We start from the raw sequence: 68,199 nt of genomic DNA on the forward strand, positions 1-68,199 counted from the left end.
TAGATTCCTTTTCCTCTCAAGGTATATTCCAGTTTGATCTATGAAGATATAATACAATAGACATCCTCAGGATGAGGAGACAGCTCTAGAGTTCTTCTATTGGTGTTCATATATATCCATGTGGGTAACAGAGTATCATAAATTATACACAAAGAAATGATAATAATAATAATAATTATTATTAATGGTAATAATAATAATTCCAGTTCATTGTGATGTGCTAGTCAATTTCCTGGTTTTGTTAATGTAATCTAGTTATATAAAGTGGTACCACTGGAGGAACCTGGATGAAATATAAATTATCTTTCTGTACTATTTTTAAAATTTCTTATGAGTATATAATTATTTGAAAATAAAAATTTTATATATATCTAAATTCCAGTTTGGACAATAAATTATATGACCTCTCAGCTAAATGTACATAGTTTTGTCACAGTTAACCCCCTTTCTTGACTTTACAGTTACTTCATGCAACTTCCCTGATAGTGCAGCCACTCTGGAAAACAGCATGTGGTTTCCTCAAAAAGTTGAAAATAGAGCTACCTTATGAACCAGCAATTACACTACTGGTATTTACCACAAAGATACAAATGTAGTGATCCAAAGGGGACCTGCACCCCAATGTTCGTAGCAAAAATGTCCACAATAACCAAACTATGAAAATAGCCCAGATTTCCACTGATGGATGGATAAAGAAGATGTCATACACACAGACACACACACACACACACACACACACACACACACACACACATATACACACATACATATATACATACACTGGAATATTATGCAGCCATTAAAAATGAACTCTTGTCGGGGCACCTGGGTGGCTCAGTGGGTTAAGCCTCTGCCTTCGGCTCAGGTCATGATCTCAGGGTTCTTGGATTGAGCCCCACATCGGGCTTTCTGCTCAGCAGGGAGCCTGCTTCCTCCTCTCTCTCTGCCTGCCTCTCTACCTACTTGTGATCTCTATCAAATAAATAAAATATTTTTTAAAAAATGAAATCTTGTCATTTGCAATGACATGGTTGGAACTAGAGGGTATTATGCTAAGCAAAATAAGTCAAGCTGAGAAAAACAATTATCATATGATCCCACTCATATGTGGAATTTAAGAAACAAGGCAGAGGATCTTAGGGGAAGAGAGAAAAAAATAAAACAAGATGAATATGAAAATAGGTCTATTTGATTCTTTTTGATGCTGCATCAATCTTAAAACTTCTGCATGGCAAAGGAAACAACAGAATGAAAAGGTATCCTATTGAATGAGAGAAAATATTTGTAAATATTTAATGAAGTTACATATCCAAAGAAATGATATCAGGATCTCAAAAGGATATCTTCACTTCTGTGTTCATTTCAGCATATTATTTACAATAGTTGAGATATGGAAACAATACAAAAGTCCATCGACAGATAAATGAATAAAGAAAATGTAATATATACATACAATGGAATGTCATTCAGCCTTTAAAAAGAAAGAAACCTTGATATTCAAGACAACAGGGATGAACTAAAGGCCATTAGGCTAAGTGAAAAAACCCACTCACAGAGGCACAAATACTGCATGATTCCGTTTTAGATAGGAGGTATTTAAATAGCCATGCTAGCAGACAAGAAAAATTGAATAGTTCTTGTCAGGGGCCAGGGGGAGAAGGAAATGGATAATTGGTTTTTTTCAATGGGTATAAGATGTTTTTGTTATATAAGATAAGTAAGTTCTAAAGATCTGATGTACAATATAGTGCCTACAGTCAATAATATAGTATTGTACACTCTAAAATATGTAAAGAGGATAGATTTCACATTAAGTGTTCTTATCAAAAAAGAAAAGAAAAACCACAAAGGAACAGAAGGAAATCCTTGGAGATTAAGAATATATGTAATATCTTGATTACGGTGATAGTATCATGGATATAGGTTAAGTCTATACTCATCAAGATGTATACATTAAATGTGCGCAATTTTTATCACACTTCTGTAAAGCTAAAAAACAAATGGAGTATAAGGGCAGTGAAAGCTTGGGGATATATAGAGTTCATTTTTTTGCAGGTTGATTGAATTTCTCATAGAGCACCAAGGGGAGGTGTCTACTGTGAAGATGAAAATAAAAATTGGGAACTGGTGACAGATCTGCAGATAGAGATGTGGAGGTAAGCAGAATATATGAAAGGATTAAAATAATGGATTTAGATGCCATCAGCTAGGGGAGACAATAGGAAACAAATCATCAAAACTGGGTTCTAGACAATGCCATACATGGGGTTAAGACTGAAAAAAATCAATGGCTTTGTCCCTTATTGCTGAGATGGGGGGGAAAGGAGAAGAAACCCTAAAATTAGACAGTCCAAGAAATTAAGCTCAGTATTGACCAATTCTGGGATTTTGGCAAGTCATCAAATTCTGCATTTTCAATCTTTAAGATGGTGATAAGATTCCTTTGTGGAATCATCATAAGAGTAAAATAAGAGCATGGATGTAAAACTTGCTTAAAAATTCCAAAATACTAAGCAGAAGGGAGACACCCTTAAACAGTAAGGCTGTTAACCAGGCTCTGAGTTTCCCATACCTGTGGGAGTAACCTGTAAGGTCCTAGGTATACACTAGCTCCCAGGTAAAGACAGACTAAACTATTGTAGCAAATAAAAGGTCCACTTTAGGTTCAGGCCAGGTCAGAATGTAGACCTGAAGATAAGTCAGAGGAGAAAAGGTTAAAAGACAGAATGATGTGAACTGTGTTTGGGAAGAGGTAAGTAAAAATCTGCATTCAATGATGAAAATCCAGTTTATCTGAGGTAAGCAGAGGGGCAAGATGCTTGAGTTTTAGTCAATATTGACCTGGGAGAGCAGGGTATTATTTAAAGCAGAGTTGTAGTTAAAAAAAAAATAAGCACATGACATATTAGTTGTTTAACAACTGGAGACAGAAAGATCAATTAAAGGCTTAAAAATAATGCTTCTTCAGTCACCTGGGAATAACAAAGAGAAAGACCTTGTTGGCAGGTCACTGAGACCCCCTTTTGCAGTGCAACTACATAACTCCACTTCTTTTATGTATTGAACCATTATTATGTCATTTTATTTTATTTGTGTATTTTTATTATGTTCAATTAGCTAACATATAGTACATCATTCATTTTTGATGCAGTGTTCAACGATTCATTAGTTGTGCATAACACCCAGTGCTCATCACAACATGTGCCCTCCTTAATATCCATCACCTGGTTACCCCTTCTCCCCAACCCTCTCCCTTCTGTAACCCTCAATTGGTTCCCAGAGTCCAGAGTCTCTCATGGTTTGATTCCCTCTCTGATTTCTTTCCATTCAGAGCTCTCTCACTGCCCACATGATTCTCCATGCTATTCCTTATGTTCCACATACAAAGTGAAACCATATGATAATTGTCTTTCTCTGCTTGGCTGATTTCACCCAGCATAATCATTTCCAGTTCCACCCATGTTGATGCAAATGGTAGGCATTCATCCTTTCTGATGGCTGAGTAATATTCTATTGTATATATGAACCACATCTTCTTTATCCATTCATCTGTTGAAGGACATCTCAGTTCTTTCCACAGTTTGGATATTGTGGACATCACTGCTATGAAAAATGGGGTTCATATACCCCTTCTTTTTCACTACATCTATATCTTCGGGAAAAATACCTAGAAGGGGAATTGTTGGGTTGTAAGGTAGCTCTATTTTTAACATCTTGAGGAACCTCCATACTGCTTTGCAGAGTGGACGTGCCAGCTTGCATTACAACCAAGAGCATAAGAGGGTTCCCCTTTCTTCTCCACAGCCTTGCCAACATTTGTTGTTTACTGTCTTGTTAATTTTTGCCATTTTAACTGGTGTAAGGTGGTATCTCACTGTGGTTTTGATTTGTACTTCCCTGATGGTGAGTGATGTTGAACATTTTTTCATGTGTCTGTTAGCCATTCGTATCTTTTCTTTGGAGAAGTGTCTGTTCATGTCTTCTGCCCCATTTCTTGACTGAATTTTTTTCAGGTGTTGAGTTTGACAAATGACATTACACATAAAGGGCTGGTATCCAAGATCTATAAAGAACTTATCATGGCTAACAGACACACACAAAAATCACTACAACATCACTAACCATCCGGGGAATACAAATAAAAACCACAATCACATACCACCTTACACCAGTTAAAATGGCAAAAATTAACAAGATATCAGCCCTTTATTTGTAATGTCATTTGCAAATGTCTTCTCCCATTCCATAGATTACCTTAGTTTTGTTGACTCTTTCTTTTGCTGTGCAGAAGCTTTTTATCTTGACGAAATCCCAAAAGTTCTTTTTTGCTTTTGTTTCCCTTGCCTTTAAAGAGGTGTCTTGAAAGAAATTGCTGTGGCCAATGTCAAAGAGGTTACTGGCTATGTTCTCCTCTAGGATTTTGATGGATTCCATCTCACATCAAAGTCTTTCATCCATTCTGAGTTTATCTTTATGTATAGTGTAACAGAATGGTTCAGTTTCATTCTTCTGTGGCTGTACAATTTTCCCAGCACCATTTATTGAAGAGACTGTCTTTTTTTGCATTGGATATTCATTCCTGATATGTCAAATATTAGTTGACCATAGAGTTGAGAGTCCATTTCTGGTATCATAAAAACCATCTATGAAAAGCCCACAGTGAATATCATTCTCAATGAGGAAAATCTCAGAGATTTTCCTTAAGTTCAGGAACACCACAGGGATGCCCACTCTCACCACATTTGTTCAACGCATTACTAGAAGACCTAGCATCAGCAATCAGACAACAAAAAGAAATAAAAGTCATTAAAATTGGCAAAGAAGAAGTCAAACTCTCTCTCTTCACAGATGACATGATACTTTATGTGGAAAATCCAAAGACTCCACCTCAAAATTACTAGAACTCATACAGCAATTCAGCAATGTGGCAGGATACAAAATAATGCACAGAAATCAGCTGCATTTCTGTATGCTAACAATGTAACTGAAGAAAGAGAAATTAAAGAATCAATTCCATTTAAAATAGCACCGAAACTATAAGATACCTAGGAATAAACCTAGCCAAAGAGGTATATACAGTAGAAACTACAGATCACTTATGAAAGAAATTGAGAAAGACACAAAGAGATGGAAAAACTGTCCATGTTCATGGATTAGAAAAATAAACATTATTAAAATGTCTATGCTGCCCAAAGCAATCTACACTGTCAGTGGAATCCCTATCAAAATACAATCAACATTTTTCACAGAGCTGGAACAAACAATCCTAAAATTTATATGGAAACAGATAAGACCTCAAATTGCCAGAGGAATGTTGAAAAACAAAACCAAGGCTGGGGGCATCACAGTCCCTGACCTCAAGCTATATTACAAAGCTGTGATCATCAAGACAGCATGGTATTGGCACAAAAACAGACACATAGATCAATGGAACAGAATAGTATGTCATTTAAACAGAAAATGTCATAGTGAAAAAAGGCCTGGGTCAATATTCTGATATTAATAACAATGTATCTACTTGGTAAAACAATGTAAAAGTCCCTGGCTTTGCCATTATACAGGCAAGGTAATTTTTTTCTTGAAAAGAACTCTTCCCAGGGCCCCCTTCATGTCTCTGTTCCTTAGGCTGTAGATGAAGGGGTTCAGCATGGGGGTGACCACAGTGTACATCATGGCCATGACAGTTTCCTTAATGGTAGAACTATTAGTTGATGGGCACAAGTAGAGACCAATAACTGTCCCATAGAAGAGAGACACAACAGAGAGGTGGGAGCCACAGGTGGAGAAGGCTTTGTGAATACCCCTAGCAGAAGGGACCTTGAGGATGGAGGACACAATCCGTGCATAAGACATGATAATGAGCAGGAATGGGATGACAAGAATGAGCCCTCCCATGATAAATATCACCAATTCATTAACTCGAGTGTCAGAGCAGGCCAGCTTCAGCAGAGCAGACATATCACAAAAAAAGTGGGGGACTTTGTTGTCTGCACAAAACCACAATCTGGCCATGAGCAGAGTGTGTAACATAGCATGGAACATGGTCAGCACCCAGGACAGCACCACCAGGGAGAGACAGAGCTTGGGGCTCATAAGGCTGGTGTAGTGCAGGGGGAAGCAGATGGCCACATAGCGGTCATAGGCCATGGCCACCAGAAGGAAGCTCTCTAGATCTGCAAAAAACAGGAAGAAGTACATCTGGGTCAAGCAGCCAGCATAGGGAATGGAGGAGACTTGGCCCTGCATGGTTTGTAACAACTTGGGAATGGTCACAGAAGAGAAGCAGATATCAGAGAAAGACAAATTGCTGAGAAACAAATACATGGGCGTGTGGAGGTGGGAGTCCAGGCGAATGAGGATGATGATGATAAGATTCCCTAGGACAGTGGTAACATACATGGCCAGGAACAGGGCATAGAACAAGTCTCGCTGATCTGGATCAATGGGCAGGCCCAGGAGGACAAATTCTGAGATGACAGTTTGATTCTTTCTTGTCATGCTCTGTGTCCAGTATCTTTTGTCCATTATAAACCTGAATAAAAATTAACAATTTCTATGATACAAGATAAGTTGTTCTGCAATAATTGATTTCACTCTCATTATCCAGAACAGCATTCTGTTACCACAATATAACAAATCACTAAATCCAATCACTTTCAGACTTTTTGCATTTCTCACTCCTTACCATTTAACAATGGTTGTTAAAATGTCAAATGTTTGACTCTTCCCTCTCTTCTGAAACACTCTTATCTCTTATCTTCTGTGTGATAATCCTGGTTCTCAGCCCTTCATTCTCAGGAACTGTGATTGGTGTCCTCTATAACGGTATCTTATGTATCGGTGTTTTCTTGGGCCTTTCCCTAAATACTGTTCTCTTATAACACCACATATACAGCCCTAAAAGAATGGCCTATTCCCATGGCATAATTACCATCTAAATCTCATTGATAAATCTCTATCACCTCAGAAACTATATCATCAATTGCGTAGTGATTATCTCTTCATATACAATCACAAGCATCTTTGGTTCAGTAGATCACAAATAAAACTCATGATCTCACCCTGCCCCCCTCCCAACCTGTACCTCTACATCTCTCATGTAAAAGAAATCCAGGCACAGGTCATACACCTGAGAGTTTTCTTTCCTTCCATCCTCTCTCATCCTCAATATCCAATCTGTCAACACATCCTAAAGATTCAGCCACATTAAACCTCTTTCTCATTCATCCATTCCTTATCTCAACCTTCACTATCCTGACTGGGCTGACATCATGTCTTGTCTGTACTACTGGAACAGCCTCTTTTCTCTTCACTTTTCTCCTTGCTTCCACACTTGAACATTTTCTCCTTCTGGACGCCTGAGTGGCTCTGTCCATTAAGCATCTCCCTTCAGCTCAGGTCATGATCCCAGAGTCCCAGGACTGAATCCCACATCAGGCTCCCCACTCAGTGGGGTGTCTGCTTCTCCTTCTGACCTCCCCCACTCATGCCCTCTCTCTTTCACTCTCACAAATAAATCTTTATGAAAAACAATCTGAGGGTTTTGAAGTGGTGGGGGAGTGGGAGGTTGGGGGGACCAGGTGGTGGGTATTGGAGAGGGCACGGATTGCATGGAGCACTGGGTGTGGTACAAAAACAATGAATACTGTTATGCTCAAAATAAATAAAATTTTAAAAAATGTTAAAAAAATCAAATCAAATCAAATAAATTGGAGGTGGAAAAAAATAAATAAATCTTTTAAAAAACAAACAACAACAAAAAAACACTCTCTCCTTCAATATCCTTCATTAATACTGTGGCATTCTAAGATGAAAATCTGAATCATCATTCTCCCTAACATCTTCATGGAATTCTCATTGCTCTTAAGATAAAAGTCAAGGGATGCCTGGATGGCTCAGTCAGTTAAGCATCCACCTTTGGCTCAGGTCATTATCCCAGAGTCCTGGGATTGAGTACTGCATCAGGCTCCTTGCTCTGCAGGGAGCCTGGTTCTCCCTCTGCCTCTCCCAACTGCCCATTCTCTTTTTCATACTCTCTCTCAAGTAGATAGATAAAATCTCATTTTTTTTAAGATTTTATTTATTTATTTGACAGAGAGAGAGATCACAAATAGGCAGAGAGACAGACAGAGAGAGAGATGAGGAGAAGCAGGCTCCCTGCTGAGCAGAGAGCCCCATGCGGGACTCGATCCCAGGCCCCTGGGATCATGACCTGAGCCGAAGGTAGAGGCTTAACCCACTAAGCCACCCAGGCGCCCCAAAATCTCATTTTAAAAAGATAAAAAGCAAAATTCCTCTCAAATGAATTGCACAAAAGATGCTTCAACAACTTGCTGACTTCCACAGCTTCACTTGGCCCCATAGTGACACCCATATTCACCTCTCCAGAAATGCTGGGCTTGAAAGGCACAATTTCTTGCCACTAGTCTTTTCTTTTTTTTTAATTATTTATTTATTTGACAGAGAGAGATCACAGCAGACAGAGAGAGAGAGAGAGGGAAGCAGGCTCCCCGCCAAGCAGAGAGCCCGATGCGGGACTCAATCCCAGGACCCTGAGATCATGACCCGAGCTGAAGGTAGCGGCTTAACCCACTGAACCACCCAGGTGCCCCGCCACTAGTCTTTTCTACTTGCTGTTCCCCCTGCCTAGCATCTTCCTCTCTCTGCTCCCTCCTCACCTGGTTTGTTCCTACTTACCCTTCAGCCATATTATATGTCATTTACTCAGCTGTATCTCTCCTGGGCCCCTTCCCCAGACCAATAAGAACCTGCTACTATGTTTTCCAGGCATCCCATACTTTCCCCTCAAGCACTGAATGCCTAGGAGATTGCTTACAGCTGTTCTCCCTATTGGATGGTAAACATACAGGAGAGGCCACGTCTGCCTTCATGACTGCAGAAGTGTCAGCACCTGGCATAGTGCCTCAATATAGCCAATGTTCTGTAAATATCCATTGGCTGTGCTTCAGGCTGAGACATGCATTCCTTCAACTTTAGAGACAGCAAACTTCTATTAGAATATTTACTTCTACTAAATCATCTTATAACAAAAATTAATAACTTTCAACACTTCATTATAGAATTGCCTGACATAACCTTGTTACTCATGGAAAATTTGAACTTCAACTATGCTGCTCTTTAACCACAATAGCTGACCCAGTATACATCCACACCGTCACTATTTCCTTTTGCTGTATCCATAAGATTCAGTGATATTGCTGTAAAAAAAAAAAAATGAACCTGATGGATCTCGAGATTTAGTAACTTGGGGGTAAAAGGAAGAAATACAGGTAATTTCTGGATTTGAGATCTTATATAGCAATATTTATGAATATTATTATTAAAAAAAGACAAAATGTAACTGGTGAACTGATGTAACTGGTTTAACAGGTTACACCAGTGTAGCCAGTTATGTAACCATATGATGGTGTAACATCAGACAAAATATTTCTAGGGAAGTCTCAGGAGGCAGGGAGATGAAGAAGAGGAGGATTATCATACCTGAAGAACCTATCCTGCAGAATGTCATACAACATGGAAAAACAAGACTCTTGGGTTAGAAGGACCCTAATGGATCAGCTCATTCACCCTTTGCCCAACCTACCCAGTATGCCTGAGGGTGACACCGGCACACTAACTTAAGGTCCTGTTTCCCTTTGTTTACTAAGACATGTGTAGTGCCAGCTTTTGTAGTCATCACCTGTGTCTGCAACATTGCTTCTCAAATCTCCCATTCTATACATCCCTGGGCCTAAGGGGCCCTGGATCCCAGAGGAGTCTAGATCCTAAAGGAACTCATTAAAGACACAGAAATTACCCAGGACCCTTGCGACAAATGCTCTGAGTCCTGGAGAAGTGACTGATTACATCACTGATCATACCTCACTAATCTTTGGGGGAAGGTAGGGAAGGAGAGAAGTTCATAATATGGATGCTTAATCATTCCCTGTTTAGGGAATGGACAGTAGTCCCATGGGGCTGGAGCCTTCCTTTTGGAAGGTGAAGGAGGATGCTTGGAGAAGCCATAGAAAGGAATAGGGACAAGGCTATGAATTCCTAAAATATATTACAGGGTAAAAGGCTTTATTGCGGGCAAGAAATCGTCATCAGTGGTCTTTGAAGAAAGTGCCATGAAAGACGTATTTTGGAAAAATTCCCAGGGTGGCATCACCTCTCACTACAACCCAGTTTCTCATAAACATACTCAAGGGGAGAGATAAACCTGCAGCTAATAAAGATTAGATCCCTAAGACCCAATCATATGCAGATGCATAGGAAGTACTGGAATAAAAGGTAACTCTCCCAGATCATTTCAATTTTTCCTCATGCAATGATGGAAAAGAAACCCAGATTTTCATTCCATTGATGTATGTTTAGCTTCTTACATCTGTAGGAAACCTTAATAGCACCCTGCCACCACTATCCACATGTGTCAGATTACCTCCTAGTTTCCAGTTGTTTCTTACTCTGTATTGGTCATAAGGCCATAGCTAATATTTATAACTCCTTCTTCCATATTTCCTCTATCTGTATCACTGTAGCTACATGGTTTCTTTACATTCAACTTTCATTCCTTGCGAGTCCAAATCCTCAGTGTTGATGTCTTTATTGGGTCACTATGGTTTTCCATTATCTTTTACTAAGTAGTACTCTAAAGAACCTCCTGGATATCAGGCATGGTCTTTCCTCATTGTGTAGAGAAATCCAATTTTCTATTGTTAATTTAGATTTAATGACTCCAGACAGTATCATAGCTCCTTTCTTTGCCTGTTGGTTCATTAACACAAATAAACGTAAAATGGCCAAGTGGCAGTCTCAGCTTCCCATAGAATAGAACCATTAAAGCAATCCTGGTAGAAATATTCTTTAGGAGATGTACCAGAAACTTCTTGTGCAGCACTTCAGATTCCCTCAGACATCTTTGATTCCAGCTACAGCTGCAGTAACCAGTTCTGCAGACTTTAACCAGCTTCACAGAGATATAATCTAACTATATTACTTCAGGCCTGCTCCACCTGATTATTGCATCTTGTCATAGGGTTTTTCTGCTTCCACAGGGTAGAATATCACAGGTAGCCAGTTTAATACTGATAATACTGATGTCAGGGAGTCCAGGACCCATGTGTCAACCCTTAGAAAAAAACAAGTGGTGGGAGCTAAGGAATATACGCTTCCCATTTTCACTAAGCTGGACAGTTCTATGATGCATTTCAACAAGCCTTATTCACCAGTAGTGGTCAACTTAATAAGCCACCCCACCCCGCTTATTGGTTGTCCTTTCTTCATTATTTATACCCTTCTGTCTCTTCCTGTGAGATAACAGTACCAAAAAAATACTAGCAAATAATAAGATTTTGTTTGCATTTTGAGCAACCCAGACTATAAAAGAAAGTAAGATCACTAAACCAGAAGCCTAAAATTGTCGGGGTGGGAAGCAAAAATTTTGTGAGGTCATCATTTGATGTAATAATGACAAAAGTCAGTCCTGCTACCACCTCTTGATTCCCAGACCCATATATCATGGCTATGGGAGAAGTAGCACCATGTGTGGGTTCCTGGTTCATATTCCATAGAAGTATACACCAATCATTTTGGGATGTGATCTCCCAACTGGCATCACAACTTTGGTATAAGGCAGTAACTGCGAAGCCAGACAAGAACTTGCTATCATCCTCTGCATCCTCCTTCCATGTACCTTCCAAGGGATTTCTCCATCGTAATTGATTGCTTTTGAAGCTGGAGACTATTACTCCCCTCCACTTATTCGTTTTATAGAGCGGTGAGCAATTGAGATCTTAAACATGAGGGCAGGGAGAGGAGGTAGGGAGGAAAGACCAGAGTGCAGATGCATTTTAGAAGGATATAGGAAAATAGAGAATTAAGTGTAAATTATATATAAATATACAAATATATATTACATATGCACACTAAATATTTGAAATAATTAAATAAACTGCATAGACAGTTCTTACATAATTCTTTTTTTAATCTAGTATCTATTTTATTAGCATTTTTGGAAATCTATTTAAGACCAGTTTTTTTTTTCCTGCTTATATTTTTTTAAAATTTCTTTTCAGCATAACAGTGCCCCAAGGCACCTCTTGATACACCCCTCCCTTCAAAGACATCTTCCCAAGGGCTCCAGCCTGCCTGATCTCTGCCTGTCCCTGTCTCCTCCAGGGGTCTGTCTTGTCTGAGCAGCTCCCTTTGATCTGTTAGGTCTTTATCTCAGGAGCTTTCACACCTGCTGGCACAGACCTCCTCTGTCTCTGGCCTCCTCTGGAGTCCTTGCCTTTGATGCTGTATCTCTATGTTCTCTACCACCCACTTTCTTTCTTTCTTTTTTTTTTAACTTTTTCTTTTCAGCATATTCATTGTTTTTGCACCACACCCAGTGCTCCATGCAATGAGTTCTCCCTAATACCCACCACCTTGTTCCCCCAACCTCCTACCCCCTCCCTTCAAGACCCTCAGGTTGTTTTTCAGAGTCCATAGTCTTTCATGGTTTACCTCTCCTTCCAAGTAACAGTACTGATAGTGGGCACCCTTGTCTTATTCCTGATTTTAGTGGGAATGTCCCTATATTTTCCCATTAAGCTTGATGTTGGCTTTTGGGCTGACTCAAATATATTATTACATCATGTTAAATAAGCATCTATTCCTACTATTTTGAGGATTTTTACCTAGAAATGGTTTTTTAATTTTAGCAAATGTACCATTTTCATTTAAAAAAAACTCCACATTTAAAAAGATTGAAATATTTTAATTCAACAAATGAACTACAAAAAACAGCAGCTATAAGTATGGAGATGATCATTTAAACAATAAGAAAATGCTTTAAATTATAATATTTAAACTTCCCTTATTACTATTTAAATTTCATTCATTGTATCAGTATAATATTTCATCTCAGCATCTACAATTTTAACAAAGGCTTGGAAAGTTTTTTGTTCAGAAACAGATGCTGGTCTAACAGAAACACATTTGAAAATATTCTTTTTCTGGTCATAGTTTCCAACACACCTATGAACTCGGCCTCTAATCAGTCTTGGAAGTTCACGATCCTGTTTTTAAAAAAATAAATATCAAAGAAGTTATTATTTACTTCATCTGAATTTCAGTTTTTAAAAACTAATCATATGACCAACTAAATATGAATCACCCCAAAAAGCTGTAATTCCCTCAACCTGATTTAGGGCCCCATTACCTGTAAGACCAAGATAGCTAGGCATATATGGGTGTCCTGCCACAGAAGAAAAACATTCACTTGAGTAGGGCTTCTTACAAGCTGGTAAACTATTGGTCTTAAAGGACTGAATAACTCCCAATGTAGTGGCACATGAATTATTCACTTTATTAGACTGCTAGAGTTCCACTTCCAATAAACAGCAGATCAGGTAGTTCAGAGCAACTCTCTAGCTAAGAACAACTCAAATAGGTGGATGAAATATTTTTAAATCTCCTCATAGACATTAGAGAGCTACCAATGCAGTGAGGGAATAGAGAGACTCCCATCTGGGAAAAGACAGAAGTGCAAAGTGGGGCTTGACATTTAGGAATGTTTCCCCTTGAGATTATCTGTCAAGAACAGCCAAGGCAGTTGAGAGTCTAAGAAACTGAGCAGAGGTTTTGACAGTCTCCTAGGATTGGGAGAGAAAAAAAGGAATCAGAGGCTCCCAAGGAAAAGAGATTCTGGTCACCATTCTCACTCTCACCCTTGGCCTAGGGTTGGTACCCAAAAGGGCTACACCTTTCATGGGACTAGTAAAATGGAAAAAGACCAGCCAGCATCAAATCTTCTGAATCATTAATTAAAGGTGAGTATTCTGGAATTCCCTTCACCAAATGGTCATAAAAAACACTAGGTATAAAAGGTAGCATTGATAATTGCTAAAAAGGCTTTATTAAAAAGCAGAATTTCTGTTCCTCAACAGCCATCACTATGACGAAAAAAGCAGGGCCCCATGTGGCTCAGTCATTAAGCATCTGCCTTCAGCTTGGGTCATGATCAAGCCTGGCATCGAGCCCCACTCAGGCTCCCTACTTGGCGGGAAGCCTGCTTCTCCCTCTCTCACTCCCCTGCCTGTATTTCCTCTTTCACTGTGTCTCTGTCAAATAAATAAATACATCTTTAAAAAAAATAAAAGATTGAAAAAGCAAACTATGGAGTATGAGAAAAAATTTGCAATACAAATAATGGACAAAAAATTGTACCCAAAATAGGCACACACAAAAAACCTCTGATAAATCAGTAAGGATAAAACAATAATTCAATAGAAAAGAGCAAGAGGCCTGAAAAGACTTTACAGAAGAAGGTGTCTAGGTGGCCAGTAAACATACAAGGTGTTCAACCTCATTAGTTATCAGGAACTGCAGAAAAGTTAAGGTAGCACTAAAAACCTACATAGCTGAAATAAAAAAGACTGACAGTACTAAGTGTTGATAAGAATGTAGAAAAACTTAATTCATCTACACTGATTGTGAGAGTCTAAATAAGTACAAACCTTTGGAAAATTCTTAGTAGTAAATAACTTAGTAGTAAATAACTTAGTAGTAAATAACTACTATATTGGAACATACACATGAACTATGATGCAGTGATTTTACTTCTAGGTATATGCTCAACAGAAATATGTGTATATGCACAAGAGATATATACAAGACTATTCATAGAATATTATTCATAACAGCAAAAAATCTGGAAACTTGGATATCACCAACAGTAGAATAGAAAGCTAAATTGTTTTACAACAGAATATTGTACATGGAAATATAAATAAATAGACTATAGCTGCACAAAATATCAGATGAATCTTACAAACATTGTGTTGAGGGACAGACTTTAAAGATATATCATATAATACTATTTATATAAGGTTCAAAACTAAACAGATTTATTTTGTGATATTAAAAATCAGCATAGTAGTTGCTTTTAGGTAGGAGAGAGGAGGTAGAGAATGGGAGGAGACACAGGATGCATGGAGTGACAGCAATGTTCTTTTTCTTAGCCTTGGTAATGTCCACTTTGTGATATGTCATAGGCACATCACAGAACTGTACAATTATGATTTGTATACTTTTAGGTATATGTTCTACTTCAATAAAAGATTTTTTTTTTAAGATTCTATTCATTTATTCATGAGAAACAGAGAAAGAGGAGGCAGAGGGAGAAGCAGACTCCCGGCTTGAGCAGGAAGCCTGATGCGGAACTCAATCCCAGGACGCTGGGACCATGACCTGGGCCGAAGGCAGACGCCCAACCAAGTGAGCCACCCAGGTGCCCTCAATAAAAGATTTTTAAACTTAACAGACTAGAGAAAAATAAGCATTAAAGATATTATAGAAATTAGTAATATACTTACTTTTTTTTATCTACTATGTGTCAGAAAACGTACATTCATATATTTTATTATCTAATCTCCAAAACAACCTTTCAGTAGGAATTGTCTTCCCATTTTACAGATTAAAAAAAACTCAGGGAATTTAAGCAGCTTACTCAAGGTCATAAAGCTAGTAAATAGTGGGGTGAAAATTGGAATCCAAATCTGATTTCAGAATTAATACCAAACTCTTCTACAAAGTATGTAAGTTTTACAAAATCTCCAGCCTCCTTTGTCACCTGCAGCCTTATTCGTCACCAAGAATCTTTCCTAAATCCCAGCCCACTCCCTGCCTTCCTCCAACTTCAGAACCACTGTCCTTCCACACTCTGTTGATTATCCATGCTCTCAGCTTCATGTCCTTGCATATGCTGCCCTCTTACCTAAGAATTCATTCCTCCCACCTCCCACACACTTTGGCTTCATTTATTACTCTTTATTTATTTATTTATTATTATTATTATTATTTATTACTCTTTAAACATGTAAGATAATTTACTACATTCTTGAAAAGTCTTTCTCTGATCTGCCCCATCCTGTCTATTTTATAGCACACTGTACATACCTCTACCTACCACTTATCATACCACAATGTAATATTTATGTACCTCTTTCTATCTGAGACTACAATAAATTCTAAGAGAAAGAGCTGTTTAGCACTTGTATTCTACTTTGTGTCCCTTGCATCTAGTACAGCACCTGGCACACAGTAGGTTATCTCTATTAGCTGAACAAATAAACTTTAAAGTCAGAATTAGAACCAAACGAAATGTTGAAAGTAATACCAAATTGTTAACAGAATTTCTACTATGATGGAATTATAGCCAGCCTTTGTATGTTTGGTTGGCACAAGCTTTGCAAATAATATTTAAACAAATACTCACTATTTCATAAAATACACAAGGCAGAGTGTTTTTCCCATCTCTCATAAGGAAGGTCTTTGAATAATATGGACCAGGTGTAACAGCTGAATCGAGAACAGCTAAGCAACATTAAAATAGGGGAGAAAATCAGTGCTGGTAAAATGCAAATAAAATTTAACAGTGGGAACTAATATTTAAATAACTATTCCTACACAAAGCTCTTCTAGTTTTATTTATACAATAATACAGACTACATCTTAAGCAGGAACAATATCTCTGAAACTTTTAAATATTAAGGAAAACTAAATTTCTGGCCCTATTCAACTCAGGAGTTAAGACAGAGCCCCTGTAACAATCTTTCCCAATTTAACATTATGAATCAGAAGAATACTATCAAAAATAACTAAATACGTCTTAAATCACACAAATCAATAACAAATTTAAGAAATGAAGAAAATCCTAATAAACCTTAATATCCCTTTCCAAATTTTATTTTTAAGATCCCCTAGGTATTCCTATAGACCTTTCAATATATTGTCCAAATAGTTTGAGGTTTACCTACCCAATATTTCAAAAAGAAGTACAGTTTTCTGTGCACGTTCACGCCAGTACTTCATGCTTTCAATAACTGCAGATATAATTCTTAAAGAATTATCTTTTTCCTTGAGCTTTAACTGATAAAATGAGCTTTCCTTTTGAAAAATAAAAACATAGCATTAGAAAAACCTTTTTTTTTTTTTACACTTATCTTAGCCAAAAGGCTGAGAAGCCATTCATTTTTTTTTTCTTGTCATACTCCTTCACTTTCCATGTAAAGATCCTAGGTCCTTATGTATAGAATATATAAGAAAATATTGAAAATTTTAGTAGTTACTCCCTTAAAGTAAAGACATCATTAGCAGTTTATAGGAGGAGAAACTAGGATATACTTGAAGACAATAAACCAAGAAGAAAATTATTTGTATGGACATTCACGCACTCATTTATTTATTCACTGAATATTTTTAGAGCTTTGTGTGCCAATCCTCTGATAAACACAGGTGCATAGAACACAGTTCCTTTCCCTAATGTGTTCACACTCTAACAGGGGAGCCAAACACACTCACTCGTTCATTCCAAAAGTACTTACTGGCATTAACTATGTGCCAAACACAGCTAATGAGGAACCACCACTGAACAAAACAGACAAGATACCTCACCAATATTGCTCTCTAATGGAGTATTCAGAAAATAAACAAATAAATACATAACAGAATGTCAGGAATTAATATATCCTATGAATTCAAGAAAAACAGAGTAAAATGATAAAGAGAAATAGGAATTATTATTTTAAATAGGTTGTTAAGTGAGGGGGGAGGTAACAACAAAATATAAAGGCCCTAAGATGAGAATGTATTTGGCATTTTTAAAGATCAACTAAGAATAAAGTGTGTCAAGTACTAATTTCAGGGGAGAAGAGCGTACTTTCCCTCGTGAGGGTGGCAGTACATCAAAGAACACTTGATGGGACTTTTTTTTCTAACTACAGTTACCTTCCCTCCTCCTCCCCTTCCTAACCAAGATACGAATACCTCCCATTGAGAGCTACTGCCATAATGAACAATTGTTACTAAGGTAACTATCATTCTTTTGTACAAGGAAATATAAGGTTGAAAGCCACTGTGGTATATGCTACATTAGTCAGATTTCTAGCAAAAAAAAAAAAAAAAAAAAATTACCCCAATTGTTGAAAAGACTTCTTAACAGGTGTATGAGCAAAACAAACAGGGTACTGAAGCCCTCGAGACTAACAACAATAAGAGACTTCCATTATTCTTAGGCTGAAAGGACAAGGGAAAGAAATAAAATTATCACACCTGTGAAAGCTGGACTCATGGAAGAGCTGTACCATTTGGGGACAGCTACTGCCCACAATACAACATTTAAACAGGGAGAAAACAGGAAAACCCAACCTCTCTCTCTCCCTTCTGATTTCCTGCCAGTGACTCCCATTGGCTGACCCCTAACAAGAGCTAGCCTGGGGACCTCAGGACGCTATACTACATAGGACAACTAAGCCTTCCAGAGCACCGAGCGTGGAGAGTAAAGAATCTTTTCTTTTTTTCAATTAATTAATTAATTAATTTTAAATTTTTTCAGCGTAACAGTATTCATTATTTTTGCACCACACCCAGTGCTCCATGCAATCCATGCCCTCTCCAATACCCACCGCCTGGTTCCCCAACCTCCCACACCCGCCCCTTCAAAACCCTTAGAGTGTTGGGCCAGGGTACAAGGAAAGGAAGGTAGTGAACAACCAGCACACAAAATATATAGAAGATATTTACAAAGAACAATTAGAGCAAAGGGTGGTGAGAGGAGGAAGTAAGGCTGATGTATAGATATAGGGAAAAAAATAAACCAAAGCAGAGTCATATTAGAGTGCATATCCTGTTGAGAATTGTGAAAGGTCTGAAATGGCTAGTATATATTTGTAGATTATAGAGTATGAAGCTGGAAAAGTAAAATAAACTCTGGCTTGAAGTCCAAATCTAACCTGTTGTCTGTTTTTGTAAACTTTTATTGGAACACAGCCAAGTCTATTATTTATGTATTGTCTATGGTCGCTTTCAAACTACAATGGTAGAGCTAAGTGGTATACTTGAGACAATATGACTTTAAAGTAAAAAAATATTTACTATCTGGCCCTTTAAAAAAAGAGTTTGCTGACCTCTTACAAAAAATTAGACTGACACATAAGGAACTGGGAGAAATTTCTGTAAGTAATAGATAAATTCTCATCATCTCAATAATGAGTCAACAGTGAGATTCAGAACCCGTAGGACACTCTAAGGCAACTATGAAAAGGAACACTCATTCATAATCACAAAGAAAATATTTTGAAACCTTCATCTACACCAGGGACCAGGTATTTGTGTTAATCATGTAATGCATGCCATGAGATTGATTTTTAAATGCTCTTATCTCTGTAATTTAAGTATTTATCTCATATTTTTAAATGTAAATGATCCATATTTATAAAGTTCACCTTAAGACTACTTTTTTCTGGAATATCATCCAACATTTTCTTCTTAAATAAACTTTGTTGACAACTTGGTTTAAATGCCTGTAAAGCACTGCTTTTGTCTAGACCTCTCATTGTGGAGCCAGGTATTTCTGACGAATGTGTTTGTCTGAGTACTTTGGCTTCTCTTTGGTGAGATAAGTTAGGAGGTTCTGATATTCTTAATTGTTTCCCTTGCTGAGCTCCCCAACAGGAATTTATTCCATCATTTGCCACCAGGTTTGTTCTTTTGCATTGAGGCCTAACATCATTTCTGTCCGATGGTTTCCAGCTGGTATTTTTGCTGCCATCCTTGTAGCTGTAATAGATATTTTAAAATTAATATTGGTTTTTTGTTTCTATATACATCTTCTTTTAAAAAATTAATAGTGAAAAATTATGATTTATAAAGTACTTTGTAATTATTGACTAGTTGGAACTTCCAAATACATTATCACAACAACTCTACAATAGATCCTACCTCTCTTTTTAGGTGATGAAACCGAGGAAGTAACTTGCCTGAAGTTATACAGCAAGTTATTGTCAATCTGGAACCCAGAGAATCCTAGTCTCGCAACTCAGAGCTTAGTGTTATAAAGTATATTTTTTAAACTATAGGCTTTCATTTGACAGTGGTTGTCTCTGAGTGGTAAGATTCTGAGGATATTTGCCTGCTTCTTTATGCATTTATTTTTTAAATTTTCTACAATAAAATTTTAACAAGTTAAGTTATGGCTTATAGGTGATTTTAAATCACAAGGAGAATAAATACAAGCAGTGTAGATAACTTTGATTAGAAATTTTATTTCTGGGTAATTTTCCTGAAACTATCACTGGTATTACAAGGGGGCAAATAATACAACTCATCCCTTATTAGAGAAAATAATAGAGGTTCCCCAGTGACCAGGCACAAGTCCAGATTGTATGGGGCCTGAAGCTTGTTAATGTGGGCAGCCTTCTTAAGTAAATTGGGTGCAAAATTAGGTATGAAAATAAGGACAGGAGAAATCATGAATAATTTCAAACCTTTAAAAGTTGTTAAATCTCACAAACTTCAAAATATCCAGAAAAAAAATTACTTGTATTTTTATTAATTAACTGTCTGATACACCTCTTTAAAATTTTTTCCTACATTCACCACCTCTTCATATGACAGCAATTTTATTTTCAGTAGAGAGAACAGAAACCAAACTTCGCCTTTCTCCTCTCATGGCTATAAAAATTATGTTTATTATTCAATTTAGAAAAGCTTCTTTGTTTCACAACTCCTTATTTTTTTTTAAGATTTTATTTATTTATTTGACAGACAAGTAGGCAGAGAGGCAGGCAGAGAGAGAGGAGCAAGCCGACTCCCTGCTGAGCAGAGAGCCCAATATGGAGCATGATCCCAGGATCCGAACCAAGGGCGGAGGCTTTAACCCACTGAGCCACCTAAGTACCCCTCACAGCTCCTTATTGATAATGCATTTTAACTTCTTCCCACATTTTTGTCTAGGAGGCGCTCCTGGCCTGGGAACAAGCCCTGGAAGGACCACAGTCCTTTGACCTTCCTGACTGAGCCCACACAAGGATGCTGCTTCAGCAGCCAATCTAGCTCAGCCACGTCCTCAAATCCCAACCAGACCATGAAAGGTACTAAAGCTGTAGTGGCTTCTAAAAAGGGAAGGGTAGTGTCTGCTTTGGATCCTTCTCTTTGGATCTAGGTGTTCAATGAGATCCCAAGAACAAGCTGTTAATGGGGGCTACATGGATGTGAAGATAAAGCAGAGATTCTAAACCTAAGCAGAGAACCAGAGTTTCAGCAGATTATCAGCCACCTACCTGGGTTTTCAAATGGTTTTTGCTCCTGGATTATCTGTTGTTATAGTCCAACTGTCTGATAGATTATCTATGATTTCAAATTGGAATATCTAATACTGACTGCCTGTCCATATTACAATGTTACCTAATTCTCAAATGCCAGTCAGAAGGCATTTTCTTACAGCATCTGCAGCTGAAACTGTGCCTCTGAGGACGATCTCAAACCACTGAATGGCCTAGGTAATAAGCCCTGGTTCTAAAGAATGTAACTAAATGGTTCTGAGGAAACCAGCATGAGCAAAACTAATTTTAAAATATATATATTTTTTTGATGTACTTATTAAGTATTTTATTAATGTTTCTCCCCTTTAAAAAATATGGTATCTCAAATAAAAGTGAAGGTAAGGTTAACTTTACAGGATTGCTGTAAGGATTATTAAAATAATGTACCATAGCACTAAACAAGACTGATAGAAGATATGTGTTTGATGTTGTTTCTCTAATATTTTGTTCCCAAAATTATTTCCTTCGGTAGTTACTAGTTACTCAAGAATACTAAAATCCTCAACCTAACAAATAACCCATGTCCTTTCCCTAACTATTTATTTTTTCATCCTATTTAGGGATTAAACTTAGACTCTTACAGCAATAATCCAGGAGCATTCTCACCATCTTCCTTAACGGTCATCTTCATTTCCTGAGAACCTACCACTGTTTATGTACACACATTTTGGTCATCATCTTTCTTTCTTACTCTGTTCTGTTTATGGAGCTGACTGTCTTACTAGGGTGAAATTCACCATTCTATTTGGTTGGCAATTCCTAAATATATCCGACACTAAAATACAGTTATTCCTGACTCTTTACCTACTGCCAATTAGATTATTAATGATCTGTAGCATGATGACAAATATAGGCAGAAATTTCGATATAACGTGAAGAACGCTTTGGAAACATATTCACTGACAAATTTGCCCATTTTTAAAAAATTTGCCTATTTTTAAAGTCTTATATAGCATTTTTAAACTTCTTTTATAAAACGTAGCTAATACTGCTATGGGGTTAGTTACTATTTAGCTTAAAAATTTCCTAAATGTAATTTTGCCTGAGGAAGGAAGAGGGAATGGAGGAGAGAAAAAGAGGGGAAGGAGAAGGATAGAAAAAAGAGAAATCTTAAGTAAACTCACCTCCAGTGACTCTTGCTTCTTTCAGTATTTAATTGAATAGACTTAGACACAGAATCTTGACTTCTCGGAGGATGAGAAACTGAATGTGGTATTTGCCTTTCAAAGAAATAGGTCTTATTAAATATTAACAGTTTGTTTCCAAACTGAGAAATGTAAAATATACAATGAAGAATAACATCAGTCAGTAACAGACACATATAGTCAGTGGTATATATTTTTCCACCTACCCTGTGTTCACTGTTTTCACTGAAGGAGGAAACTCTGGATTCACAGCTTCCCAAGCCCAATCTCAAAAGATACAAATAGCATAGACAAAAGTAAGATATTTATCATTTTTTAAAAACAATCACTTCATATTTATTTAATAGGTGGAAAACTAAAAGCCTAGAGAAGAAAAGGACTTGGAAGATATGGGTATGTTCTTCAAACAGCACTTTATTGTGGAATTTGTCACAGCCTGCCTTATTAATTTTCATAGATGTCTTCCTTTCTCATTATATTTTAAACAAAGGTAGTAGTTTAATCTGTATCTTTTCCATGATCAGTTCTAGTGTAGTACCTTGTACTTTGTAGCATGAATTTAGTGTAATCAATGTTTCTTCAATTTTTTTGAACCCAACCCACAGCAAAAAGTACATCATAGCCCAGAATATATGCACACACAGACGTACACACATGCATGGTGTACATGAGAGAGAGAGAGAGAGAGAGAGACAAAGGAGAGAGAACATAACAAAACTGAAATATCAATTTGTATCCTTACCATGTGTGATGCTCCCTGACATTTTCTATTCTACTCTATTCTCTTCTATTTCCTTCTTTAAAGATTGTTTCCCATCCAAACTAATGGATCAAGATGAAAATTTGAAAAACACTGAGCTAGCCATATCTCTTACCCAATATAAGAATCATATTACATCTCTGACAGATTTTAATCCTGCTCAGAGCTTGGACAGTACAGTATTTCAGAAGGATGAACATTTCCCTGAGGACAACATTCATGCTATTTATAAAAATACTTTAAATGTCAGAGAATTTTTTTAGATGGCAGACGATGATCAGATAAATGCCAATTTATGCACATCCATATGGATTTTTTCTTTTGTCAATAAAAATGAAAATAATATAAAATTCCTACTTTGAATTCCTCAAATGTGGAAGAAAAGAAAATAATTATAGATTTACAAGCAGACAAAGGCCTGGAGGGGTGAGGGAGAGAGAGGAAGGGAGAGAAATTTTAAAATTCTAGTTGCAAAATATCTTATTAAAGATTTTTAAGGTATCCTCAAAAATATATAAATGTATACAATCAGCATATACCAAGTATATTTCAGAATACCTGCCTGTCCGTGCCTTTTTCTGAAGAGGAATAAAAAGTCAGCAAACATTAAGACCTCTCAGCACCCACCACCACAGCTAACTGTTGCAGAGATGAGAGGCCTAATCATAAAGCTAAACCAGAATTTTAGTGACCTTACTTAAAAAGATGTGCTGAACCAAAGGCTGTCTTTAGAATTTAATCAAAAGATACAGAAGGCAGTCAACAGTGGACTCTGGGAACTAGAAGTAAAAGGCTATGTTAACTTCCAGCAAAGATAATTTAGTTCATGGGCTGGCTGAAGTTATAAGGAAGCCAACTGGATGAGAGAAATAAAGTAACAAATGAAGAGAAGCAAAAATGCTCAGAAGAGAAAAAAGCCAAGCAGTAGAAATTTTAGGCTTCTATCCTTCCTAAAGTCTAAATTTTCTCCCGTTTTTCCTGTGTTCATGTGTACACAGATCCCAATTCCTGAGGCAACTTGAGTTTCACCACTCTTTATCACCACATGCCTAAGTTACAATATCCATATATCTTGAAAAAGAAAAAAACAAATCTTTACAATGTGGGTTACAAGTTCATTAGAACAAAGGCTTCAGAACTAAGATACTCCATTTAAATGCTAAGCCACCCTTGTAGACAAGGAAACTCAAACTACTGTACTGGAATGTTCAGAAAGAGCCAAGTAATCCCTATATTTGGATAGGGGAAAGAAGAAAAAAATAAACTTTCTATTTCCATTGTAATAAAATTAAAATGTTAATTTTCTATCATCTTAATTCCTATTTTTTTTTAAATTTTCACCATATTTCCTTACCTGGTGGTAAAGGAGGGAAATCATAACTGTCAGAAGCAGTACTGCTACTTGGATCATTTGTAAGTGGATTGGATGTTAATGGCTGTCTATTCCTCTTCTTCTGATTGAACAATGGTACAGGCAAACAGCCTAAATTGAATGTACCAATAAATTAGTACATAATAGGCAGATAGATCTAGTTATAGAATAATTGTGTATAATAACAACTTTGATTTGTCTGCTTCTATATGTTAATTTTATACTTATTACAGATCTATTTCTGTATCTTTGCATTGATTTTTACATTCTTTTTAAGGTCCCAAATAACCTCATTTGTCTCTATTAAAAACTCCTTTCCTGTTCTACATTAACTCTGATTTAATTTCACTTGTTTGGAAGTAATTCCCATCTCCTTCCTCACCCCCCAACCCTTTCCAAATCCACTTTTTGTTTTCCTTATTTCCTTTCTGTGCTTCTTATTACCATGTCAAATGGAGGGGGGCCCTTCAAATACAATAGAAGTGAGGGAGAACCAAACTCTGACCCATGCTTTCCAAAACCCTAACCACTCTTTGGACTGTGACAGCACACCCTTTAGGGCCATGGTTCTCCAACTTTAGTCTGACTAAGATTTACATGGAATTTTCCTTAACACGCCAGTTCCTAGACCCCACTCTCATGGATTTTATTTCAACAGATTTAGTTTGGAATCCAAAACTCTGAATTTTAACATGCACTCCAGGTGTCTGTAATGCATATTTTCTGGGATCATTTTCTGAATGCTTAAAGTGATAATATTCAATCCACATGAGGATAAATAAATATTACGTCCAAGCCCTCTAGCTGGGAGGCCTGGGATCTCAAGTCAAGCCAAAAGTCAGAATTTATAAACACTAAAACTAGAAGGGATCTCAGACAAAAAGGGATTTGAAAAGCTTGCATAGTGCCTAGATAGGGCCCAAGCTTCCTAAATCTCAGTTCAGATTATCTTGCCACTAGAACATACCCTAGCTGATCTATCAACACGTATACTATGGAGAAAATATAGACTCTATGATAACTGTATGCCAAAAGGCTGGGAAACTTATGTGAGCTCTGAAATCAGACTGCCTGAGTTTGAGTCACAACTTCCAAGTATAAATTTGGGCAATTTCCTTAACTCATTCTGCTATTATGACATACACAGAGAAGGCGGGAAATATAGTAATTAAGAGCATGAACACTAGAGCCAGATTCCTAGGTCCAAATGCTGGCTGGCTCTGCCACTTCATTAATTACTTACTTAACCTCTCTGTGCCTAAGTTTCTCATCTGGAAAACAGGAATGATAATTATAATGCCTATCCCAGAGGGCTGGTGTAAGGAGTAAATAAATTAATACATATAATTAAATGCTAGAATACAGTACAGCTATCATAAATCGCTATGACTGTCTTCACTGTGCATTATCACTACACTCCTGGTTCTCCTCATCCTTATCCTCTATCCTTTTACTAACTAATAAATCGGGAAAGCAGAAACGGTAGGGGAAGTTGTTAGGGAGATAGAAATATTTCAAATAAGAAAGTCACAAATACAAATAGAATAATAATAGAAATAAATCTATTTCTATGTTTTCAGCTTAAAAGTGAACAACAACTCAAGCACATAAAGTTTGTAGAAAGAATGCTAGGGTAAATCCAGGAATGTTTCATTTTACTCCTACCTCTGCCACTGAAAGTTCTGAATAAGTTATTTCATTTCCTTGGACCTAAAAAGTAAAGAGGCTAGACTATATGTTCTTTACCTAAAAGTAAAGAGGCTAGACTATATGTCCAATCTTTTTTAAAAGTTCCTTCCAAAATGTCCCATCTATAAACTTCACAAGGTTTACATGGTATATAAAGATATACAAAATTTAAAATAAAAATTCAATAAATAAAATTGAATATAATTGTTCAATACCTGCTGTACTTCGAGTTGAATTTTCGCTTAGGTTTCTCTTCATTTTTTTCAATATCAAAGTCTGTAACGTTTCTTCAGCATTCCAAATTTACAAATGAAGTTGTTTGACTAAATCTTCAAAGAAAGAAATTTGCAACTCACATTGTATCAACAAAAAAAATCAAATTCTCAGCCTAGTAATTACTGAAATTAGGATTTAACACTATGATTTCAAACCTGATAAGGGAATCACTTTACAGCACCTTTTCTTCCTGCATAAGAATTTGTAACAATCTGCTTTTCCAACTCTGTTCGAAATTGGTTAGGACTAAGGTGGCTATTCCGCTCTTCCTAAACATGCACGGATTTTCACACACTCTACATAATGTATTCTAGGGCCAAGGACTCATAATAGCACCAGTTCTGAAACAAATGTATAAAGAGGGAAATGGACTACAACACTGACAAACTGGTATGCTTACAAGGCAACCAAAGAAACAAAAACAATTGAACTAACCGCATGAGAACAAGCTCTATCTCACTTTAAAACACTGGAGATCACTTGCTTTGGCCACTAATTTGAGACCCTGTATTATATAATATCAAAGACTAAAGCCACAAAATCCAGAATAATTATAACGGTAAGTTTCTATTCAGTGTCTACATAACTCCAACAAGTGAAAGAAGGTTTTTGTTTTTTCTTCTACAACAAAGTATGTTGTAATTTTTTCCATGTTTAGCGTCCTAATATATTTCAATCCCAATTGAATTCAACAAACACCTATTACATGAAAAGGCAAAACACAAATGTAAACAACGTAATTTCTGTTCCTAAACTCACTATCCAATGAGGAAAACAGACCTGAATACAACAATGTAAATCGTACTGAGATAAACAGGCATGTCCAAATACCACTTATAGAAATAAAACTTGGGAAACATTAAGTGCAGAGACGGTTTCTGCTTTGTTTCCACATCCAGGGCTTGAAGCCGGATATAGCAAGCCCTTTAGAAAACATTCTTGATGTCATTCTAGGAAGAAAAAGAGAGGTTGTGCGACTTTTTCTCCTCACAGAAATACCAAGGGAACTCACACACTGAACCAGAGAGGGGCTTACAAGGGCTATCACATTTCCGAATACCACGCAAACAAAATCAGCATCCTCCCCCGGACCATGGAGTCCGGAACACCGAGTTGCTCGACCCTAACTTCTAACTGGACCCCGATGGCGGTTGACAGCGTCGATGAGCAAGAAGTATGTCCAATGTACACACGCGCGCACACACACACACACACACTCCCCCCAGTTCCCCCCGCCAAAGCCCACTGTCTCGTCTCAAATGGCGACCAGGAGGCCCTATTACGGCTCCTCCTAGGCGGCCCAGTCAGAGGTAAGTGCTCTTCCAACGACTACTGATCTGGGGACGGGGGGAGTTTGGTAAGTAGGGATAATACAGTCTTTCCCTTCTTGACCCTCCAGCCAACACGACACGCAACTTCAACCTTCAGGTTCCTACGCCTCGAAAAACCGTCGTCTTCGGCCTGTTGCGTCCCGCGACACACTCCAGCCAGCTACGGCCCACTTCCCGGCCTCCGAAAAAGCGCGAGAAGTCGAGCTTTACGCAGACGCGCCGCCACCCGCGCCTCCAATTGCGCAGGCGCAGAGGTTAGCTGTGTTTGGGTTATTGGTGCAAATGGTGTCCTCTGGCCCGTGGGCGATGAGAAGGACACATGCTCGCTATCTTGGGAAGGAGAACGTTAACGCACCTCCCACTCACAACTGTGAGGTACGTAGCACAGGAATGGCTGTAGGGACACACCTGTTTCTGTTCACTGCTGAGGTGTACCCAGGACTAGTGGCCCAACACACCCTCCCCTCCCGCCCTCACGCGCACGTATATTTTAGGTTCTAGACCTCAATTTGTAAGATGCTGGGAGTTCACTTAGAAGAGAGTAACTCAAAGGCCACAGGCCTCAAAACCAGGTCATGGGGTTTGTTTCAACTCCCTTGGTCATAGCTGGGAATTAAAATCGCTTGGCAGCCAGTGGGAGAGCTGAGGCTGGTTTGAAGAGGGCCCTGCAAATCCAAGTGGAGTCAGTAAGGCTGGGCCTGTGCTGTGCAAGCTCGGTGGAGAACTAGCACTTGAGACCGGGGGTAGGAAACGGGATGGTGCAGTGAGGGGCTCTGACCCTCACAGGATAGACGGTCCCTGCCTGGCCTCTGGTCTTGGGCAAGTTATTGACCTCCTCTAAACCTATATTTCGCTTCCCAATATAACTATTTAATTAACTGTCCTCAAAGTATTAAAATAGAGAATGAACAGTCCTGGCACACAGTAAATGCTCAGTAAATGTTAGCTTTTATTGGGTAACAGTTGCTATTTACTGAATGTTTACTAGAGGCCAGAAATAGTAATCCTAGCTCCACTTGGAGTCCAAGACATGTTTTGTTGTTAGTATAACTTCTGACCATTTGAAGACTGGGATAGGTGAACAGAAATGTGCAGAGGGTCTAGAGACGGGGGAAGGTTATTGGTACAGGCCTAGGACTATGAAACCATGTGACATGTACAGTTGACCCTTGAACAGCACAGGTTTCAACCATGCAGGTCTAGTTACACATTTTTTTTTAAGATTTTATTTATTTATTTGACATAGACACAGCAAGAGAGGGAACACAAGCAGAGGGAGTGGGAGAGAGAGAAGCAGGCTTCCCACCAAGCAGGGAGCCTGATGTGGGGCTTGATCCCAAGAGCCTGGGATCATGACCTGAGCTGAAGGGAGATGCCCAAGGACTGAGCTACACAGGAGCCCCTATATATGGATTTTTTTAGAGTATGATATTGTACATGTATTTTCTCTGCCATGATTTTCTTAATAACATTTTCTTTTCTTGAGCTTACTTTATTGTAAGGAGACAGTATATGATACATACACAAAATACGTGTTAATTGTCTCTTGGTAAGGCTTCTAGTCAGCAGTAGTCTATTAGTAATTTAAGTTGTTGGGGAGTCAGAAGTTATACAAGGATTTTCAACTGCTTGGAGGTCAACACCCCTAACCCCTGTTGTTGGAGGGCCAACTCTTGTAAGATTAAGTCAGAAGAAGAATGAGGGGCACCTGAGTGGCTCAGTCGATTAAGGCACGGACTCTTGATTTTGGCTCTTGCCATGATCTCAGGGTTGTGAGATAGAGCCCTACATCAGGCTCCCCACTAGGTGTGGAACATGCATATGAGTCTCTCTCTCCTTCTCTCTCTGCCCCTCTCCCTCCTTTAAAAAAAAAAAAGAAAGAATAAGTATGAATGCCAAACTAAGGAATAACTTTGAAGGAATAGTGTCTTCATTTAATCTGAAAAAGATTTCATACAATAAAATGTTTGAAAAGATTTGTGAGTTGTCATGGTTCCAAAAAAGAGACCTTTAAAAATGACTACAAGCTTTGGGGAAACCGATTTTTACCTTACACACACACACACACACACACATACCCCACACACACCCCAAAAATGGATTTCTCATTAAAAACAAATACTTTAAACCCACTATGAGCAACATGTGTGTTACGTCTGTAGGGCTACTGACATGGTCAATGTGGAATCTTTACTAGCAGTGTATAAATTACCTGTATTATACTGATCTTGTTTTGGCTACACTGATTTGTTTTCATCTGGAAAGTTGGTCAGAATGCGTGACAGCAAGAGGGCCACAAAGGAAGGAAAAAATTTAAATAGTGAGTTTGATTAATTACATGACTGCTGGACAAGTGCATTATGAATGAGATAACTTCCTTATATGTAATATTGGAGAGAAGACCCTCCTTGTCCTCCAGTCATACTATTTTGTAAACAACAACTTAAATGTGTCTCCTACAAAATTTTTTGCATGCATTTATTGGATGACCAAGACTATGAAAAATTTATTCTCACTTTGTTTTATATTACATTATTTTACTAATAAATCAGGCACCATCACCCCTACAAAACATTTGTAGTGCTGGAAATTACTAGGCTTATTCTTTTAAATACTTCCAAACATTAAATATTCAACCTAATAGTGAGATGGTGATGAATAGAAAGCGTTCCACTTTGTATATCATCAGTTCTTTGAATTTTCAAAAAAGAATTAGACTAATAAAAATTTTTAGATTGTAGAGTTCAAAAATTGGGTGTGCTTTGGGAAACAGGGAGTTAAAAATCTTTTGGAAGTTAACTTGGTATAAGAGTATGAAAAGCCTCTGTTGCTCTAGTTCTAAGGAAATGCTCTCCTTTTTTTCTAATAAAGCTTTCTGCAGAAGACGAACTGTACACAATAAACAAGGTAAGTATAGGACGGAATTGCTGTAACTCTTTAACTCTCAAAAAAGTTATTCATTTTGACATGTAACGGAAACTTCATTTGTGAACGTTAAATGTGCTTCAAAGTGTTGATCTGTTACAATTCCATAAAAACAAGCCACGAAATGCCAGTCATTTGTGCCAGCTACGAGTAAATAACCAAGGCAGCATTTCCAGAGAGACTAGGGCAAAGGACAGAACTAACCACAATCAGCAGAAAAGAAATAAAACATAACCAAGTGTTAATAATTCGCCATAATTACAACTCTTAAAACAAAAGTATACAATACAACTATCATTTGTTAACATTTAGGCTTGTTTTCAGAATCTCTACACTGAAGTGTTCTGTGTAAGTTGATGTGGATAGAAAATTAAAGGCTACAGAGGCATTTTCTTAGGTTAGAATGGAAATTTTAATGTGTAAATTTGGATTTCATTATTTTGCTTTCTCTAGCTCTGTATTACAATTTTTTAAAGGAAGAACATAGGTATTAGTTTATTAAATATTATGAAACAGTCACATTTTATATTCTCCAACATGTGTTTTGTTTATATGCTTGTTGTTTCCTGAGCACACTGTAGTAACTGCTTATGTGAATTCCAAAAGAACAAAATTAGAACTTTGGGAAAGTCCAAAAATAACAGGAAGCACCCTGTTCTGTAATAAAACACTGCGCTTACAATCAGAAAACTTGGGTCCCAGCTCGATTTTCTCCTGGTAGCTGAGGGACTTTTCCTTTAACACTGCACTGGGAATGTCAATACTTCACCCACCCTATCTTGAAAAGTGAATATATGAATAAACTGAGATAACATGTGGGAAATTTCATTATAAATCAAACTTTTCTTTGGTTGTAATGAATTTCTCTTGTTGTACTCCTATCAAACAATGTGGCATTACTAGTACATAATATTTCCAGTACTTGAACGTATTTGCCTTTCTGGATGATTGAACATGAAATCAAATCTGATTTGGTTCAGAGTCATTTTTCCAAAGGAATGTAATCATCTTAGTATTCTGGATAGTTTCCCCTAATAAGGCCGCCTATTGAGTAACACATTCCAATGAAAAGTCTGTGCTGCCAGTAAGTTAGACTGTGTATTACAATAAACTCCTAATTTAGTTAGTATATATAGCATGCCACCAAGACATTTTCAAGCATTACAAAGACTTGAAAATTACCCCCAGTTGCTTTTCCTTTAGAATTAAGGCAAAAAATGAGGATGATTCCTAAAGAAATAGATGGAATTATCAAAAGCTCATCAGAAAGAAATAAAAGCATACTTCAAAGTAGCTTTTTAAGTCCCAGGGATCATTTATTTGGTTCTTGTGTCTCTGACCATGAAAAAGCTACTGAAAGAATACTATTTCAGTAGAGGAGAAGGTCTCTTAGGATCTGTCTGTCTTTGGCTGTTTTTGGAAGTGAGATTCAAATGTCCTCCGATGATGAAATGGATTTAAACTTATTTCAGAGTAGAAATGTTTTCAAATGTGAGTGGAAACATAAATATCAAATAATAGCATGCATATTATGAGCCACTTCTTTTTTTATACATATTTTTAAATTCTTCATATTTTTAAGGATTAGAAAAATATAAACTATTTTTACTATCACAAGTAATTGTAGAAGCACCAATAGGCGACCTTCTAGCTGAAAGAAAAACAGAATTTTTGTATTAGTATGAGATTCTAATTTATTATTGCATTTAGATTGACTGACATTGTGAGGGAGTCAGAAGTTAAACAGTTGTGCCTAGTTAACCTCTGCATATTTTAATCCAAATATGGTAACGGGCAGGGCTAAAGAAGGGAGTGTCCCTACAATAAACAGGGCTCTGAACTTGTAACAGAATATTAAATTATACTCCACTCACGAGAACTCTGCACTTTGCACTTTGGTTAAAGTCTCGTTTAAATTTAAATTTCTAAACTTTTCTTAAGAAATTAAGTTTTATTTGATCTCCTCTTTTCTGAATTGCAGAAATCAGATAAAACTACTTGATAAAAATGACTTCTTGTCATGTTACTAAAGATCCTATAAAAAAGGTTGCTATCTTTGGAGGAACTCATGGGAATGAGTTAACAGGAGTATTTCTAGTCAAGCACTGGCTGGAGAATGGCACTGAGATTCAGAGAACAGGGCTGGAAGTAAAACCATTTATTACCAACCCAAGAGCAGTGAAGAAATGTACCAGATATGTTGACTGTGACCTGAATCGAGTTTTTGACCCTGAAAATCTTGGGTAAGACTGTATTTTGTATTGTATGCATGGGAACATGTATGGGTGTGTGAAAAGTGAGAGAATATATATGTGTAGCACATGATATACAAATCTGTACATATAATTGCTGTTATGAATAAGATCACTTTCACTTTTAATCATACTATACTATGAATTTCTCCGTGACCTAAACTGGGCATTCACATGCTCTCTTATAAACTTTTGAAAGCATCAGGCTGTTCTTAACTGATTTTCTTTTTAAATGCATTCTGTAAAGACTGAGACAAAAAATAACAATGGTTTTTATTTTTAAGCCATATCTTTAAAGAAACAGATTTAATGGTCTTAAAATTTATTAGTGTTTGGCCACTACACTTGCATACATATTTGTTAGTTTTCTAGGTGGTTCGCCACTATGTGTTTATACCACTACGTTTATGGTAGTACATAAACTTCTAGTCAAGAATATTGTAACATTTCAATTAATATTTAGTATATGTGCTGCCGAAGCGAGCACACATTTCAATTAATATTTAATGAAAAATGTGAATAAATGCCCATCATCAAAAAAAAAAAAGATCAGGCCACCCTGTGAAATGAGGAGTAAATGTACTGGCTTCAGTGGAGGATCACTGAGAGTTAAAGATACTTCACCTGCATGTTCTGAATTTAAATTGCAACTGGCTTATAATACATTGCACACAATATACAATAATAATACTCTAGGTATTAGTTATGATACATAATATAAATAATAAGTATTTTGCCTTTGTTTACATCTTTGTAGGTCCTAGTGTAGATATAGATATATAAGTCTCTTAGTATAATTTGCTTCTTATCACTTTCTTTTATTTACCTAAAAATATTATTAAACACCTACTCTTTATGGGGCACTGTGCCAGGTACCGTGGGAGTACAAAGCTATGTACAAAATGTTTTTGCCAACATCAAGTAAGAAGACTACTAAGATAGAAGACATGCAAAGGAACAACAAATACAGCACTGATTTATGTACTCATTTTCTAATAAAGACTAAATTCAGTTTAGAGTTTCTTAAATTTAATCTCACAGTCAACCAAAAGATGGTTATGACTTTTAGTTCAAGTATGCCTCATTTTATGAAATAGATATTTTCTTTTTTTTAAGGTGTTTTTTTTTTGACAAAGAGATAGCATAAGTAGGCAGAGCAGCAGGGAGAGGGAGAAGCAGGCTCTCCCTGAGCCTTAACCAACTGAGTCACCCAGGAGCCCCAAGAAATAGATATTTTCTAGGGAAAATTATAATTAGCTATGTTCTGTGAATCAAATAATATTTTTTACTGGCATATATTTTAATTTCAGGAATACTTTATCTTCATGACTGAGCTTATGTTGATACAAATAAGGTTTATCTAGTCACCTAAAATAGCTTTTAACTAACTCTTATAAGAATTTGTTGAAGAATAACTCTTTTAGGCAACTTCTCAAATAACTCTGAAATGAACAGGGGTGAGTCTTATTATTATGACCACTCGATAGTGTACATTTTTAATGAGAGCAGTCTTTTAAATTAAATTCATTTTCTAGTTCTTATACTTGAATATTCTTCAGAGGCTAGACAGTTCTCTGTCAGGGTGGTTATAAAACTTATAGATAAGCTAATTACATTCTCCAGTCTTCCCGCTCCCAAATCTGTTCCTTTTCCTGTATTTACCCTCTCAGTGATGTCACCAATACCCACCAAATCCCCTATGGAAATCAACTTGGAACCTTCCCCATGGAAGGAACCTTCCCCTTCCTCAAGCCCCTTGTCTAGTAAGTCACTAAATCTTCCCATTTATTCAAGTATTGAATATTTTGCAAATCTAATCTTCCTCTGCATTCTCACTTCCTTAGTTTATTTCTTCTGTGGACAGTGAAAGTAGCCTCGTAAAGAATCTCAGCATCTAGCCCTACTCCAGTCCTTCCTGCTATTCACTCATAGGGATGAACCTGATTGGCAAATCATTTTTGTTTTTTTTTTTTAAAGATTTTATTTATTTACTTGACAGACAGATCACAAGTAGGCAGAGAGGCAGGCAGGGGGCGGGGAAGCAGGCTCCCTGCTGAGCACAGAGCCTATGCTGGGCTCCATCCCAGGATCCTGAGATCATGACCTGAGCCAAAGAAATAGTCATTTAATGTTGTCATATTTCTTGAGCTTCCTAAAACTAGAATTGGGCTACTTCAACTACACCAATTTAAACTGACTCTTGATTGAAGCTTAGGTCATGATATCAGCATTCTGGGATAAATCCCCACATCAGGCTCCATGCTCAGAAAGTCTGCGTGAGATTCTTTTTCTCTCTTTCTCTGCTCCTCCACCCTAAAATAAATAAATAAATCTTTAAAAAAAAATGCTTATCTATCCATTAGGAACTGTGTTTGGCTGCATATAAAAACCTGAAAACTGGCTTAAATAAATGTTTTCTTTTTCACAAATAAGTGAAGAGGTGGGCAGTCCAGCAATGGTTGCAGTGGTTCAATAATATCATTAGTGTCACAGGTCTCTTCTGTCTTCCTTACTATCCTTACTATGTACCATCCTTACTATGAAGCTTTTGTCCTCATAGTTTTGGTTTATGGTCAAAAATGGCTGCTTTGTTTTTGACTGCTTGATTATATTTCAGGCAGAAATTACCCAGGTTCAAACTGTAGGTCCCTTGATGATACCAACAAAAATAGTCAGGGAACAGAAATAGATGGAATTACAGAGAAGTGGTTGAATTTAAGCATTGTTTTATGAGGAATAATAAACTTATCATCCTGTACAGTAAGGAAAAAAAAGTATCCTAAAGAGTAAGAGGAGATACTCATTTGAGAATTCAATAAAAACTCATCCCAGGAAAAAACATATATATGCATATACCTGCAAAATTTTGCATTTTCTTAGAGCTTAACAGATGTTGTCAAGCTTGCCGTAGACCACTAGTGGTTCCCTGATCTCTATCCCTAATTAGATAACATGACCACCTAAGTTTGACTGTTTTCGTGCACTAGAAAATCAGCGAGAGGAAGAAGAAATTTAATGTGTGTTTAATGGTGTAGCCCCATAAAATAGCCCAGTGCACATAACTTTTTAAAAACTGTTGGTTAAATTAATGAATAAATTTTGTTCAACATTGAAGTCAGATGGTAAATTCTATTTGAAATGTCTTTTCTGGATCAGCCACATAAATGAACTATTATTTGTGAGCAGACCAGTGCACCATTACATAAAATCAAATGGAGGAAAACAAGGAATTTTTTTATTTATGAAGTTTTCAGGTAAGTTCCACTTCCCTTACAGATTTTTCATATTAAAGGTTTGGCAACTGTTTCCTTATACACTATGTTCTTATTAGATATTTATGTTATCTCGGTCACAGATGATGTTAATCTTTTTCTTTCTGCTAATAACAGCAAAACAATGTCAAAGGATTTGCCATATGAAGTGAGAAGGGCTCAAGAAATAAATCATTTGTTTGGCCCAAAAGACAATGAAGATTCCTATGACATTATTTTTGACCTTCACAACACTACGTCTAACATGGGATGCACTCTTATTCTTGAAGATTCCAGAAATGACTTTTTAATTCAGATGTTTCATTATATTAAGGTAATGTCAATGTTATTAATTTATATGTTAGCATAGTTCCTGTACTTTTAAGCCAGTCATAGATATAAGACAACCAGAAAAGGATCAGGAGATGAGGGAGTGTCCAAGAGAGAGGAGGGAATGAGAAGGACACTAGAATAGAGACAGTGTTGACAATCAGGACAAAAGGTGAGGAAATGAGTAAAATAATAAATACAGTGAATAAAATAATGAGACCGTTGTAGATACATGTGTCTATAAAATTATAAATCTTTTATCCAGACAGCCACCAAGTCATAGGCTATTTGGTAAAATTAATACCAACGTTTAAATTGGTGTGGTTGAAGTAGTTCAATTCCAGTTTTAGGAAGCTCAAGAAATAGTCATTTAATGTTGACTAAAGGTCAGTGTTAAAAGGAGTGGCTCTTTTTATTTCTGCCTTTGTCTGCATTTGATTCAGATACGCCAGCACACATCTGTTCTTCTAGTACTTGATAAAGTTAATCATTTTTTTTGTCAACCCTGTAGCCCTTTCAGTTAATAATTCTTTTATTCCTTTAATAAAACCTATCTTTCTTAACTAGTTTTACTGTAACTTGACCTAGTTATTAGTTTAATAACCAGGAAAAGTCGATGCCAGATCTTGAGGAAGAAAATTACCAGTTTACAAGGCAAGTAGCACCATTGAACCTTTCATATGCTCCTCAGTCTACCCTATCCTTGCTGTCCCAGAGCAGTTGATTCTAACAGACCAAGAGTGCTCTGGGATTCAATGTTCTTTAGGGAATCTACTCAGATAACCCTATCCCAAATCTCAGAGTTTTACTTAAAGTTAATCATTTTAAGGCTCAGAAATTTACAGGATGAAAAATTCAGCAATCCAGTGCCTATAGCTAGAGAATTGCTAAACCACAGCAACACCAGAAATAATAACCTCTAATAATAAACTCTCCGTGTAATGGGTACTCTTCCTTCCAGAGTGCTAGTATGATCTAGCAAAAGAGTTTGATGACGCACAGAGCCGGGAGAACCTAGGTTTATAAGTGTCTTTTTTTTTTTTTTTTTTTGACAGATAGAGATCACAAGCAGGCAGAGAGGCAGGCAGAGAGAGAGAGAAGAAAGCAGGCTCTCTGCTCAGCAGAGAGCCCAATGCGGGGCTCGATCCTAGGACCCTGGGATCATGACCAGAGCCAAAGGCAGAGGCTTTAACCCACTGAGCCACCCAGGTGCCCCAGAACCTAAGTTTATAATCCTTGCTTTCTTACTCACTAACCTTGGACAAGATACCCCACTCCCAAAACTGCTTTCCTTGTTGTATAAAATGGGCATGACAGCAACACTTACCCATATGGCTGTTAAAGCCTTAAATGAGAAGTATTTAAGTATTTAAAGCATTTACCCTCAAACCTAGCATACAGTAAAGAATAATTGTTATTTTCATTTCCCTTGAGTTTTTGATAATAAGTAGATAGTAGTTCTGGATGGAGATCATAATGGAGCAATTCTTTAATGCTTATTGAAGGGAGAGTCGAATGCTCTGGTTGCCAAGTGTAGAAGCAGCATGGCTGACATTGTCATCAAAACCTGGAGGAATTTCTTGAATTCTCACTCAGATAAGTGGAGGTGGGGGAAGTCACCCAACATCTACACAGACCTGGACTGTAGGGGTGGAAACAGAATTCATTATGTGATCAATACAAAGCTAAATAGTAACTGTAGCCAATGGTTTATCGATCTTATTGAATCTTTCAAAAAACCAGCTTCTAGTTTCATTGATATGTTCTACTGTATCTGTGCTTCCTACCTCATTGATCTCAGCTCAAATCTTGATTATTTCCCTTCTTATGTGTGTAGTTGCTTTGACTTGTTGTTGATTCTCCAGTTCTTCAAGGTGTAGAGACAGCTGGTGTGTTCTGGATTTTTCAGTTTTTTTGAGGGAGAGTTGGATGGCTATGTATTTCCCCCTTAGGACCACCTTTGCTGTATCCCATACGTTTTGGACCGAAGTGTCTTCATTCTCATTGGTTTCCATGAATTGTTTAAGTTCTTCTTAGATCTCCTGGTTGATCCAAGCATTCTTAAGCAAGGTGGTCTTTAGCTTCCAGGTGGTTGAGTTTTTTCCGAACTTTTCCTTGTGATTGAGCTCAAGTTTCAAAGCATTGTGATCTGAGAATGTGCAGGGAATAATCTCAGTCTTTTTATATCAGTTGACCATTGGCCACACTAATCCAAAAGAAAAGAGAGATATCCCAAATTCATAAAATTGTGAATGAAAAGGGAGAGATCACAACTAACACCAAGGAAGTAGAAGCAATCATCAGAAGTTATTATCAACAGTTATATGCCAATAAGCCAAGCAACCAAGATGAAATGGATGCATTCCTGGAAAACTATAAACTCCCAAAATTGAACCAGAAAGAAATTGACAACCTGAATAGACCAATAATTAGTAATAATTAAATGGGGCTGGTGGTAGGGTGATATATGGAACTCCACTATTTACTCATTTATTTGGTAAACCTAAAACTGCAGCAAAAAAAGTCTTATGAGTTACTAAAATTACTTAAAAATAATTTTTTTCTTTCAAAAGAATATTTTTTAAATTTAAGTTCAGTTAGCAAACATATAGAACATCATTAGTTTTAAATGTAGTGTTCACCAGTTATCCCAACCCTTCACTCCCCTCTCTTCTGCAACCCTAGGTTTGTTTCCTGGAGGGAGTCAGGAATCTCTCATGGTTTGTCTCCCTCTCTGATTTTCTTTAAAATTTAAAAATAAAGTATAATTAAAACCAAAGAGACCTGAAACTAATATAACACTGTATATTAATTATCCTGGAATTAAAATTTTAAAAACTTAATAAAATTTTAAAAACTTTTGGGGCACCTGGGTGGCTCAGTGGGTTAAAGCCTCTGCCTTCAGCTCAGGTCATGATCCCAGGGTCCTGGGATCGAGCCCTGCATCAGGCTCTCTGCTTGGCGGGGAGCCTGCCTCCCACCCCCCTCTCTCTGCCTGCCTCTCTGCCTACTTGTGATCTCTGTCTGTCAAATAAATAAATAAAATCTTAAAAATTTTTTTTTAAATTTTTTAATATTCCTAAAAGAAAGAGAGAGAAAATCCTATGGAAATAACTATTCCAGAAGGCTGAATTGAAACTATTGTGGAGTTGGTCATTATAGTGACAAGCCTGGAGAATAGTTCAGTGTCGTGGGGGATATAATGCCTTAATGTCAGATTGTGCACCCTACTTCAATCACAGGAATTTCTTTTCTGCTTAGGAATCCTTTGACTCCAAAGTCATAAAGACTGAAAATCAGATTTTTACCACCTTTGTCTGAGGACAGGGTCAATAGCATTGAATGGACCTGGTATCGGGAAGGTCACCACTAATTTACAAGACACCCTTCCAGTAATAAGTGTGGGACTGCAGTACATTGAGAAATGATGTACCAGGTAGAAGGCCACAAACCTGAGCGAAGAAGCATGGTTTCCAAATCCGAGTCCACAGAATCCTACTCCCGGGCTGGGAGTCTCCTCGCCGCCCCGTCGCTCCGGGACAGTTCAAGGACAGCTGCTCCAGAGCCGTTCGACTGTCTGATGGCTCTGCCATGTAACATTTCACTTGAGCAAAAGATTCTACAGTTCAGAAATGTTAAACCACTATAACTTTTTAGTTTGGTGGATTTTTAACTAACATGGAAAGAGCACAATTACCCAAAGAATGCTGACAAAGAGATAACCAACCACCTAGAGAAAAATCTCTAGAAATGTGCAGAAGAGCTCCGTCCTTGACTCTGTGCTACTCAAAATTGTCAGTAAGTTGGATAAAGATAGATGTGACATGCTTATATATAAATGAAAGGTGGCAGGAAGCTTTCAGGAAAATATTTGGGGTCAGGAGGTAGATCCAAAAAGTCCTGACAATCTTTAACAATTGTCTGAAGCAAATGCTTTAAGTTAAATACATTACAGGAACAAAGTTTGCTTTTATGTTAAAAAAAAAAAAATCCAGGAGGTGATGGTCTCTCTCCTGCATTGAATAAACACCACTTGGGGAACTGTGAATAAATTCTGAGTCCATATTAGTGGTTAGCCAAGGAGTAAATTAAGAATGCTAAAAGGCTTGAAAACCAAAATAAGAGTAATCCCCGAGACACACACAGAACTTGAGTTTACAAAGTACCTTCACATAGAACCTCATGAATGTGACCACATAGGAGTAGTGAATAAGAACATTTAGATCAGCAAAAGAAGACTTTATATTGGAGTTTTAGAAGTGTTATATTGGAAAGCAATTAGATTTGTTTTCTGTGACTGAGGGCAGAGTAGAATCAGTGGGATAGAGTTACCTACAGACATAAATTTCTAATTAACAACACTGGCCACACTTTGTGAAGCTGTCCGAGCTAGACTAAGATGACCACCAGTGGGCCAGAAAGAGATGGAGAATACTCAAGCACTGATGAAGTTAGGCATTTGAGCCTCCTTCAGACTCTGAGATTCAAAGTAGCAAAAACGTGCTACTTTATTTTCTACCACTTTTTCCTTTACTCCCAATGGACCTTCTGCTTTAAAAAGAGGACACCTGATAAGTTTCCATCTTCCCCTGAAAGGTGGGGTAGGTTGTAAAAATGGCCACAAATTCCTTCCTTCTCTGCATGTTCTCTCTCCATGTTCTTACAATGTGCTTTTTTAGATCCTTCTACCAAGAAATGGAGTCTATTTCCCTACCTCCTGAATCTTACATGTTTTGTGCCACAGAAGAAATTTGAAAGGGACTTGCCCTCTGGGGGTTGCTCTCTTGCTCCCCTTGCCAGAATGTGGATCAGCCTGGCCTAGGCTCTTAAATAATGGGAGATGATGAGGCAGAGGACTCAGACACCCTAGCTCTAGCCAATAGACTGTCTAATGCCAGACATGAGAGTAAGACCATCTTAGATCATCCAGCCCCCAGCTGACCTGCCAGCTTGCCACAGTCCTTATTGTCACTGGGACACTTCTCAATCAGCGAGGCCAGGGCTGGGAGGACAGAAGAGGGTGTTCTCCTCTGGTGCTCTGGCTGCTTAATTACCCAACAGGCTCCTGCACATTTGCATGTACGTGCACGCCCCTCCCCCACACACCATGCAGGCCTACAGCCTCAGTGTGCAGACACCCCCGCACACACTTTTAGGTTATATACATTTTAAAGTACAACATATAACAAACACACAGGGCCAGCATCAACTCCTACACATCACTACATCATCAGTGATGCAGACATGTAGATAAAAAGCTCCATTGCTTAGAACATCAGACGGTCTCCATGATTATAAAATATCCAATGAGTTAAAGTTAGGACACAGGCAACCTTGCTTTTCATGTGCAGTGAAAAGCAAATGATTGGGCGATCGATGCATTCTAAACTGAAGTGAGAAAGCACGATGTTTCCCTCCTTAACAAAACACCTAAGAAGCTGAAAAGCAGGGCAATGCATTGGTCCCTTTTGTCTGTACTAAAGCCAGTGGCTGAATAAACAAACGCTTCACTGGAATTCTCATATTTTCTCAAAGGTGGAAGACTCCCATGAGGGAGATATCATGGGGTCCAGCTACTCACTGCAGTATCTGGGCACCCCACTTGCCCACAGGGATGAAGAATTCCATGTATGCCTCTAGAAGGCAGGTGCATACATAATAAACACCTAGGTATTTGGAAACACTGGGCCAAGATTTAAGGTCCTATAGACCCAGCCTCCCTAATACTCTGAGGCAGGACATTGGTGGGATCTGCAGAGACGAAGAGCCCAACGTACTTCGTTCCACACTGCAAGTCCCATTTCCTTTGCATGGCAGCAATGTTGAATCAGCCTCTGTTCCTTGAGAGACAGGTGTCCAATAAGCCTCTGATGTCAGCTCGTGACCTCATTCAGAGAGGCTGCTGAGCTGGGCTTCCTGGCCCCATGGTAACCACCCCTGCTCTAGCATAAGGTGAAGATGACGGGGTTGCTGGGCCTGGCTCAGACACCACCGAGGCTTGGTGTGAACTTGAGTAACTCATTTCCCTGCTCTGGCCTTTGGCTTTTGTGTCTATGGATGAGACTTGATGATTTCTCTAGTGCTTTCCAGCCCCGATCTGCCAGAGTCCAAGATGGCAAGCTCTAGACCCCACAAAACTAGGAGGAACTGGCCCAGACCATCTCTTCCTAAAGAAGTAAACCACTACTAAGCCTCTTCCTGCCTTCTCTGCCACACCTGCCAAGGTGGAGGCAGTCATCACTGCAACCTGATGGTGGGCACTGTGCTAGGCTCTTCTGGTCCTCTCCATGGGTGTCCATGGGCTTCTCTCACACGAGACTATGGCCAAATGACTGGGACATGGTGACATGGAAGTGTTCCAGAGGACACAGCGGCCACCATACAGGACTTCGGCCCTGCCTGTGCAGTGGTGACCAAATGGGACAGACCTACTTACAAGACAAAGTGAAACCAGGCATCAGAGAGAATGGACTGCAGATCTGAGGGTCTCAGCAGGAAGATCGCGATGCCCTGAGGCCAAAAAGGAAAGAAAAGCTGCACCCCTGCATGCCTCTCACTGGAGGATCTGAGGAAGGCAGTGTTTCCTCAGGACTGAGACTCGGTGAGGGGGAGGGCATGAAGGCCAAGCTAGAGCCCAGGTGAGAAATACAGAAGGGGACCTATGCCCGGGAGCAGAGGCATCCCAGGGTAGGAGTGGGTGTACCCCCAAATCCTCTCACATCTCTCACTCCCCCCACCTTATCCTCACCCAGACCCTGCAAAGCAGCACAGTCACACAATTCCCTGCCATTGCCCAGACACAGCCTAGCTTCTAAAGCCAAAAACAAGAAACAACAGGTGTTGGTGAGGATGCGGGAAAAAAGGAACCCTCTTGCACTGTTGATGGGAGTGCAGACTGGGGCAGCCACTGTGGAAGACAGTGTGCAGTTTCCTCATAAAGTTAAAAACAGAAATATCATCCAGTAATCGCACTACTGCGTATCTATCCAAACAATACAAAAGCACAAAATCAAAAAGATACATGCATCCTCATATTTACGGCAGCATTATTTTAATAGCCAAACTATGGAAGCAGCCCAAGTGTCCCCTGATAGATGAACAAATAAGGGAGATGGGACATATATACAATGTAATATTACTCAGCCATAAAAAAGAATGAAATTTTGCCATTTTCAATGACATGGGTGGGGCTAGAGAGCATTATGCTAAGTGATAGAAGTTAGATAAAAACAAATGCCGTATGATTTCACTTACATGTGAAATTTAAGAAAAGAAACAAATGAGCAAAGTGAAAAAATCGAGACAGGGGCACCTGGCTGGCTCAGTTGGTAGAGCATGTGACACTTGATCTCGGGGTTGTGAGTCGAGCCCCCCATTGGGTGTAGAGCTTACTTAAAAAAAAAAAGAAAAAATAGAGACAAGCAAGAAACAAACTCTTAACTATGGAGAACAAACTGATGGTGGCCAGAGGGAGGAGGGAAGGGTCTGGGGGAAACTAGGTAAAGGGCATTATGAGTACACTTGTGGTGAGTACTGAGTCTTGTACAGAACTGCTGAATCACTATATTGTACAAAGGAAACTAACATAACACTGTAAGTTAACTACACTGAATTAAAACTAAAAATTTTAATTAAAAGACAAAAAAAGATATGGATTAGCTCTCCTGCCCCTGAGCCCTTTAATGCTGCTCCCCCTGCCCACTCGGTAATGACCTTCTCTCCAGTGCCCTCGTGCCAAATCCTGCCCTTGCAGACTAAATACCATCTCTGCTTTCATGCTTTCCCTCCCTGTCCTCTCCCCAGATAAAAGTCATCTCTCTTCCTCTGAGTGCTGGTCTGAACCCCATACAGGGCCCTTTACACCATCCATTTTAGGATCCAGATGTTTGTGCCCATCTGAAATCCCCCACAAGACTGTGAGGTTAAAGAGCACCAACTCCCTCTCTCCCTCTCACCTCCCCCAGGGCTGCACGTATAGCAGGTGTTCAAAATATACCTGTCGATTCCTTGGTTGGGTGGTTGGCAAGGGACTGACTGATAAACCCAGAGGAAGGGCTGGGTCAGGGAGAGAAGTGACCGAATGTGTGGATGGAGGGACAGGAGGATGGGTCACTGAGTGGCTGGGAGGGTAGATGGCTGATAGAGGGATCGAGGGATGGATAGATAAAGTAGGTGGGACAGGCCTGCCTAAGAAACTAATTTCGGATCTACAAAATCTAAAGCTTAGAAGTACTCCCAGAACACCCCCTCCCCATAGTCAGGCAGAGGATGGTGCATCAAAGCCAGGCCTGTGGTCACTCTGCCTTGCCTTGCAAGGGGCTTAGTGGGCCACTCACCTCTTTCACAGAAATGCACATGGCCCAGATGAGCACGAACATCCTTCCTAACAGCTGCAGCCACCCCATCTTGTGCGTCAGGGCCAAGGGGTGCGGGAGGGCCTGGGAAGAAGGGAAGGAATGGATGGGAGCAAGACGGGGACTGAGGAAGACCCCTCTGCCTGTAGGGTTCACGCTCACGTGCCAAGACCACTAGTTGAGTTGGAGACCAACGCGAAGCCCAAGCTCGGTACAATGGGAGAGAAGGAACGGCAGCTCTGTGCCCCTGTCCCCACCCACAGTGGGACCCAGAACTCAACAGTCCAATCCATGCTAACAACCCCTCACACCTCATGGCATTTGTTCATTCCAGAACCCATTCATGTCCAGACACTTAGAGGACACTCAAAGCTAAACCTCTGCCCCGTGTCATGAATGGAAAATTTAGACCCACAGTGGGGGAGTCCCCCCTCCCATTTCTGTGACCCTCATGGCAGAAACACCCAATGAGCTCTAGATTTAGGTGGAGCCTGGGTCTTCCAACCTTCCAGATTTCCCCACAATTGCTGAGGACCAGAGATGTATTCAATTTCCTGGAAGCTGTGAAGGATAACAACTGGGGAACGCCGTGCAAATGTCATTCTGGGCCTCAGTTTCCTCATCTGCACATGGGACTCTGCAAGCTCTTGGAGCTCTGACCACTTCACCCGCCTCCCTCCAGGGGCCCACGTACCTCCTCTTCCCGGGGCCGGTAATAGGAGACTAGAGTCAGGGTGATGTTGTAGAAGAAATAAAAGCAGAATGACAAGAAGAACATGTACTTGGCAAACTTCTTCCACTTCATATGCCGCAGCGTGTGCAAGGGCTCCAGGGTCAGCATCTCATGCCGGTTCTGGGGGTAGAACACCACCCCCACTTTCAAAGGGCCCTCGTTCCAAAAGGGAGCTCTGAGTCAGTACCACCCCTGGCAGAAGGGGCCAATCATTCTGTCCCATGAGCTGGTTTGGCGGGAAATGTGGGGAGAGTCATTTCTGGCTCCTGTAGCTCCTTCCCAGTGCCCCCACTCCCAAACCCCACTCCCAAAACCCCACTGGGCTTCCAGTGGGAGGACCCACTGCTCAGTGGGGAGCAAGAGCCACAAGGGGGAAGGGCCATGACTGGAACCAACTTGGCCCCTTCACTGTGTAACCTTAGGAAAACCCCCAATACTCCCAGGGCCTCGATTTCTTCATCTATAAAACTGAAATCAACTAACCTGTCCTACCAACCAGTAGGCTGTGAGGGTTCAGGGAGACCACAGACGAGGCAGGCTCCGGTAAGCATGGCTCTTGGTAACATGGGGATGATGATGGTCTAATCTGCTGCCTCAATTCCCTCCCAAAAACTGAAAACCTCTCACTGCTGATCCTCTCACTTCCCCTCCAGCTTCAGTGATCTTCGCCCCAGCCCTTGCCTCCTCCAGGAAGGCCTCCCTGATTGCTGCAGCTGTGCCTTCTCTGTGGGTAGGGGAGATTATAGAACCATCAGGGAAGAGAAAGAGAAACAAGATGGAGAAGATCAACAGGAATCATCCCACCCGCCATCTCACACTGCCCAGGATTCTGGGGCCAGGAGACACCCACCACAGAAGTTTGTAACGCAAGGTTAGCTAGGAACAAGTAAACACAGCAACGGTGCTAGCCCTGCTCTTTCTGTGTTGACTCTCCCCAGCGAGGTAAAGAACTGGAGGACTACAGACATGTCCAGCTAGTGCCATAGGTCTTCCCATTTGGCCTGAGGCCCAGCCCCTCGTCCCCAGCCCCCCTGAGAGACCCACATCAAGGTTGGTGTTGTAGACGATGATTTCCAACACCGAGTTGTCTGTCGTAGTGTCCACGTTGGTGAGGTCGTAAAGTGAGGACGACACAGGCCCATATGCCCAGTCCGTGAACTTCCTGGACAGACTACGGAGTAGCTTTTCCTTGATCTCACGACTGAGGATATACTTCAAGATCTGGGGACAGAAAGAGGAACAGCCATTGAACAGGGCTGGGAAGATGTTCCCACCTGGATGGATTGAGCCCCCCTCTGCACCTCCCACCGTAAGCCCCCAGCTCGGCTTCTACTGCAGAACCCGTGTGAACCTCACTGCTCTGCCTAGTTCACCAGGGACGGAGAATACAAGGGACAAAAGGTGCGGAGGCCCTTTGCAGGGTGCAGAAAGCTGCACAGTAAGATCATAAAACCTTCTACCAGTTGGGGACCCCATTCAGTGAAGCATCTGAGAACTGACAATTTTGAGAAATAATTTCTATTTGACCTGGATGGGAGAAGAAACTAGAAGTTTTTCCAGCTTCCCTAGCCTGGTCAAGACCATTCCAGCTGAGGCTCACTGTGGGCCATACAAGATGCCAGCCTGGCAGAGAGGCCTGAGAAATCCACTCTCCAGGTGACCCTCAAACTCTGGTGCACAGTAGAGTCACTTAGGGACACTCGACAATCCCACAGCACTGACTAATTCAGTCCAAAGCTCTGTAGGTGGGACCCAGATATCTATGTTTTGTAAAGCTCCATGGGCAGTTCCAAAGTGCAGGCAAGGTGGAGAGCCACTGCTCTCCAGTTCACTCCTTTCCAAAACTGGGGCCGGAGCTTCCTGGGGCACCAAACCAAGACCCAGGAAGAGGGTTCTGTTGGGGAGAACGGTGTCAGAGCCCTGGTTTCACACCACCCAGTGGAGTTCCCATCTCATCTCATATGGGAGCCTTGTCCTCATAGTCCAGGCAGAGAGCCTCCAGACACAGGGCCAGTCTCCCCATCCTGGGCCCCAGCCTCAAAGAGCCCCAAGGAACAGAGTCTGTGTCTAAGCATCTCTGCACCTTCCACTCCCAGCATAGTGGCCAACTTGGGCAGCATCCAGAAAGGTTTTCCAAAGAACACTGAATGAAGAAGAGAGAGGGCCAGGAATGGGGGTGTCCCTTCCCCAGGACTGGCCACGGGGGAGCACATTATCCCCCAGAGAGTCAAAAGGTCACGGGGCCACACTCCAAGCACCACAGCACATGCCACAGCAGCTATCAGGAAGCTCTGCATGCAACCCTCATCTGACTCTCTTCAAAGCCCCCCACAAACCGTGTTCCTGGGGGAGGGTAGGAGACGGTAGGGAGGGTGGGAAGACACACAATTTCTCCTTTGTCAAAGCCAATCTCCAACCCTTCCTTCCACCACAAGAGAATGAAAAGGTCCCTTGTGGGCCCCAGCCCTGACCACTGACACTGGGCCCAAGGCCCTCAAGGCCCCCGCCTCCCCTGTCAGCTGCCCTGAGGCGGACACAGCTGTGATTGTTCAATAGCCCCCTGCACCCACCCAGTCCTCTCACAGCCTCCCAGGAGCCTCAGGCCACTCCTAGGGCTTGGACACATGGAGGCTGAAGAGCAAGCTACGCCGGGCCTTACCCTCGGGCCCACCTGAGTCCTGACCTTGATCTCAGACCCAGCTGTGACTCCAGGCACCCACAGCGATGGGAGCCCGCCTCAACCCAAGTCTTCACCAAGGTTAAGCCTTGAGCTCCTCAGCCACTCCACACAGGGCACAAAGGGCCACAAACCACCACACTTCCTGCTGGGGACCTGGCTCAGAGTTTCAACATGACAGACAGAGAGAGGTCTCTCCAGACTCAGGCAGCTCACTGGCTCTGGAGGCAGAGCCGGCATTCTGGGGCTCCTAGCCTCCTGAGAGAGGCTGAAGGCCCTGAGGGTCTTCAGACATAGCTTTGGCTTGTGTGCCTGCCTCACCACACAGGAATCCTCAGCCACAAAGCCTGTGAGGTCCCACGTCACCACAGCCTTCAAGTTCCCCCACTCTGACCCCAGATGGGAGTCCCAGAGCAGGGCATAGAAACAGAGTGTCAGGGACTAAAGTCCAGAGGGGGCTCCCATGTGACATATTTCTGTGTGGTCACTCAGAACAAACCCACCCCAGGCCACAAATGTACTTCCTAGACTTTAGGCTGACCTTTCCCAGGCCATGGTACAATCTGTGTGGTCCCCAGAAAGGCCAAAGCACCGGCCAGGAGCCTCCCTGCCCTCCTTCCCGTCCCCCACCCTGGGCCCTACCTCGGCCTTGCCCATCTTGGCAGCCAGCTGCAGTGGCGTGAGCCCGTCCTTGTTGTGCATGGTCTCCAGCTCCCACGTCCCGCTCCTCAGCAGGATCATGTCGTACATGCGCTTCACAAAGTCATTCTGTGTCTTGAAGTCCTCAGCCACTGTCACCAACGCGTGTAGGATGTTGTTTCCCCGTGAGTCCTGCGAGGTGATGTCCGTCTGCTCATTCTCCATCAGCAGCTGCACAATCTCAGGCTGGTTGGTACACGCCGCCAGAGCCAGTGGGGTCTCGCCTGGGGCAGTAGGGAGCACTGGACCTCAGTTCTCTCCTAGACGTGCCTGGTTTCCGCAAGCCCTAGGACTGAGGCCCACGTCCTCAGTAGGACTGACACCCAAGCTTCCCTGTAATTCCCCCCACCTTCTGCCTTGTATGGGAAGAGGAGGAGACCAAAGCTGGATCACCACCATTACCTCCTAACTGATCTCCCTACTAACATCCCAGGCCTCCATCACTATCCCCAGCATAGCAGCCAGACTGATCCTAGTGACACAAAAGACTCACCTCACCCAGAATAAAAGCCCGGTTTCCAGCAAAAGCCCACAGGCCCTGCATGTTCAGACATCACCTCCTCTCTTACCCCACTCACTCCTCTCTGTCCACAGTGGCCTTCGTCCTCTTCCTAGAACATGCCAAGGCATTTTTTCCTACCTCAGGGCCTTTGCACAGGCTGTTCCCCTCGCTTGTAGTACTGTTTCTCAGCATCTGCCTTGGGCATCTCCACACTTCTACCAAGTCTTCACTCAAACATCACCTTTTTAATGAGTCACCCTAACTGCACTATTTAAAAATTGAAATCCACTTCCCTGCCCTGGAACTCCTGACCCCCTTTCCCTGACTTCTTTTTTATATTTTCATAGCACTTATCATTTTCTAAGATATTACATAGTGTTATTTATTATGTTTATTATTGATCATTTTCCTCCAGTCTAGAACATAAGTTCCATGAGGATGGGAATCTTTGTTTCATTCACCGATACATTTCAAACACCTACAACGGTGCCAGGTGTGTATAGTAAGTGATCAATAAACGTTTTTTAAGAAAAGAGAAGGCAGGTGACTCATACATGGTCACACAGTAAACCTGGGATGGAACTAGGACCGGACAGGAGGTCTCCAACTGTTTCCCTTTCAATCTCCATTCTGTTCCCTCTCTTCATCCCACCTGACAGACATTTCCCAACACTGGTTCCAACAGGGTCTAATGTTGGACAATGGACTGTATAAGACCCTGTCCTCATGGCTGCTCAGACCCAGCTAGTCCTACAGATAAATACCAACCAAAGAAACAAAAAAACACCCAGAAGAGTAAACAGGTCAGTGGTTGCAGCCAAGGGCTGGAGTGGGTAAAAGGGTTGACAAATTTGTGGGGGCAAAGTTTCTGGTGTGCTGGGACTATTTATACCCTGCCCTCATGGTGGTGGTTAGTCAACTGTATACATTTGTGGGGCTGAACAGAACTATCCATTAAAACGGGTGAATTTCACTATATCTAAATTATGCATTACAATCTTTTTTTTCTACCCAGAGTATCCTAACCCCAATTCCTTTTGAACTCCCTCATTTGTCAGTCAGGGAATCTTCCTCTCTGACTCTTGACTGCGTGTTTGCAGTCCTGGAAAGCATTGGGCGCAAGGGCAGAGGCAAAGCTGAGTCTGCTCACGCGGGTGCCCACTCGCGCCCCCTCCCCCAGTTCAGAAGGCTCTATCCCAGCGGCCACCCCGGGCACTGTCCCTCTGGGCCTGGGGCGGGTCCACTGGTCCACGTGCCGAGCGGGCAGAAACCGGCAGTGGGGGCTCCAGGCCAGCCCACCAGCACCTACGGGGACGGGGGTGGGTCGGGAAGGCCGGAAGGGGCGGGCAGCACCCACCAAAGTAGAAGCCCTCGTGTAGGTACTTGGGGTTGAAGAAGACCCCCCTGGCGTGGGCGTTGACGTCGGCGCCCGCGGCGATGAGCAGCGCTGTGAGGTCTCCCTGCCGCCGCTCGATGGCGACGTTCAGCGCCGTCTGCCCTGCGAACGGAGTGGGGAAGGAGGAAGGGGGCGCTCAGCGGCTGGGCCCTGGGGGACAGACCCTCCCTGGCCCCCAAACTCCCCGCCGAGCGACAGCAAAACACTAGCTGCCTTCCTGCTCCATGCTCCAGTGAGACTTCAGTGCTACCATACTGGGAGTCGCAAGGGCTGGGGGACCTGGGGCGGGGCGGGGCGGAGAGGGGCGGGGAGGGGCGGGTGGGGGGCAATCGAGACTGCATAAGCCAGGTTAGAACTTTATCCTAAGTGCTGTGGGAAGTCACAAGTCATTGAAGCAGGCAAGGGACACGACCAGAGTTTTGAATTTTGTACATGTGTATTTTCGGATCACTCTAGATGCAAAATTGGAGGATGCATTAGAAGGAGCCCAGACTTGGCAGGAACCGCCACTTCAGTGGAGAAAGAGATGATGAGAGCCAGAGACCCATGGGAGAAAGTGTCCTCAGAATGGCCTGTGGGGGGCTGGGAAAGAAAGAATGACTGGCCTAGGAGCTGGGAGAGTGGTGCCACAATGACTGAGGAACAGAACAGGAGAAAGCAGCGGGAAGGGGCTGGAGGGACATTAACCCAGATGGTGGAGTCTGTGGACTCTCCAGATCGAAGGCTCTGAAAGGCTGGGGCAGGGGATAGGTCTAGGAATGTCCCACCAGAAACAGCATTTTCCAAAGAGCTGCCACCATTCCATATACAAAAATAAATTCCTGGTGGATTAAAGAAGTAGGCGTTTAAAAAAAACCAAAAATTCATTGATAACTAATCTTTTCATAAGGAAGAACTTCTTAAGCAAAACCCCAAAATGCAGAAACAACCACAAAGAAAAAACTAACATGTCAGCTCACAAAGAAAAAAATTTAAGGTTTCCGTAATTCAGAAGACAAAGTAAAGAAAGTTAAAAGGCAAGTGATAGGCTGGGGAAAATATCTGAGACATAAATAGACAGTAGGTTTTGTAAAGTTCCTAATATATTAAGACCACTTACAAATCAACAGACAACTTAAAAGAAAACTGAGAAAAAATTAACAAACACCTCACAGAGAAGAAAATACGCATGGCCAAAAAAGAAAGTGAAACGTGATTGGAATCACTGATAATTGAGAAAATGAAGTTAGAATCTAGCAAGTTAACACTTTTCTACTTTTCACTGACTAGCAAAACAAAACAAAAAACAAAGCAGAACCAAACAAAAAAAAAATAATTTCCAGTATTAGTGAAAGGTGAGAGAATGAGGGAATGAATACTTGGTATTTCGAGGAGAATAAACTAGTATCTTTTAGAAGTAAATCTGACAATTATCATTACAAATTTTAATGTGCATGCCTTTGAACACAGAAAATCCAATTCAAAATTTTCCTAAAACGTGTGCACTGAGCATGGGGTCATAGGCAAGAATATGTACTGTGATATTTTCATAGTGAAAATTGAAGAAAAAAAAATATATATAAATCAATCAACAGGAGAATACAGAAATTAGCCACAGGATAGCCACACTCAGACTAGGCAGGAAAAAAGGAGGCCGACTGCATATTCTGGGATGAGAAAGTGTCTAAGGCATAGAGTTTAAAAAAAAAAATGCAAGGTTTAAAACAATACAAACAGTATACTATTGTTCTATGTTAAATAGATACATGAATAAACAAACATGTTTCTATGTTCACATGTACACATGTGTAAAAAGCCTAGGAAAGTCCTCAAGGTGTACAGAACATAATTATTTCTAGAGAGGAGACTGGAAAAACGGGCAAAGGGGTTTGTTTTAACTTAATTAAATACTTGAATTTTTTTATGTTCTAAGGGTATTTATTTATTTTTAAATTTTAAAAAAGATTTTATTGATTGATTGATTGATTGATTGATTTAGAGTGTGTGCAGGGAGAGGGGCAGAGGGACAGAGAGACTCTCCAGCAGACTCCCTGCTGAGCCTAGAGCCCAATGTGGGACTTGATCTCATGACCCTGAGGTCAAGACCTGAGCAGATGTCAGTTGCTTAACTGACTGAGCCACCTAGGAGTGCCTTAATGGGTTTTTAAAATCTGGATGTAGGTCCTTCAGGTCTGGAAAATATTTGTGTATAACTCCTTTGACCATGGACACCCTTCCATTTTCTCTATTCTGTATTTCTTCTGTTGGGCTTCCTACGTAGATCTTTTGCTATCCTTATTTTTTTTTATGTCCTCTTTTGCATACCTTATTTATTTATTTATTTATCTATCTATTATTTATTTATTTATTTCCTTTCACAAAGGTTTCCTTGACTCTATCTTCCAAACCCTCCTGTTGGCTACTTTATTTCTGCTGCCATATTTCTTTCTTTTTATTTGAATGTTTTACAATGAAACTCTATTCATGTGTTATTTATGTAATTAAAATAATTATGTAGAATGGATATATTGATGGATATAAAATCACTCATTATATTAATCTCAAATGCATGTTTAAAATTTTTAATAATAATTTTTAGTTGAATACATTGCTTTAAAAAAGGCAAATTTCTGAAGGCCTTTAACAAAATGTTAAAAATAATATTTTAAAAGTTGCTTTTGGATCCTCTTAGCAGCATAGGAAGGAAATATTAGCCCCTGACAGATGGAGGAACGAGACTCAGAAAGGCAAAGTAACGTGCCCAAAGTGAGGAAAAATGACTCCCACTCCGCATGGTGTTGTAGCCCCTCAGCCCCCAGTGGCGGGGAGCACCCACCCAGACACTAGAGGGAAGGTATGAGCAGATACCATCAGAGAGAAGAATGCGGAGTTGGCTTCTGAGAAGTCAGAAATAAATGGCTCTTCCCACCATGCAGAGAGAGTGCTCACAGCCCCCAACAAGGCCACCAGCAAAAGACAAAGTCATGAAAGAAGGAAGTGATCAGGGAAGGCTAAGAAAGAAAAAAGAAATTGCAGCCAGGACAGCAACGCCTTAATAGTAACCTTCATTTATTCACTCATTCAAAAACCGTTTATTACGGACCTCTTATATGAGACCCCAAGGGGCCCAGGGAATTCACTATGGGCAAGACAGACTCCATCCCTGGCCTCAAGGGATTTCTAGAACATGCTTCTAGAAAGAGGTGTAAGTCTCTATATACTGACAAGAAGAAAGAAGGGGAGAGAAAGGGACTGAAAGGGGGGAAGAATCAAGACAGGCAAGCTTGAGGCACTGACCTAAAACTCTTTGGCTAAGGACTAGTATCAGCTCCCTAGTGACAGGCTGAAAACATTATACACAGCTCATCTAGTTTCTCTCTTTCCTTTGGCTACCAGGGAGCTCAGCGTGCAGTTCAGCACTCAGCTGTAGCCATCTTCCCTGGATTCCCTCTCTTCCAAGGAACGGTGTTAGTTTTCACAATCCTTTACTTTTTCTTGAATATAGCAAAAATGCTTGTGAACGTCTGGAGTATAAATAAATAAATATTTAAAAATGACTTTTTCCCATGAGAAACGTTGAGGGCCCAAGACAGACCATCTCCTGCAAAGAGCCATGTTCAGCACCCCTTGGCATGTCAGCAAGACAGCATCTGGTCATTCCTGAGCTCATCATGTTTGCACCTTATTAGAGATGAACAGGATGTTTACTGAGTCCAAAAACTCCAGTGAGGGCATACCTTACTGATTGTTCACAACAGATCTGCTGGGCAGGGAAACATTATCCCAAATTTGGTCTTCTGCCCCTTTCTAGTCCACTTAACAGAGAAGCCACAAAATTGAGACCCAAATGAGTGATAATGATGATGGTGAGTCTGACAGGTGTGTGGGCCTCGCCCAGCTATCCGACAGCATCTCTGGCCGGCTTCCCATTGCCCTGATAGGCCAAACTCGTTCCCATCTCGGGCTTCAGCCCTTGCCCTGCTCCCAGTCATGCCAGCCTCAGGTCAAATGTTCCCTCCCTGCGGACCCGCTCTAAAGCTGCCCATACCCAGTCACTTCAGATCATCTTCCTAGCATTTTCCATCTAAAATCACTTTATTTAAAGCAGTGGCCTGCATCTGTCTTGTTCGTCACTGCACCCCAGTGCTGAAAACAAGGCCTGCCTGGCCTGTGGTGGGCACTCGAATCGCTCTACAGAACCAAGGATGAAGGCGGGGAGGGCCTGCTATGTGGAACTGAAGCCCGCTGCGTGCTTTGGGTCCACAGGGACAGTGGGGGGCTCCGCATGGCTTGGTTCCCACCCCACCCCATGTCCACATGGCACTTCCCACAAGTAGCATACCTTCGTAGGCCTCCTCTGTGTATGCAGCGTTGATGAACCTGTCCAGGATGTCATTCTCCTCCGCGAAAGCCAGCAGGATCCGCACAATCTCCTTGGTGTTGGGGTTGATGTTTAACAAGGCCTTCATCAGGCAGGTCTTCCCCGTGTCAGAGGCCGTCAGCTTGTGCATGAGGAAGTCTGCAGGCAGGGTCATGGGGTGAGCCGCGGGAGGGGCCCTGGCTGCCTCCAGGCCTCCCAGCCCTGAGAGGGGGGGGCCAGGATGTGGGGGCTGCAGTCTCCGATCCTGAGACACCCATGCTGTGCCCTCCACTGGCCTCCTGGAGCCTGTGCTACCTGCTCCCCTCCTCCCTCTCCAACTCTTGCCCCCGTGAGGCCCCCGAAAGCCTTATGTGAGGCCTTCTGCTCTCTGCCTTCTGCACCTGCTAGTTGGAGGGGGAAATCTCACCCACTGCATGTCTTCCCACTGTCCGCCTCAGTGCTGACGCCCGAAATCTCCAGCCTGCCACCTCCTGGCAGCCTGCAAATAAAGCTTATCACCTCCCTCTAACAAGCTATTCCCAGTCCCCCAGACAACGTGGGCCCCACCAGCCAGCAAGTCGCCAAAGGCACTACCTGGGAACGCTCCCTTTCTCTCACTCCCTTTGTCCTTGGCTCCAGACCAGTTCCCCTGCTGAGGAGCTGGTCACCTTCCCCCGGATCTGCTGCTGTGATCCCGCATTGCCTGAATAGTGCCCTTCTCCAGTTTTACACCCGCCCTCCATGCAGTAGCCAGACATGACCTTCGCCTGTCTAAGCCCTTCTGTGGCTCCCCAATGCCCTCAGAGTCAGGTTCAAAGTCCCCAGCCCAACCTTCTGGGCTCCTCACATGCCCCCCTCATGGGTTGTTGTGGGGAAAGGTGGACAGCAGGAGGCAAGCCCCCAGCCCCACACTCTCTCTGCTAGAGCCAGGCACTGACCAGCCACGTCCAGGCCACGACGCCGTTTGCAAAGTTCCTGCAGCTCCCCCAGCAGCTCCAGCAGCTCCTCCACGCAGCCCTCTGACACGGCTGCAAAGATGCGCTGCTTCAGCCGCTTCTTCCTCCGCCTCTGCTCTTCCTTGGCCAGGTTTGCACTGAGGCCAGAAAGTATCTCCAGTTCACCACAAGGGTGCCACCAACCTACTCTCCCCCTCCTCCTGCCAGGGCCGCTGTGCCTGCACAGAGCTGCACCACAGCCGGGTCCATGGCCCCAGACAGCACAGCCGCAGCTCCACAGCCAGTCACCAGGCCCCAGACGTCTTCCATCAGCGCCCCGGGGCCGTGGCATCCGTGTTGCCCCCTCCAGGCTTCCGTCCTAATCCAAATGCAATCACAGTTTTTCAAACTATATATCTGGGTACACATAGCAAAGATGACTAGAAAGGACAAATAATAGTGATTATCTTAAAAAATATGAGATGAAAGGAAGGAAAATCCCACTTTTATCTTTGGCAGTGTTTGAATTCTTAAACTCTGTCTCTCCCTGCCCCCACACTCCAAAGAGTTAACCATGGCAATGCGTATTTTTTTTTTTTTTGTATGTGTTCTTGCAAAATGCACATGGTGTTTCATGGTTTGGGTGCATGTATTTTTAATTCACTTGTATGGGATTGTGTTACAGTTCTCGCTCTGCTGCAGACTGTTGTCTGAATGGGTAATACTTCTTAGAGTTTATGAAATGTAATTCTCCCCCCCACAAAAAAAAAAATTCCTACATGCCACAGCCATGGGCCCAGACATTTGTCCCAGCCCCAGGAATGGAGACTGCTTTCTCTTCCCTGGGTTGTGATAACCGTGCCTCTGTCGCCCACCTGGTGGACACAGAGGGTGGAAGGGAATGGCCAGGCTTACCTGGGGCTGTTGGGATTGGACAGGGTCTCTGTCACATCGTCCTGAGGAGACTGTGGTGAGTCCATGTCATCACAGTTCCCAGAGAGGCTGTGGGGGAGTGGGGAAGGAAGAGAGAGAGACAAGTTTAAAAGAGAGAGACAACCAGGCCTGGCCATTAAGCCTCGGGTGAGTCACTGCCCGTACTGGAGTGGAGTAGGGGCAGGCATGGGGGCCAGTACTCACCACTGCCGGATGTTGGAGTCCATAGGCTTGGAGAAGACCGGGGGAGAAGTCTTGGAGACATTGGGGTTGGGATCGAACCCTTCTATCTCCAGGAAGAAAGTGTGCACTATGGGGACACCCAAACAAGGCCATTAGAGCGGGACAGGGACTGTCCACCCACATGCCCTCCACCCTGAGAGTGACCTGCCACATAGCACACTCACTCTTGGCTGGCTCCACACTAGGCTCCATCCCTCATGGCTTCGCTCAAGCCATGCAGCTGCCCTCTCAAATGGGTACCATCTCAATTATCCACGCTTGACAGGTGGGCATGTGGAGGCTCTGAGGTGAAGCTACTTGCCCAAGCTCACACAGCAAGCAGGTGGCAGAGCTTGGATTCGAAGCTGGGTCTGGGTGACTCTTGTCACTAAAAATACCGGGAGACGAGCCCAGGGGTCTCTGCTGGGGTGGCCTAGCATCTGAGGGGGACTTTCCTGTCTGCAGCTTCCTCCAGGTGCGAGGACTCACCAGAGATGGGGGACATGATTACAAGAGCTACAATTCCCCGTCATCTCCTGCAATAGCCCCTCTGGCCTCAGGTCTGAAGAAGAGCCCTTCCAGGAGGCAGTCCCTCGATGCTGACATCGACAAAGGCCTTTCCTGGCTGCCAGGGCATATTCGACCCCCTTCGATCATCTCTTATACAGTTGTGTCAGCACAGAAAACAGACCTAGAGCTAAGAGAGCACGTAAAAGTTCAGGGGACAAGACTAAGAATCCTCGTCAAGAAGGAAAACTCAGGAGACCACTTTGGACAGTGGACATGAGGAGAAGTAGAGGGCAAGTGAAGGGCACACTTTCTCCCAGGCCTGGAAGAGAGTTGTGGGCCCAGGGTCTGTGACCTGACTAAGCCCCAGGGAAGGGGACAGACTCACTGGCCGCTCAGAGGCGAGACACACATCCAAGATATGACTCCTGAGCCAGACACCCACAAACAGAGACACGCATGCTCACAGAACCCACAATCACACACTCAGGGACAAGCCCTCCCATGACAACCAGGATGATGAGCACCAGGACAAGGGCCGGTTGCTGCGATACCCGCCACCCCGTGGCTGCTGCCACGTACCTGCTGCTGGCCCTGTGACCTTGCCTGGGAGAGTGGCCTCCTGACCACCAGCTGCTCTTTCTCCTAAGTGCTTTTGCTGCCTGTTTCCTTCCCACGCCCAGGAGGATCGACATGCCCCCTCCCTTTCTCGTAAGACCACAGAAGAGCTGCTAAAGTACAGTTCCAGCCATGTCAAGTTCAGAAGGTAGCAGGGAAAGGATTGTGGCCCCATTCTGTAAATGAGGGAACTAAGGCCCAGGATGGAGCAGCAGATCACGATGGATATCCTTTTACCCCAAGGATAGAAGCCACGTTGGTCAGAGAACTGACTCGTGATTCCAGGCTCACAGTTTATACCATTATCCGTGCTGCTCTCCTCTCGGCGCTCTGGACCTTCTTCCAGCCAAACTGGTTCTAGGGATTAGCTGAAAGTGGACACTGCCCAACATAGCCACTTCCCTGGATGGGCAGGCATGAGCGAGTCCTGGGTATTCCAGGGTCTTCTAGGGTCTTCTGGGACTTTCCCAGGCAAGACCCGGGGCTCCCTCTCCTGTCCTCCAGAAACAGACGAGACTGGAAGGCTCAGAACCAATCCAGAACTGGGGCATAATTGGGGTGGGGAGGCGGCACTGACTGGCACATTGGCCCTCACCCTCCTGTCTTCCGCCTATCAAGAGGAACTTTCTGATCTGAACTAAAATCAAATCCTTCTTCCAAAAGAGAAGTACACCCCTGACTGGGAGCCCAAAACCTGGGTTCTAGTCTGGCTTTGCCTCAGCCTCTGCCTCCTGTGTGACCCAAGGATGGAGAGTGGTTGGGCCAGATGATCTGGACTCTGCAGCCAGGACTGCTCTAAATCATCCACAAATGGACTGTGTAGCTAAAGTGGGCATCAGAGGTCATCCAGTTGGATCACCACTCCAGCATCCCTGAAGTGCCCCAAAAATGCCACCCTAAAGCTATTCTTACTTGTCTAGTCTCCTTGGTAGTACATCTACTCAACAAATGTTTATTGAGCACCTACCGTATGCCCAACACTGTTCTAGGAGATGGGAATTAGATGGTGCACAAATGAGCAAAAATCCATTTGAAGAGCTATTGTTCTGGTGAACTGGTCAGAACTGGTCCCAAGGATTGGACCAGGGACCAGGGCGTAGCACAATGAGGTCATTGCTTTCCCTGCTCCAGACAACACACCGACATTCAACTGTAAGATCCTCAGTGGGAGGAAATACACTTGCAGTGTCCTTAATTCTCCAGAACCCAATACTTGTTCCGACACCTGGAAGACTTAACTGAAGAGGGGAGTAGAAAATGGATAGATAATGTGTAAAAGGAAGGGAAAATGGCTCATCAGATAGATGGACAGATAAGTTGGATGGATGAATAAGATGGTTAGAAGGCTGGATGGATGCATGAAAGGCTAAGGGATGAGTAATTGGGTGGGCAGATTGGTGGATAGATACGGAGGTGGCTGAATGACCCAATAGACAGACAAACGAATATAAACCTCAGGTGACTCCTACTGGGCTTTCTGTTGCCCAAAGCTCTCATCTTTTTCTCAGTCTTTCCCAAGAAGTTGAGGAAGGGTCCTTTGCCTTTCCTCCAACTCCTCTCCTTCTCAAGGTCTCCTCCCAGAGTCCATAGGGGGGCCCCAGGGTGGACCAAAAACCAAATCATGGCAGCATCTATCTATTCCAGGCCTGGAAACCAAAGGGACAGAGGGAGTGGAGGAAATGTATCCTCATCTTACCATGAAGTGTCCTCATTTGTGCTGAGCCCCCAGGACACTTACTCATCAGTTCACCCACTCCGTCTCTCTTGCACCGACCTACCTACTTAACTCAAAATCTACTAATATGCTCCATGTAGGAAATGTGGGAAACAGGGAAGGAAGAGATGACCCTTCCAGGAACCTTGTCCTCCGAGACAAGGGAAAATCCCCAGAAGCAGGGAGAGCAGGTAGAAGAAAAGCTTCTACGGCAGAAGGTGAGGACTATGTCAGAGGAAGTCTTCAGTGGCTAGGAAGGAGAGTGGTGAAAGTCAGACTGGAAAGAGATCCCTGACCGTGAGCAAGGACCCAATTCCTGGGACAAGGAGCTGTAGACCATGACAGTCCATCCCACACACGCCCTAATTGCCACTGCACATACCACATCTCACCTGCCACAGTGACAGATGGTGATGTCTTGGCCATGTGACAGCCTGGCTTCTAACCCGCAGCATATGCCGTTTGTTTATTCCTACCTTTGATCCAGACCAAAGGACACCTCACGAGTGTTGTTAACTCAGGTGAGCACATAGCTCTCCACCATCTCTCCTTCATTTCTGTCCCTTTGAAGATGGTGAACTATCCCTGAGGATCCCCGGGGCTGGGAAGGAGGCTGTGTGACCAGCTACTTTGTACGCAAAATTGTCCAAGTGCTCTTATCTCCAAAAGGCCAGCTCCTCCATAACCTTCATCAGCCCATGTCTACCTCAGGGCATTTGCCTTGCTCAGGATTCAGGAAAGACGCCACAGTGGCAGCTGCTCATGAGAAATAGCATGATGGCTCAGGAAAAGCTCCGAGTCCAAAAATCTCTCCCTACTTTGATTACTTGGTATCTTCAGTCCCACCATTACTACAGATTTCCTTACTGGTCAGACTGGCCTTCTTTATTTACATTGAATTTTTTTCTTTTCTTTTCCTTTCCTATCTAGGCTGAGTCCTATACTCAGTTTTGAGGGAGATGCTCAAACCTTCAGGGAGAAGTAGGCACTTGAGGGTCCACAAGGAGCGCCTTGGGTAGAAGGTGCTACTGCTTCATGAGATGAAGTTCACATCTCACACCCAGGCCATTGGCTGTGTGAGGTAGAGCTGAGTATGAGGCTAAGTTCATGAACAAGGATGGTCTCATAAAAGGAGCTTGACTGTGGGAAGATCCTGGGATTTTCCTGAAGCCGTGTTCACCATCTTTCCTTGAGGTCCAAAGCTCCCCTAGGAATGGGAGAAGTCAGGGAAAGGGAAAGAGAGGCAGGAGGGTGGTGCTTCATGGCTTGGATCTGGAATCTCTGCCCTTATCTAGACAACTAAGGCTGCCCCCATAGCCCCACGTCTGCCCAGTTTTCTCTCCTGCACTCCAGGATGGAGCCTCCACCTGAACGTTCCTCGGGCACTTCTCAGACAACATTCACACCTGAACCTCCTCATCTTGCTCCTCCTCTGACGTGCTCATGTCAGAGATGGCCCCATCAACCCTCCCATCAAATGAAGGGGATGTCTCTTGTTTTCCCTTGTCCCTCCCTTCTCATAGTTGATCCTGCAGACCCCATGATCCTGATAAATTTCTGACCTGACCCCCTCTTGCCCATCCCTGGTCACCCAGGTTCAGACCTTACCAGCTGTCACTCAAGCTTCCCAAGAGCCTCCTTGTCATCTTCTTGCTCCCAGTCTCCCCTCTAATCCATCATCCACATAGATCGCCCAGACTATCCTTTCCAAAATGCAAATGTCACCATGCCCTCTATCTCACATAAAAACCCTCTGTGGCTCCTGACTGCCCTCAGATTTATCCGAACTCTTTAAACCAACCTCCAAAGACCCAGCCCCCCATGGGACTCATGTTCTCCAAGATTCTAACACCCATCCAGCACTTCAGTTACACATTTCCTCACTGGTCCCTGCCCCAAGCCTCCATCTGGGGATGCCGCTGACCTTCCTCTCCACCTGCCATTACCCACGTTAAACCAACTCATCCAGGAAGTGCCCTGAGAAGGCCCACAGTCTTCTCAGATCCCTTCTCAGAAGTTGGGACACATCTCACATTCTTCTGGGTGCCCTTCTCACCAGACTGTGAGTAGCGATGGGTATTCTTTCTCTCTGTGTCTCAGCCTCCCCAGCCTGGGCCCTGGTGCACAGAAAACTTCAGTAATTATTACTCAAAAACAACAGACAGAAGGGAAATCACCATTCTCACCTCTGGCCAAAGCAGGGGCTGGGGCTGGGGCCAGAGGAGGCAGGGCAAAGAAGCTAAATCACATCCGGGCCACCAAGGTCCAGTGAAGACACAGCTTGTGGTGAGGAGGGCCATTTGGGCTGAAAGGTGTTGGGCAACTGCCACGGAAGCAGCTCAGGCGCCAGAGATGACCCTGAAGAAACACTCCCGCGCTTTGCTTCCTCCACATCCCCAGCTGGGAAGTAGTTGTAACCATCCCAGTCCTAGTCAGCTCCCAGGGGCCCCTTGGAGTGACAATAACAATGACCGTGATGAAGATGGAGCTCCAAGTAACAAAAACACCATCAGCACGTGTGTGCAGGATGCCAACTGCTTGCGGACAACCCCAGCAAACCATCACCCTATGAGGAGATGCCTTTGCTTCTTGCCCGTTACACAGGTGGTGTTTAAGAGCTTGAACACCCTGGATGGGAAGTGGATGGGAGGGGAAAGCAGTTGGCGTATGTGAAAAAAGCATTCATTTGGGGATCCGGGTTGCCTGGAATGTCCATGCCTCTTTCTACTCCTTGTCTCAAGGATGGCTCCAGGGATCCCTTGCCTCCCCGAGAAGCCCTCCTGAATATTACTGCCTCAGCACCTCTGATCCCTTCAAGGAGGTCTCCCTGATTATTCCCATTGAGAATGGCTTCTCTAGCTCAGTCCCTGAATATGTAGGGCTGTTTCCCCACCTTCCCCCCATTTATACCTAGCTGGATACCAGGTCACCCCAGATGAGACAGAGTCTTGTGTCAACCCCAGGCAAGGGCTGCCTGAGGATGGGCATCAGAATCCCTCTTGTGCCCTCACAACACAGTGCCGAAGCCTGCCCGTCCTACCTCTTCTTGGTGGGGGTGATCTCTGCTGGCCTCTTCTACTGCAGGATGTCAGGGTTCCCACTGGGGACAGCAGCTCTTCTGCCCATGTCTTTTGAGAACTCTAAGGGGACCTTAGAGGTCTCTGTGTAGAGGAAGGACAATCTGGGCAGAGGGGACAGCCTGAGCAAAGACCACAGGTCAAGAAAGATAGCAAGTGGCAAGAGCTGGTGTGGCTGCAGAGCCCGGGGAGTTCTGGGGACCACTGGTGTGAGAGGCTCCAAAAGCAGGGGGGGCCATGTTATGAGGGCCTGAAACACCAGTGAGGAGTTGTAGCTGGTCCCAAGGGCAGCGGGCATGGGAGGGTTTACACAGGAGACAGACATGTTAGCGATCGCAGACTATGAAGGATGAAGAAGACTAGCACACAGAGCTAGGTGCGAGCTAGCCGGCAGAAGGCCGCTGTGGGGGCGGTATATGCCAGCACCCATGGAGAAGGGTGGGCTGGCCATATAGGATAAGATGGACAGGACCAAGGGTTCGTGGATAAGAGGTGACTCTGCAGTCAACAGGGGGCCATCCTCAGCTTGAGCAGCCCTCAGAGAACACCCTCAGGGTCCTGGAGATAGGAACAAGGGACAGAGTTCCTCTAAGAAGAGCCTAGCTAGGCGGAGTAGAGCTGGGTCCACTGGTAATCCTGGCCCAGATAGGAAAGCTTCCTGGAAAAAGTATCCAGAGCCGTTCGTTATCAGATGGCAGTGAGGTTTGGAAATGGGACAGCTGCCCTCCCCAAAGTCAGCAGCCCTGGGAGAGGAGGAGTTATCCAGGGGAAGGCTTTGGCCTTGGAATGCAGGGAACTTGAGGTCAGAGAGATGAAGTCTCCTACCGAGAAAGAATCATGAGCATGTAGGTCCCTGACTGTATCCACAGTCACAGGATTAGGAAGGGTGGGCTTTAACTCCTTCCTCAGCCAGGACTGGTCTATGGACAGATAGGGCTAAAAAAGCCGAGCTAAACCGAGACTGAGGCAGGGGGTTGGGAGGGGGGTGGAGGGCATGTCTCTTACCCTGGGCCTCTGTTTTCCCTTCTGATGAATGAGCTGAAAGGACCCCAGGACCCTAGAGCGCTCACCCATGACATCCAGCCGCTCCATCCTCCCAGCACTGGGCCCATGAGTTGGGGCAGCCATGGGGAAGCTGGGGCAGGAGAGGGTCAAGAAAACTCCGGGCTGGAGCTATAATTAGTGGTGATAATTAGCTCCCTGAGTCACCCCATAAACTCGGGATTCTCACCTGTGGGACTCTCTCACTGCCTTGCCTTCCCTCCCTGGGTTTGGCCTTCCTCACCGGAGAAGTGCTCCCAAGCCATGATACTGACTGAATGGCCTTTCCTGGGAGACAGGCCAGGCCTGGGGCCCACAGGGAACCCCTGGAGCTGCGGGCTCCCCCTCTGGGAGGTGCCTGGGCCTTGTCTCTCTCAAGCTCTGGGCTACCTCATTTCATCTCGAACGCCCCCCTCACTTTGCTGCACTGGAGAGCCACATCCCGGGGCCCACTAGTGGTGACAAGAGCCTTGCCTTTGCTTCTAGGAGGTTCCCCCTCCCAAGATCTCCAAACCTCAGGGAAGTTTCTTGGGTCCATCAGAACCTGGGCTCTGCACTTACTCCCCAGGCCAAGAGCTCACACCTCACTTTTTGTTTCTCCTGCTAGAAATCCAAGCTTCTTCCCAACCCCTCTCCCAAGGCCTGTCAGCAGCAAGGGCAGATGCGACCTAAAGGACCCCTTGGGTTCTCACTCCGGGGCCCCCTAGGACCTTGGAGAGCACTGGCTGCCATGTGTGGTGAGGACTCCCCTGATGAGGTCTGGGTGATGGTGGCTGCCTTTGCTCTGAGATCATCGCATGCCCTGGGCCCAGGGACCCCCGGAGGGACTGCGGCTGAGGCGGCGGGAGGCTCTCATCCTAGGCAGAGAGAGGGTTGAAATGAGGCGTCAGAGGCAGAACTGGCTGGGCCACCGCCCTAGGCGTCAGGCAGGCTACACCCACCAGCCGTAGCTGCAGCGCCTGCCCACCCACACGCCCTGCCTGAGTCACCCCACACCCCACACAGCAGCCCAGCCTAGGAGAAGGCAGGGGAGGCAACAGGGTGCCAAGGCCAAAGTTTTGGTCCCAACTCTTTTCTCTCTTGTACTTGATGCTTCCCATCACGGGCCTCAGTTTCCCCAACTGGGAAATGGGAATTACAACTACTTTCCAAGGATGCTGTGAAGAGTCAAAGAGAACATGTTGCGGGGAGAGCCTCATGAATGGTCAAGGGCTCTGCCCTGAGCCCTGGGAGGAAAGGCCACAGCTGAGCACTGGCTCGGTCGATCCCAGGGTAGCCAGGACCAAAACTTGGTATCTGTCCTTCAAAGTCTGGGATCAGATCCTTTTAGAGACAAAGGAAGTCCCCATTCAAAGACTACCAGCAGGGGCACCTGGGTGGCTCAGTTGGTTAAGCGTCTGCCTTCGGCTCAGGACATGATCCTGGAGTCCCAGGATCAAGTCCCACATCAGGCTCTCCGCTGAGCAGGAAGTCTGCTTCTCCCTCTGGCCCTGCCCCCCCCTCAACCCCCCGCCCCATGTTGTCTCACTCTCTCCCTCTTTCATTCTCTCTCTCTCTCAAATAAATAAGCAAAATCTTTAAAGACAAAACAAAACACCACTTACCACCAGAAACTATTCACTTCAGACCTTGGTGTCAGACAGCCTCACCCCTCTCTGGCTCTATGATCTTGAGCAAGTCATTTCTCCCATTTCCTGTCTGTGAAATGTGCATAATAAATCCACTTTGCAGGGACACCTGGGTGGCTCAGTCAGTGAAGCGTCTGCCTTTGGCTCAGGTCGTGATCCCAGCATCCTGGGATTAAGTCCCACATCAGGGTCCCTGCTCAGTGAAGAACCTGCTCCCTCTGCCTGCCACTCCCCCCACTTGTACTCTCACTCCCTCTCCCTGACAAATAAATAAAAATCTTTAAAAAAAAAAAAAAAAAACCTTAAATCAATCAATCAATCTGCCTTGCAGAATTATTTGAGAAAACACATAGAATGGACTTCAACAAGACCCAGAGGACAGAAAGAACTCAATAAACAGCAACAGTCATTAATTCTGACTGGTTTTGTCATCCCAGTCCCCTCCCCCAGCAACCACCTGGGCCACCTGCCTCCAGGCCAGATGTTGGGGAATATTCTACACCCTCCCTCCTCAAGCAGGCCAAGGCTGTGAAGGGGGCGGAGCGAGGCTGGGGCAGCCCTGACTGTCTCTTGTCACTCAGGAATCTCACACCTGTCCCCTTGGGCAGACAGGATTGGGAGGGAGCAGGGAGTCTTGCTGACAGGGAGGGCGCCCATGACTGACTCAGCAGGGATTTCCCCAGCTGCCCTCCAGGGCCAGTCACTCCATCCCTCATCACCACAACCTTCCAGCTTGGGCAGAGGCCAGTGGCAGACTCAGTCTTCTGACCATAGGGCAGCAGGACCTATGCCAGTAAGGGACAGGAAACCTGGCTTCAGGATCAACAAATGTGGGCTGCTTTGGTGGTTTTACATCAAGTGGTCCTGAAGTTCCCACAAACATTGCCTGACACTCCCTCATGATAGCTTGACCTTGGATCAATCATAGCCTTCCTTCTAATACTCAATTAATTTCCCCTTCTGAATCAGCCCCTTGTCCCTCTTAGCTCTACTTCTCGTGGCCTTAGAACCCTAGGGACGCGGCTGTTGTCAAATTTCAGCATTTGGTGCCTGGTGTTGGCACTTTTTCTCAAAGGCCAGGTTGGAACCTCTCTAAAAGACCCCTGTCCCCACCCAAAGTCCCACACTGTGCCCGGCAGGGAGTTTGCTGTTTGTGAGATCAGGGACCAGATCGCAGCAGTCAGAGCCACTACCCCCCCCCCCCGACCCTGCTCCTACCGCAAATACAAGGAAACAGCAGCTCCTGCCCCTTGAGCTGGCCTACCTTCAATCCCATTTAATGCAGCACATCGTGGGATCCCACAGTAGGATACAAGGCAGGCAAGCAAGGACCAGCACAGGATTCAGTACTGGAGAAAGTGGTCTCCACCCTCAAGAAACTGTGGGCCACACAGGACACAGACTCAGGCAAGAACCATAACCCCACTCAGCAAGTTGTAAGGACAAAAAGGGCTTGGGTCACTGAGGAGGAAGGAAATCTGGCCCATGGGGCAGTGGGGGATGGGCTCCGGGAAGGGAGAGCATCGGGGCTACACTGGGAATGAGGGAGGACCTTGTACACGGGGAGAGCAGCAGCAGGAGCAGAACTGGGAGGCAAAAGATCCTGGCACATTCAAGGAACCATGACGAGCTTGGGTGAATGATGCACAGCCTCAGTGGAGTGTCAGACAGGAGCTGTGAGTCGGGCCACAAGCCACTGAGTCAGCTCTGACATTTTCATCAGAGGAGGCTGCACCCGTCCAGCTTTATGGGGTGCAGGGCCCTGTTGAAGACATTCGTACCCATGTGGTCAGGGAGGGAAGTGCCCCAGCTCAACCGAGTCAGCACCTCAAACCAAAGGCAGCATCTTGGCCAGCGGATCCCCTGCCCACACTTGCCAGGGCCACAGATGAGCTTGATCCCCACCCTGTGTTTGGGGCCCACATGGCACAGTGGCAGGAGTGTGGATCCAGGAGTCCGGCCTCCTCCTGCCAAGCCTGGAGCCCCATAGAAGCCAGCATTGCCCACTCAGCCCTGGCAGCCACATGGTTGACTTCCAGTGCTTGGTTGCAGCTGCACCAGTGCCTGGGCACCCAGGAGGACAGACCAACTTGCCTCCAGCGTCCAGCTCCTCTTTCCCTGGAGCAGCCATGGGCCCTGCTGTGCCCACTCTTCTTCCGTGACCTCAGCTCCTTCTGTGACCATGAAGGAAACAGGAGTTTAAATTAAAAGATAACAGTGACAGGAGGAAGCATCCAAATGGGCTGTTTTGGGGAAGCAAAATGTCAAGGGCAGATGCAGCCTGGGGCCTGGAAGGGATGTGGCTGTGAGAGGGAAAGGGCAGCTTCTACACTTTCCTGCCCCA

General features: G+C 42.9%; 3 protein-coding genes across 5 annotated transcripts; all 3 read right to left on the reverse strand.

Annotated features, from left to right (window-relative positions):
• Positions 1-5,546: 5,546 nt before the first annotated feature.
• LOC123393467 (olfactory receptor-like protein DTMT) lies at positions 5,547-6,546 on the reverse strand. The gene has a single exon (XM_045085477.1). It carries the CDS (start codon positions 6,523-6,525, stop codon positions 5,554-5,556), a length of 972 nt encoding a protein of 323 aa, XP_044941412.1. The 5' UTR covers positions 6,526-6,546; the 3' UTR covers positions 5,547-5,553.
• Positions 6,547-12,788: 6,242 nt separating this feature from the next.
• LOC101670160 (spermatogenesis-associated protein 22-like) lies at positions 12,789-27,916 on the reverse strand. 3 transcript variants are annotated; one of them, XM_045085469.1, is made up of 9 exons: positions 27,814-27,916; positions 26,331-26,444; positions 24,409-24,537; positions 22,501-22,561; positions 22,274-22,369; positions 19,272-19,605; positions 16,806-16,935; positions 16,265-16,362; positions 12,789-13,064 (listed from the first exon to the last, which is right to left on the reverse strand). In XM_045085469.1, exons 2-9 carry the CDS (start codon positions 26,371-26,373, stop codon positions 12,873-12,875), a joined length of 1,083 nt encoding a protein of 360 aa, XP_044941404.1. In that variant the 5' UTR covers positions 26,374-26,444; positions 27,814-27,916; the 3' UTR covers positions 12,789-12,872. The 3 variants fall into 3 exon arrangements, with proteins under 3 accessions (XP_044941404.1, XP_044941403.1, XP_044941405.1); XM_045085468.1 differs by having other exon boundaries at positions 27,808-27,908; XM_045085470.1 differs by lacking the exon at positions 27,814-27,916 and adding an exon at positions 26,547-27,801.
• Positions 27,917-42,841: 14,925 nt separating this feature from the next.
• On the reverse strand, positions 42,842-58,472 carry LOC123393463 (transient receptor potential cation channel subfamily V member 3-like). Its single transcript, XM_045085474.1, has 11 exons — positions 58,223-58,472; positions 57,253-57,358; positions 57,031-57,117; positions 56,119-56,273; positions 55,163-55,339; positions 50,803-50,943; positions 48,887-49,167; positions 46,612-46,788; positions 45,529-45,687; positions 44,817-44,918; positions 42,842-42,990 (listed from the first exon to the last, which is right to left on the reverse strand). The coding sequence occupies exons 1-11, from the start codon at positions 58,470-58,472 to the stop codon at positions 42,913-42,915; spliced, it is 1,713 nt and encodes a 570-aa protein (XP_044941409.1). The 3' UTR covers positions 42,842-42,912.
• Between the last annotated feature and the right edge of the window lie 9,727 nt (positions 58,473-68,199).

Source organism: Mustela putorius, unplaced genomic scaffold (genome assembly GCF_011764305.1).
Source record: "Mustela putorius furo isolate JIRA1106 unplaced genomic scaffold, ASM1176430v1.1 tig00000867_pilon_pilon_pilon, whole genome shotgun sequence".
NCBI lineage: Eukaryota > Metazoa > Chordata > Mammalia > Carnivora > Mustelidae > Mustela > Mustela putorius.

What these genes read in the sequence shown, in the direction of transcription:
- LOC123393467 (XM_045085477.1), bottom strand. Translation starts at nt 6,525, where the DNA reads ATGGACAAAAGATACTGGACACAGAGCATGACAAGAAAGAATCAAACT.
- LOC101670160 (XM_045085469.1), bottom strand. Translation starts at nt 26,373, where the DNA reads ATGAAGAGAAACCTAAGCGAAAATTCAACTCGAAGTACAGCAG. An exon ending in AGAAGCAAGAGTCACTGGAG is followed by an intron (nt 19,606 to 22,273) that starts GTGAGTTTACTT and finishes TATCTATTACAG; the next exon opens with CTACAAGGATGGCAGCAAAA. An exon ending in CAGAAAAAAGTAGTCTTAAG is followed by an intron (nt 16,936 to 19,271) that starts GTGAACTTTATA and finishes ATTTTTCAAAAG; the next exon opens with GAAAGCTCATTTTATCAGTT.
- LOC123393463 (XM_045085474.1), bottom strand. Translation starts at nt 58,472, where the DNA reads ATGTCGATCCTCCTGGGCGTGGGAAGGAAACAGGCAGCAAAAGCACTT. An exon ending in TCCAATCCCAACAGCCCCAG is followed by an intron (nt 56,274 to 57,030) that starts GTAAGCCTGGCC and finishes TTCTGGCCTCAG; the next exon opens with TGCAAACCTGGCCAAGGAAG. An exon ending in CCAAGATGGGCAAGGCCGAG is followed by an intron (nt 46,789 to 48,886) that starts GTAGGGCCCAGG and finishes TTCTGTCCCCAG; the next exon opens with ATCTTGAAGTATATCCTCAG.